Source organism: Prorops nasuta, unplaced genomic scaffold, assembly GCF_024137725.1.
Source record: "Prorops nasuta isolate Cenicafe-Biocafe unplaced genomic scaffold, Cenicafe_Pnas_1.2 PNAS00015, whole genome shotgun sequence".
In the NCBI taxonomy this organism is placed as follows: Eukaryota; Metazoa; Arthropoda; class Insecta; order Hymenoptera; family Bethylidae; genus Prorops; species Prorops nasuta.
In genome coordinates, this window is record NW_027116812.1 from 6,401,984 (window position 1) to 6,474,072 (window position 72,089).

Below are 72,089 nucleotides of genomic sequence, written 5' to 3' on the forward strand. Positions count from 1 at the left end.
CGAGCAAGGTAGACCCGATCCGTGACGTCACGATGAGGCTGCGAGCAACGGGCCAACAGCTGCTCGCGATTTCTCACGCGGCCGAAAGCCACCACTAGACAATTGAACTTGATTCCGTTCGTCTGGGGTGGCTTCTCTCGAGAGGGAGAGAGACCAACCGTTGGAAAAAGAAAGAGGAGAAAAGAAAGAAGTGGGGAGTTCTCTATAGGCATGCACCTTCCCTTAAGCGTTCAGAACGAGCCTCTTTTACCTCGAGAAAAATCGATAGACAGGTGGTGCCAGTTGTAATCAGAGCGCTTCTTGAAAATGAAAGCTACGGTGGCCTCTCTAGTCTAAATGTTTTTAAACAAGAGAAAGAGAGATTCGACTCGATTATACTTCTTCAATTCGCTCTAACCTTGTCGTTTTTACATATATATTGCATCTAATACAACACAATTTTTCCTGTATACATACAATTGGAATATGCAAAAAAAAAGTGTGATTTTCTTCTCGAATTTGATCAGCCCAGCGGACTTCCAGTAAATCCAAGCCGAAATACGACTTGCTAATTCAAAATCCAGGATCTCAAAATCGTGACTACGCTTAGTTTCTTAGCGGTGCATGCATAACGCACGCACGCACGCACGCACGCACGCACGCACGCAACTTGCCAGAACTCTGTAGGCGATCCTGTTAGATTCAGGATCTGGGTCCTGATCGAGGACGCGTCTCGCGGTAGCTGTTTTATCTACGCCCAACGATCTCCAGACGATTCGGTGATTCGGCCTCATATTCAGAATTGCACATCCTGATTCCGCGTATCGCCTGGCTAGATATCCTTCGGTAATATGCGTTCGACGCTCACCATGAATTATGCAGACTCGGAGGATCCGAGCTATACAGCTTCTCTTTATACGCCGATTTCTCTTCAACTCCTTTCTTCTCTCCCTTTTCCTTGCTTCTTTTTTTTCGTTATATTATCAAGTTGACCTAAAAATCCATGCCTCTCTCGCCACACCTACCAACTACACTATCCTTTCTGATTTGCTCGAAGAATCTATAATTTATTGATTCGATCGATGACTCTTGAATTTGCGTTAATTCTATAAATAATCAACAGCGAGACTTCTACTTTTCGTTATTTTCTCCATAGAAGTATCAAGCTCGTTGAAGGATCGCTTCACAAATCGTACATATATTTATATTTTGATCGATCGGTCTTTATCCCAAAACCCACGTATCTCAATTAAAAAAGGACGAAAATTCATTGAGTTTGCAAATTGACCGCTGTCGTTCTAATGGATGCGCTGCAAAAATGAAACTTTTGCTTATTACGTTTCTCTTAATTAAAATGACTTGCGATAAAATGATAAATAATACAACACTTGCTGTACCAATGTCTTATTGTACGAATAAATTTAAAGGAAAGAGAAAATCGGTCTAAGGTAATTGAAGCAAGAAGTACTGATCGATTGGTCTGATTACTGCGAAAAGCAAAAATCATTAACCAGACTCATCATTTTATCCACGCATATTAAGTTACAGTGTAACTGATTGCAGTAGCGAAAACTTTAATTGCTACCTTGTTCGTAATCGTAGTGCGGCTAACGCGTTAATAATTATACGCCATATGGATATCAGATATATTCGTTTGATTATTGCCAATTACAACGTACCTTACGTTCACAGTCGTCTCGTGTGATCGTGCTTCAGTCTCTTCCAAATACATTGGTGAAAGCAAAAACGAAGAAAGAAATTTATCTTGAATTTAATTCAAACGTTTCTGAATTAAACGCGAACTAATCATTCGTAGCAAATATTTTTCAACGTAAGAGAACAATTGCCTCATAGAAGACACAATGAAGATATGATTCAAACATTATTTGAATCTATCGTGTTCATTGTTGGCAATTAATTCGAAAAACCTATTCAAATGTTTATAAATGCAAAAGAATCCCCTATTGGGTAGAGATTTTACGAATCGTAACAGCAGGCAGTTAATGAAACGTCCAATTGTCACGTGGTTGATTAATTGTCGTACTATCACCAACGTAAGATCTCGCTTTAATTTAATTGCTATCGTCGAAGCATCAGACAGCTTTTTTTCTTGTTGGCGTTGCTCCTCTCGGTCCAAACTACTGCTCGATAAGTCGTTACGTCGCGTTCGATGCGATTGTCAATTTATAGGAGAAATTGCAGCAACAAATAATATACGTGCTTTGTCATCGGAAACACTTTTTCCACATACATACTCGCATACACGTTCACAAACCAGGCAAGAAAAATAAAGGCCATTTAGCGCAAGCGATACCTTTAAAATAACTTCATTTATTATGATACATCGACTTGTATGTACAACTAACCGACTTATGCTGTACTTTATTTCGTTGTTGCTTTTGTTACTTCTTCTTAAGGGCCAAAAAAGATTCAGTGGTGTAGGTTCTTGGGAGGGGAGATACAGTTTGGAGCCTACACAAGCGTAGGATATTTCGCTGAAGCTAAAATATATCGGCTTTTGTAGATCCGTGCATGGTTCTTGCGAGCGTGCCACACTGGCTTCTTTTCCTGTTGCAAAGAGTGAGAGAGTGAAGGAGAAGATGGCGTTGCTGTGGTCCAGCAACGTAAGATGAATGTCTCGTGCAACTTCAATGGACTGACCGCACCCTGGACGCAGACATGTTTCTTCGTCTCTGTCTCGCAAACTCCTCGTCGTGTATACCTATGATGAATGTGACACATTCGCTGAAACAATTATTCAATTAAGACTACCGTTGCAATCTTTGCTCTTCGATTTATAACGGATACCAATCAACAGTTTTTTAATCAAATAAGTTCTAAATCCGTTCTAACATCGACGTTACCATTTAGCAATTAAACGACACTTTTTAAATGTAAATATGCGTGTGTAAAAAATTTCTTGATACGTTTAGTGCTAAATCTCCTCTAGCAGAACACACACGAATCAGTTTTGCAGAGTGCAACAAAAAAATGCATGCACGTCAGTGATAGGAATCTTGACAAACTGCTCGGCCACACAGTTTTATGAGGAATTTTTCATATCTCTCGAGAAACTAACAGTATATATACACGAATCTTCTTGAAAAGTTTATTTTCAACAATGTTTTTTTCTGCCAGAAAATCAACTTGCAAATGCATTAATGTATTTTCATCTTTGAGTTATAAATTTTTAAGAATTTAGTATTCTATATAGTTTATAAAAATTCAAGCGTGACACAGTATTGATTATTCGTTAGAGATTATTTCATGTGGTGCGTAATTATTGTTGGAAAGGTAAAGCCGCTGGGAGGTAAAATCGACCTGACGCGTATAGTATATGGTACTGAAAGTCCAACTCTCGTTTTCTACGAGGGACGACTGCGTAGGAGAAAGAGACGAGGGTACCTCTTTCGGTATAATTATTAGTCACGCTGTGGTCAGAAAATATACCTGACCACGAACTCGCTCGGACTGAGATCGGCGTAGATTCCATGTTATTTTCACTGATTACATTCATTATCGGATTTAAAGTTAGTAGACCCTTAGTTATAGGCACATCGAGAACCTCCTGTTGTGGGACTCGAAGCTCACGAGTCGAACAGAAATTTTCAGTGCTGTACTACAAACGAGCATCGAAGAAACCTACATTAGTTTCATCGAAGAAAAACGATATTGCGACACAACTCAGGATAGTATTCTTTGTATAAATCAGTTGTGATCATTATTGAAAAAAGACATGAAAGTAATAAATTTATTTATATATATTTTTTAAGTTATATAAAGAAATTATCTTCTGTAACATTTTGTTTGTATGTATAATAAGTGTGAAAATCGTGAGATTATTCACCTTGATACAAAGAAAAGATTACATAGACTTATCTTATTCGAAAATAAATGTCTCTGAACGCTATATAGCGATCTGAAAATCACCGTTGCTACATATTATTTTGCAGTTCATATCTTGGGGCTACAGAAAAACGTATATATAAATCAAACGATTCGGTCGCTTCGGGTCATGGATTATCGTTACATATATATGTTCCTAATAAGTAGTTTGAAAAAAAAACAAAAGACTAACCGACGAAAATTCTATACAAGAAATAATTTGTAATGAGAAAAAATATAATTTATTTAACCAATTGCTAAATTATTTTCGTGATTTAATCGTAAAAAAGTCAGAGTAGAATTTTCCGTTGGGCAATGGATTGCTATTTGATATTCTTTATATTGACCATGACGATCGGTTCAATTGCGGCCAATTGGTAAATATTCTCGAGCAATCGATTGAATTCCATGTGGGTGGCTGACACAGAAAACTAATAGTGACGACAAGAGCAAAGTGAAATATCAATTTATTAATAAAATATCGCTTCGCATAAAAGATGATCGGTTTAAGAAAAGGCGATTCATTTTCTTCGGTCGTGAAATGTAATCGTTAAGGGAATTATTTGAATCACGTTTTGATAAAAAAAAGCATCCGATCTATCAATTTAATGAAGTGAAAACTTATTGAAAACATTGATATTGCGAAGTAATAATTTCAGCGCAAGTGGCGCGATCAATGGGTGACGTTCGAGACGCCCACACCGAATGTTACATAAACAATGATAATCCCTCTTATCTGAATTTATTTATAAATCGCGCGAGCAGCTCGTCAATTTTTTTCTGACTTTGTACAGCTTCTCCGATACTTTGTCAAAGTTTAACCATAGCATGAGATAAGAAATAGTAGATTAAGGAGGAAAAAATACTTTACGATCGTCTGTCTTATACGAAACCTTTCAGACTTTCACACCGGCTTGTATTTAAATTCTAAATAGGAATATAATTTAAGAATGCCCTTAAAAGGGCGCTCATAAAATATTAGGAGATTCTACCGTTGACCATTTCATTGTAATAATTCCCACAAAAGAGAAATTACAAGCAACTTAATAAATTAAAAAAAAATACACCTTACATCTAAATTAATAACGAAGCAATTTCAAATAAATTGTCCATAAAGTATTTCATGATTATATCCTACATCTTCATTAAAATGTTGATCTGTTTTATTTTCTGGATGCCCCTTGGCACGACGCGATGCCGCTGCATTGGCTGATTTTGCTCAACGATCAAACTTATAAACGAACACACGCGAATGAATTCGAAAAATTAACTGTATGTGAAAGAAAAAATATTCATAAAACTGCTGCATTAGTAAAAATTATTATAATTATCAACTTGGAATAATTTATACTAATTAAATCTTATAGAGAGAATCCTGGAAGATATTAATACATTGTATTAGACAACTTCATAATATATATTGCTACGTATACATTGTTATAATAATAGCAATTTATATTAGCTTAACCATTTTTCATCGCTCCTCGTGCACCAAAAATATTATTAAAAAATTTGATCAGTTTCAGTAAAATTGTTATTTGAATTAGAAAATATTAGTGAGAGTATAATACTTTTTGAATGAGTCAATTATTTTATTAATTCTAAGATACAATATTTATTTATGACAGGCGAGAAGTCCGATGGAAACAATTAAATCCAAGCGAATCTAATGAGGTGGTCATAAAGAAACCTGTACCCATATTAAAGAAATGAAAAATAAGCAGTGGAGTGTGCACTCGAAGAGTATTTACTATTTAAACTCACTTACTTAGTAGATGGACGATTCAATTGATTTCTACATATGTTTGCAAATGTGGAATATAATGAAGGTAGACGACATGGGGTTGCACTCGAGCTGCTGGAAAGTCTCCCCCAAAGTAGTGGAGTATAGCAGAGTGGCGAAATTACAAAGGAGAGGTACTGCAACGAGGACGAAGGAGGGGTGGGCAACAAGGTGGTGGCAGTGCAACAGGGTGCTTTTTCAAGGGAGGAGTCGGTGGGGATGCCAACGGGAGGAGGAGGAGGCGGAGAATGAGAGAAATCACGGCGCGGCGTGGGAATCAGGAGGGAGCTACGCACCCCTACTCGAGGGCCCCATCTGGGGGCGAGTTTTGCGACGTCGGAGGCACATGATGGAAAATCGCCTGACACTGCATAGTTACTTCTCGCGGGTGCAAGTACTGGCACACGCGTGGACTAGCCCACTCGCGAAGGGCATTTTAAGTGAAAAATCACAATCAGTCCTAGCCCCTGCCAACAGCACTAAAATCCTCATTAAAAATATAATAATAATTATACTTTGTATCAGTGAAGGTGCTAAAATAATTTCTTCGTTCTTTCGTTCCTCGTATAAAAGTTCGGTCGAAAGTTGTGTATGCCAGCAAAAATTTGAAGAAATTATAACCCTATGCTTTTGAGTGATATTGTGAAGAATTATGTGGATAGACCAAATGTTCTGAAGGAATGCAAAGTAATTTGCAGCGCTGCCAGTGGTGCCTCGAGTTCTTCGTACACATCGTGGGAGGTTCCAGCAAGAGGTTCTAAAGTGGTAAGTTATCGCTTGAAAAACACATTATCTCACGGTTGTACAATCATAATATTGTACACGCGCTATAAAATTTACGCTCTCATCAACCCCGCGCTTACCTCCTCGCTGTTTTAGCTGCAAAACATGGTAGTCACTGCAGCATAAGAATTCTTTTTCCAATTCTCTGCCTCCTCTCCGTTTACTCTTTATTTCTACGCAAGGAGAGATAAAATTGATCACACGCGAGAAAAGAATCGTTGTTATTTTTTTACAAGTTTTAAAAATCGAAGATCTGTTTTTCCTATTGTACAGTAGTAGAAACAGATATGGTTTATAAATATAAGGAGAGTAAGCACATAAGGGAAGAGGACGATTGGGAAGCGAAGGGAAGGGAAGAGAAGGGAAGGGATAGGATCTAGTGGGGGAAGGTGGGGTGTCGAGGGGAAGTAATCCCCACTTGAGTGTCGCAGCTCCTTCCCCCCCTTTCCACCCCTACTTAGTTGGTGTCGCGTGTCCCACCTCCCACTCCTCCTACTGCCGTCGCGGTAACCAACACTCGCGTATCTCTGCCAAGCGTGTGCACGCAAGCAACGATCGAAAGCATTTCACATTTGCTCAGTTACCGGACCGGGAGTTCGTTCGTGTGCATCTGCGAGCTGCAGTTGCTGGCGTCATTTTCATAGTACACTGGGAGGGGAAGGAAGAGATTACGCGCTCCTTTGTAGGTACTCTCCGGTAAATACGCACACGCTTTTCGCACACAAGCACACGCACGCGTGAGCCGGTACAGCCGGATAGCCGCTCGCGACTCGGGAGAGAGAGATAGAGAAGGAAAGTTTCGCAGGAAAAGAAACGCGAAGGAGCGAGAGACGCGGGACTCTCTGCGGATCGGGACCTTGGTCAGTGACTGTTTCGCTATTATATGTAGTATACGCGTGGTGTTTGCTGCTCTCCTGTTTCCACCTCTTCCTCTAGCTTCCACTCTATCTACCTTGTTCGCCCCCCTCTCCCTCCCCCCTCTCTCTCTCTCTCTCTCTCGTCTCGTTTCACATCCCGTCCCTCTCATTATACCCAGGCAGTATCGTCTTGTTTCCTAGCATCGACCTATCTCTCTTCGTCTCACCTGTTGCAACACCGCCGCCGCCGCCGCCTGCACGCGCGTCCTTTTCGAATTCACCCGCCATCCACACAGTCCAGTCTGCCCCGCTCCCGTTAATCTTAACATTTTCTCCAGAAACCTCGTTGAACGAGGTCACCTTCAACGTTCGAAAACTTCTCTTCCAACTTCGTAGCTACAGCTACATGGAATTGATGGAACACAAGCACACGATATTTTGGATTAAAGCCTGGTTTATTGTGACACAGTGACCGATATTATTGTGCTTGATAACTTTATTATAGACACACAGTGATGACTACTCTTACACAGCTGATTCTATTCACCTCCTCTCTCCTTCAAATATTCATGCTCAAAGTTTTAATTTTAGCAGAGTGAAGTTTCACGCAGTGGCAGGAACACCGCGATGCATTTATGGATAGTTGAACATTCAATTTTGCCAGCGAATCCAAGTAAATATTGGAGTATACGTTTTACGTTTTTGCACGGTAGATGCTTTAGACATCCGAGATAATTGAATGAAATGGAGAAAAGTTTAAACTCTCAGTGTATTTGAAAGAAATCGTTCTGCGTCACCGGCACGATTGAAAAAACGTCGACAAGCGGATTTACGCTGCCATCTGTATCAGAGGTGAGAGAAAATGTTTGGAGGATTATAAACAATTTCTTTATTCCTTGTGATTTAATTTCTAACGATATACGTGTACGAAAATCTATATGGCATGCATATATTATATGAATGGGTATGTATAGAAGAGTGTGTATGTGTTAATGCGAGACGTACGGGTTATCGCAAATTCGGGAGAAACTCCCGTTAGCATCACGCTCAAGGATTCTCGATCGTATTATTGTCCTGAGAGTTATTAGAATTATCGGGAAATCCTATCAAGATTTTTTGTTCCCCTGCACAACGTATTTCACTTATTCCTGCAATATCGAAACATTCACGTATGACCGAGCGAACGTTCGAAAGCCTGCCACCGCGTACAATCTCGACACATGCGAAATCAAGGTAAAAATGGTTAAATTTTGTCAGATAATGTAACGAGCGTGGAACGAGCTGTTATTCGTGTTTGGTCCAATTTCCTGTGCTACGTGTCTTATTTCACGTTGCTTGGCGTTTGTGCAAAATCTGTGACAGAGGATATTTTTATGCACGTATGAATGGTAATTGCTTTAAGCAGGGGGTGCAATGACGGGAATGAAAGACGTCATTAAGAGAAATGGTAGACAGGCTTATCGAGGATCGTCTATAACGACTTTCCTGTATCTTAAGGACGATCGCGGTATTTATAAAGCTTTTCTTCATCGACAATGAAATCACTCTTTGTTCCCCGGTACCTTATACTTCTGGTCGCCAGACTCCCGCGGTAATAACAAACTGGCGTAAATCTGTCAGTAAGATAAGCACGTTAACTTAACGCCAGCAAACTACGAAATACATTTTGTAAGAATGGCTTTCGAATGATATCATTTGGCGAGAATGTTAGAACGACTGTGTTTAGCGAATAGCAGTGAAACAAGTATTAAACCATTGGTAAAGCAATTGAATTCCGGCAGGTATACCGATGGTGCACTCAAAGTTTCGGTATTGCTCGATCAAATTTATCATCGCATCGCGAGCACTATTTGCCAATGATCGTGGAACAAGCTAATCGCCCTCGATGAACAAGGCGCGCGCGCTTTTTAACAACGTTCCAGCAAATTGTATACAAACGGATAAATTCATTAATGAGAAAGGAATCGATACAATTTATACCTATACCTCTGCGTATTTTCTTATCGTAAGTTTTATTAGCTACCACGTAGTAAATCACGCAAATCAACGAAATAGAAAAGAGGTACGCGAGATAAATTCTGATAACACTTGGGCTCTAATAGTCATTCTTATATTGTATTTGTACAAGGCGATAACGTAATACAATTCATACTGTTTCTCTTGGCTAATTGATTAAACTTGACAAATAAGAATTACGAATTTTTTCTCTACAATAACGACTATTAAATGTTTTCTTTAGTATAGAGTGTGGGGGGAGTAAAAAGCTCAAAGTTGGACGAATCTTTGAGCACAACAGGATGTACTGGCGCCAAGACAGTTAGAATGACAACGTAAGATAGATCGAGAATACAGGGAGTAGAAATTCCAGGTTGACATCCCAGCTTGGTAAAACTGTAACCCCGGTTGATACGCCGGTAGCGTAACAACCAGTGGCCGGTTTACCAGTGGCATTCGTTGTATATGTACTACATACACTCTCTCGTCTCGGTAAATGTACAATACCAAACACATATGCATCTGCACCGACTCAATACGCATCGCGCGTACCATTTCAAGATAGAGGAAAAACCATCCCAATAAGAATTCAAGAAAAACTGCACATTGCAACTAGAAAAATGCCATTTTACGAGCCACTCATTTCCTGAATTTCCACGACTTTAAGAGAGTTTGGCAATTTTTGCTGAAATCCTTATGAAAGCAATTCAGGGCAACCGTGATAAAATCTAGAATGGGCTATTAATTAGTAAAATGCTTTCCGAGTGCAGCGCCGCTTAATGACTTTGGTCGGTTTATCGATCTCACCAACAATAAGTCATATTGGGGATCGTAAGAAATGAGTTCGCAGACATTTCCAAGTCTAGTATATAATGAACGAGCGCAGTTTACGCGATTAAGTGAAAGTGTTGTTATCTCATAGACGAATTATCGACAATGCCCTGACGTTTGAAAGCGTTTCATCAAACCACTGTACATTTACAAAGCTGTTTTGTTGTTACGGTTGATAAACTTGTGGCAGTATGTCACTGTCATAAAGGAATTCTGGCTTGACAACGGCACGCTACCGTGTTCGCGAATAGTATAAACAAGCGTGTAGTTATTAGTTAATATTGATTTAATCGCTTATGAAGTCATTACCGTGTAAAACTATCGCGTTGCAGGCGGCCTAGGCCATATTGCGAAAATTATAGCGCTCTGATTTTTTTTCAGCCGTCCATATATAATAAATAATAGCTAAGAGTAGAGGTTGTCGGGATCGTGACACTTTTATCGAGTTATACGTTGCTTTTCAAATAAATAGCCTGCCCCGTGGAAGCGGCAGTTTTGCCGCGCGCATAGCTATAGGACGCGATGAGATTAATGGTCCTAATAGAGTGCGTGTTTTACCGAGCGTGCCGGGCTAACGTATATAGAAACTACCGGGGGATTGGCAGCAGTGAACTCGACCTTACGCATCCGCTTGCACATCCCTTTCGCGTGCCCCATCTACCGCGAGGAAAAACACGGTGGCTCGCACATATATCGACACGTGTGCTGCAAGGAGTTCATCGCTATAGAAACTATATTTATATATATATACACACTCGAGAGTGCACCACAAATCGAGCTAAATTACAATACTAGCATACTCTTATCTACTTGCAAATATTTTCCATTGATTTACGAGCAGATAATTGTCTCACTCGAGGGCACAACAGGAAGGGAAGTACGTTTGACTGTCGTTGACGGAGTTTAATGATAAAACGTGTACGCGAGTTTCCGAAGCTCAGACCTGACATAAGCGAGCTCGCCGAGACTCTGCACGACACGATCCATCAGCGTCAGAATTGACTCGGGGCTTAGATAGCGATGGCACGTGCGACATGCCGAATTGCAAATTCGATCTCGAGACACGCAGCTGCCTTGGGTCGTCGAAAAGAAACGTCGAGGAGTTGCGTAGTCTATAGGCGTCTAAGGCTAAATTCGTAGATTTAGATGGCCAGGCGGAGAGACAGACAGACAAACCGCGCGAGGCAGCAGGCAGAGGGCTCGACTAGCCGACAGATTACAACGGTGGTAGTTGGTAGCACGTGCCCCATTCAACGCCACCCTCATAACTTAACCTAACCTAATCCAACTTCCTTGGTAGAGCTATTCAGCTCGTGACGAGCCGAGTCCTTTGTGACCCAGCTTCGATCCGAGCACTGACGTCTCTCGACCGGTTCCTCTCTCCCTCCCCCCGCCCCTTTTCTTATGTATTCCTAGCTTCCTTCTTTCTCCCGCACTTTTTTTTATCACACCATACATCAGGAAGTTATAACGTTCGCCGCCTCTCGAGCCCTCGCTGCCTTTTGATCCCCGTACACACTCTATGCACGACCAATCCTGCTGAAATAATAAAATCCTATAGAAATTCTCGCTGTTCGATAAAGAGACGCAATGATCGATCGTTTATTTTTTTTTTATAAATTCTACTTGTTTTTTATTATCGAATCTAGGATAGTCTTAGGTCAGCTTGGTGCTGTATATCCACTTACAAAGGACGTAATTTGTCGGCGTTTCTGAAGAAAATTGTCGTTTTACCGCCCACTCACATAAATCAGGCTATTTCGTGGCGAGAGAATCGCTTACACGCCCTGTAAACGTTTCTTTCACGAAACTTTCTGAAAGGGAATATCGCGAGGGATTGATTTTGTGGCCATCAGTGCTCTTCTTTCTGGTTCAAGGATAAAGAGGAAGAAAAAGGAGAAGGAGAGAGCGCGCGAAGGGCAAGAGCGGGAAGATTTCAGTGTGGACCACCCGCCGGTGTTGTTTGGCCTATTTACCAGCAACTATACAATGAGCCGAAGCGTCGGGATTGCAAAGGGACACCAGTGGCGCTACTGACCATTGTCCAGCTTAAGGAGCTATAAAGGCTGCTAAATGTTTTTCAGAATGTAGAGTTGTGGTACCGTGACGTTGACAGAGGGGGGATCTTACGAAGGGAAAGAGAGAATATATAGACGCTCCTTAAGATCGGGTCATGCCTCTTTGGTTGGCCGGGGGGGGGGGGGGGGGGGGGGTTGCTCGGTAGGCGTGTGCCAAGGCCAATGACCACACCGTCAGCTGTAGATTCTTCCCTCGTCGCGCTGTGTTTACACGCTCTGCTGGAAAAAATCAAGCATAAGCTTTCTTGGTAGAACGACAATCTTCCAATCTTAAGATATTGCGGTAGGAAGTCGCGGTTAAAAAGAATCAAATGGCCAAGTACGGGGATGCTGATGACTCAGTGGATAACAAGAGCTTCTCATTAGTTCTGGGAACATTAAATCCGTCCGTCTGCTCATCTAATTACATATCAGGCCAGGCGACTCTTGGTCCAAAGTCGTACGTTTTATGCTAGTATATATGCGCGGTGGTATAGGTATATAACGTGCGTTAAACGCTCGGCTGCCCTCTAAGTCACACACACATACACCGTTGACGTAGCATCGATAGAGAGTAGGGTTATATCTAAAATTAAGCGATATACACTCTCGATCCTATATAGCAACACGTTCTCCAAGAGAATATCTGTCCTCGCAGAGAAACTTTGTATCGAGCAGCATTAGCCAATTGATTCTCGTGTAAATGCACGTTTTGTTATTGTTATTAAAGGATACACGAGTTGAAAAGCATCCTTGTTGGCTATTATTTTATTCACGGTTGTAATTTCAATGTGAAACAGTTTAAGGTCTCTTTGAGGCCGATTTCTTTTGAAAAGGGACTGGTAGCGCAATGCAAAATATTTTTAGAGGGGAGAGGAAAGGAGCGTAGGATCGGTGGCTTGAAAGGAAGCCTTTCACCGTGCGAAAGGATCCAAGTGCCGCGGGCGATCCTTAATAATAAAGCTTTATTATGTGCCGCGGAATTAAAGTATAGCGTGCAATTACGCGTCAATTCTGTCAACGTACTTCGTCACGCTGTAGGAAGCCTCCGCGCGACCGCTCACCGAAAAGGATGCATACAACAAACTCGTATCGCGCGAAGTACCACCACTCCGAGGGCTATTTTCCTTCTAAATGGCTTTGCGCTTCTTCCTACTCATTGCGGACAGACACTGCGAAGCATTGGCGTGGAACGTTGGCAAATCTAAGCTGCAAGATCGCTATATATATAGTTACAGAAACCGGGTGATGCGTTTATTTATATACAATGTACATATACTATTATATATATATATATATATATATATATACATAGAATTGATAGCATTCGGAAAACAAGCGTAGGAAGAATAACAGGATCGATTGGTCACGGTTGTTGAAGGTGGGGTGAGAGGGGGGGGGGGGGACAAATTGAGATGGTGTAGAGGGGCACACATTGCACCCCTGGAGCCCGCGCCATTGTTTGCGCTAGCGCAACGACGAGAGTTTAAAAGCCACGTACACGCACGCTGCACACACGGCGACGTCGGCTTTTAACGGAGAGTAAAAGGCAAGCTGCAACAGAGATGAGAGAGAGAGAGAGAGAGAGAGAGAGAGAGAGGGAGAGGACCTCGTCATAACGGTCGTTGGCAGTGCAGCGGACAAGGTTATGGCGAATACGGGCAACAGGACAGGCCCGGGCCATTATTCTTTAACTACCACGACCACGACGACGAAGATCTCTATACAAGATCTTCGTGCGAGTCCCAAAAGGCACCACGGCGCACGCCTATCTCGAGGGTGGCTGCGGTTTCTTCAGCTTCTCTCCACCTCCCACTCTTAATTCCTCCCTCGCTCTCCCACGCCAATCCCTCCAACTCACTTTCCCTCTTCTTGTACGTTTACTCACTTCCCTTTCGTCGCCTCGTAAATCTTTTTACCCGTTGAAAGCGTCGAAGAAGACAGATTTTACGGTCTCCACGCGAGAAACACAGAGGAAAGAGCCTTAAACTCTCCCTATAACCGCGCACCTATATACTCGCATCGGCTCTCGGTGATTCGCTGATGCCGCAGGCAATTCCTATACAAGAACCTCCGTGAGTTATAACACTGTGATATGTGCTTTTATACGCACGTATATGTATATACCGATGCAATCTTCAATGTTTCTTATCTTACAGTCTAATTTTTTCTGTTTGCACTTGGATTAGATCTTTTTATATCTCGCGTGTACAAAGTTGAAAGTTTCGAGTTATAACAGCGGCGTTCCTAATAGTGGTGGTACACGAATAAGGGATTTGTTTAATGGCAAATTGTGGTCGTTTCTTAGACAAAATGTCGGATCCATTTGAAGCTCGCCACGGGGTTCTCCGTGTGTGCAACAGAAGCGTCGTTCAACGTGGCAAGTAAAATGTGGCAGGAGTGCAAGGGGGGAAAATGACAGTGCAGAGATTTTAGCTCGGTAGTTGGTGCAGTACTCTGTCGTTTCAACACGGCGATTCGTCAACGTTTTGCAAATGGACTCGAAGAAACACCAGTATTCTCCGATTTGGCGAAAGAGTTACGAGCGTGCATTTTTCATTGGTACATTACTAGCGGCCTCTTGGCAGCGCTGCGTAATAATGGATCGAGGGAGATAATGGATCGGTAACCCGCATGAGGCCGAATAAGAACATCAACCGTAGTGTGGTAGTCCAGTTAATGGCTGACGGTTTCTGGCTCGACAATCGGTTCGAGCTCGAGTCGTGGCAGAGCGAGAAGGGGAGAAGGCGGCGTGCGATCGTGCGAGGCTCGAGCGTGGAACCAATCGTTAGCCACGTTTCCTTCTTCCGAGTCTCGTTCGGTCATGCGTTTTGCTGCCACTGCACCGATCCACGGCTCGAACCGAGGGTTGGTAAATCGGTAATTAACTGTCGCACATTCGCGCCACACCTCCTCCTCCTCCCCCCTGTCACTCAGTCCTCCCCCCCACTCTTCAGTCAAGCCCGCTCGCAAGAATATCCATGAGACGGGTTCATTAATTGGTCGCCGCGCGATCCTCCAAAGTCATGGCGGCTAAACGCCAAAGAACGATTGGCAGAAAACCAATCTTACCTTACATCCCTCTATATTTATATTCGCCGTCTCTTGGAATTGCGCGCATAAATCGCTCTTCGATAAGATTCTTATCTCTCTGTGAATGTATATCCGAGAGAGGAGCAGTTTGATCTCTCAATCTTTCCTTGCTTTCTCCACGTAGGTGACAATAATTGAAAGGGGAGGGGGATAAAACTGGTCGATTGTTCAATTGTATCGGTGGAGAGGATGGAGTTGCGATGAAATGATAAAGCGGCAGGATTATCCGTTGGATGAGTAATAGCGTTGACATCGAGGCAGGTAGAAGTTGATAGGCAAGGATGCTTCGATGGGAAATTCTTAATGAGAGAGAATCTTCTTTCAGGGACTACCGACAGGGTCGACTGGCCGACCGATCGACCGTCAGAGAGTAAATGAGCAGGTGCCTCTGGTATGCGCCCCGCCTACGCTTTCCACTTGCTTCATTCTCTCTCTCTCTCTCTCTCTCTCTCTCTCTCTCGTTTATCCCCTTTCCACGCTACCATCCAGAAACGTCCCTTCGAGCCGAGCCAAAGATACAATCTCGTGGAAAATTTAACCCTGATAAATAAACCATCTTTGAAATCGAGCTGTACAAATCATTTGTTTTGCTTAATTAGTTTTTTCACCATGTATTATCCAGGGTGAAGCGTTTAACGCGCTTCAAAGTATAGAGAAATAGAAGTAAGAAAATGTTTATCTCGTTAATGGATATTAATTTTTTGTTGTATAAATCCTTTTCGAAGCTCTGTTTTATTTATATACATATTGCGAAAGAAGTTTTTTTAGAAAAATTATAATATCCATATTACTTGGTCCCCATGCACACGAGCTTTGTCTTGATGCACTTGGACTATTTTAATTTCGGTACAGTTATAGAATGAATAGTTGCGGCGATAGACAGCGGCTACTGCGTAACAAAATGATCACTGGCGTCCGCTAGTGACGTCAGATGCTACTATAGTATAGCGGCGCCACTGCATCAGCGCACATCGAAAAACCGCTCGTGTATATTCGTGATCCGTAGTGTCCTAATTCGGTCCAAGTTTGTTCGCTCGGTAAATAGAAAAGAAGAAAAATAATTTTATAAAATGAGACAAAATGTTGGTTTCCTTAAATACCATGCATAAGCAATCCCGGTTTGCCTCTCGAAGGTCGTTGTACTTCGGCTTTCCAGAAGACCTTCTCAAGGTGAGTATAGAGTAAAGTAGATACGCGTGACACTGAAACGAGACGAGAGTTCTCGGAGCTAGACTCTTGTAGGGTGTACGTGGCCAGAAGAGAGGTTTTCGAGACAGAGCAAACGCACGCGAGCTTTTTAATACCGACGATACCCAAATAGTGCCATTCTTTCTAGCATCCTGAGTGAGTGCTCGAGCTGTGTTTACTTAAAATCTTGACGCATGACCATGCGCGATTTTTTTCTTCCCATGACTATATAGGCAGGACTGTAGTATATATAGTCCGCACTGAGATGGAGCAAAATTTGCAGAATGAAAAGTTTATGCAACGGTGGAATCACCTGTTTCGTTTTTGTGCTATTTTGTATCGCAATATTTCATTATTGCGCAAGTCTGGGTCCAGATCTACCGCGTCTTTGGGAGATGTCATCGGCCGCCCTTCATCGATCTCGCGGTATTAGCGACTTTAAGTCCTTCGTCCTGTTTGCCCATTTCTCTCTTCTCTTTTTCTATATATAGTGAGTCGAGGAAGAAAGAAGGCGCTCGCGTGAAAGAGAGAGAGAGCTGCCTTAGTCGCCGTATGTAAATACAAGGGACGAGAAACTTGCCCCCCCCCCCCCCTCCCCCTTTCTGAGACCGACCACGGTGCATCGTATCGTATTCTGCCGCCATTTGTCTTCGCGATCCAGGATTACGTTACCCACGATGATACACAGTGACATTTATTTTGGAATTCTTCGAGATACTCGCCGAAACCTTTTTCCAGCGTACGTCCACGCGTAAAGGCACTCGACCACTTTTTCACACGTCGTTATAAAAGATTGTCAGCGTGACGAGAGTCGAAGGAACGACCGATCACTGATAGCTGTCCGGCTGTACAAGGTTATTCGAATTTGGGCAAAGCACGATCGTTCCTGTATTAGTCGGAGGAATCTCTTATTGTAACGTTGTGGACAGTAGCGTTTCGTGGTTGGCGTAAAAATTGTGCAAACGCAGATGCCGTTGAAATAACCCTCCCCCGAGTTATATGTATAAAAAGGGAGCGCGTGGCAAAGATCAAACAGCTGGATCATCTCGTGCGTGCGTGCCTTTAGGTAAGGATCTCTTTCTTGCGGAAAAGGTAGACGACTATAGGACGTACGACCCAGGTGCAACCTCGAGAACCTTCGAAGGCGTGTGTTGCAAGACTTGTATGTATACGCATGTGTGGGATATGCTGTAATTCGAGGTCATATGAAACTTTTCATTTTCAACAATACCCCCTCCTCCTCCCATCCCCTTCTAAATCACACGTCGATACCTATTCGCGTACGTTCCACAAAACGTCTATGATTAACAACTCCTTGCAGTGTTTCAATTGTATAGGAGATTTTTGTCCAGCGTAGGTGAGAATTATCCTGCATTCGACAATTTCCCAAACAGCTCTTACCGAGAGCAAATGTCATAAAGGTTACAGTTATATAATTGAGGCTGTGTAACTCATGTAACGAACGGTGCAAAACTGAAGAGCGTACACGATTGACGTAATAATTAGCTGGAATATCAGTCAAGCTATTGTAAGCTCTGGCAAAGTGTCTTTCGTAAAGAAGGTAAATACGATTGTCTGGAAAAAACCAAAAACTGGCGAACGGTCACTTAGCAAGTACACTCAAAGCGCTGGACACGTGTCTGAAGCGTGGCCTGAGGCTAAACCACGTGTAAATAAATCACATAAGGGACGATTGTTTACAATAGTAATAGGAAAGAAATAATTGAAAAAATTCATAGCGAGACGGGTCTCCGGAGATGTCAGCTTAGCGATGCATACTGGCGAACCTATACCGTTTTGTCCTTTTCGTCCCCGTTAAGTTGGAGCTTACGCGCAATAATGAATAAAGCGAAGAATTTTCAGAAGCAGGGATTTTAAAAAATGCTTATAGCGATTTGAAAACTCGTGCTTTTCCTCAGGGAGATAAGGAGAAGTTTTTAGGGAGAAGCAAGTGGGCACAGTGTGCGCGTGGGCAGTCCATGAGGAAGCCAGTAAAAGAGCTTACTCCTGGTAAGACTGGTCTTTCGAAACAGTTGTTTTGTTCCCACCCTCGCAGGTCTTGCCGTCCCTGTTCGCGTTGGCTGGTGTACTTGGTAGTGGCCGGGCAGTCGGGCTAGCAAGCCGGTAAAAAGAGCGCGAAGTAGCTGGTCGCGCGCACGAAGTAGGGGGATAGGCGTGGTTGGTTAGACGTCGGTGTCGGTGTCTTGGATGTGTTGGTGCATTTACTTCGCGCCTACCGAGCTCGGTTAGGCCGATACACGCACGAAGTGGGACGAGTCCGGACGGAGAACCGGTCGCAGTGGGGGCAGAGGCACGGGTTTCTCGGTAGAGGGGAACCTAAGGTTTGCACACACACCGAAAATCAGTAGGGACGGCGCACGTGGAGCGGAGTGAGAAAGAGAGCGGTTGGAGAACGAGAGAGAGAGGAGCGTGAGTGCGGGGGTGGGGGTATACCGATGGATGGAAAGGGAGAAAGAGAGACCAAGAGTGACGGAGACGGAGCGCGAGAGCGAGAGCGAAAGAGAGAGAGAGAGAGAGAGAGAGAGAGAGAGGAAGGAGGGGAGGAAAGCACGGTCGAAGGTGAAACCCGCGAGCTGACGCCGACGTTTCGTTGCCTCGCAGTCGGCGCGAGACCGCGCTACTGAAAGGGTCGGTCTTACGTGTGTTCTCTTTCTCTTTCTCAAAATCTTCCACACCCTCGCACCAACTATTAATGATAATAGGTTACTTCTTCCGCCCCTTTTGCTCGCGCGATAATACCATTGGTTCTGCGAATTCAAACGTCACTAATTACGTCATCCTCGAGAGTGACCCCTTGCCGACCGCGAATGAACGAAAGTGTCATTTTCACGCAGAGTCGGAGGAGTTGAACCGATACGTCGTTGTTGATAGTTGTCAATGAGAGCTGGCAGAGGTCGTTGGGGGCTTTTCGATGCCACCGTGTGCTCAGTGGCTGAGACTGTCCAGGGAGCCCGCGAGATAGAGTGCACGCCGACGGATAGAAGATTCTGTGATCCTGATGTGCCTATTTTCTTTTTTATCGCACATTCGTGTAACAAGTGATTTTTCAACGATACATAAGACAAGGAAGGGAGGAAGAAAGAAACAACGCACGAGAGACCAGAGTCTTGGAATTAAAAAGTCGTCTTTCGAAAGCCCAAGGATTATCTCGAAAGATTAACGGCTGATGACTTGAAGTGGTGATCGTTTGCACGTTGAAGAAGGAATCATTATCATTGTTGTGCCATTGCTCGATCCAAGCGTAAAGTGAGAGACATACGAAGCTGGTTTTATGTGATAAAAGATGGATAGATAATGATTGCCGCAAGTCTGTGCTAACCTAGTTGCGCAAAATCGTGAACGTTTCATTGTTGTTATTGTTGTTGTTAGCTATATATTGTTCCTTGGAGAGGAAATCGTTAACGCCACGCGACCTGATCGGACGTAGTTGCTACTGTGATAAAGTTTATAAAAGGATAAGGATAATAAGTTTAGTGCCTCTCTCTCTCTCTTTCTCTCTCTCTCTCTCTCTCTCTCTTTATCTCCTTATCTCTATCTTTCATGTGTGTTTCGTGACTTTTGAGTAAAGCGCCACCACGAGAACTGTTTCTACTACTAAAGTGGCGTTTGGTTTAAAGTGTCCCGAGAGGTGGAAGAGCGATTGAAATTTCGCAACATCGGATGTATCTGTGGCGCGAAAGCTTCTAACAACCAGCGCGGTAAGCTATCGGAAAATCTATTTAAAAAATGTTATTCTCTCCAAATGTGAAATATCGGCGAGGTATGCGTATCTCAATGTCTACTTTGAAGTACGCAAAATAAACTCCGATGTCAATCAATGTGATTGCTATCGTTCGCTTATCGCGCTGTAGTCATGTACACGTATTGCATTACATGTCTGGCTTCACCTTCGAACGAGTCGTCCGATATCAAAGATTTTTCTTCCAAATCACTGACAACTGAATGAAACTTGCGATAAATCGTATCTTCGATGTAGCGAGCTGCTTTGCGAGGAAATTACTTACTTAGAAATTAGCTGGCGAAGATTCTCTTTTAATCTCTATATAGGAGGGAACATATCGGTTTAACACATTGACACCGAAGCTGATCGTGTGGCGTAAAAATGCTCGAGGAGACTTTTTGCCCTTTTAGCCGAGTTTGCAGCGTTTTTATTTTGCGCGTTCACAGCGGGGTGCCTCTCCGCTTCAAGAGAATATCGCTGGTAAAAAAAAGTGGGCAAACAGTAGTTCTCCGTTGCGGTTAAAGAGGTGTAAAGGTAGGGAAAATAGAGTGATGGGGTCCGTGGGGAGGTGGTAAAGATTGGTGGACGAAACGAGGGCTGGTTAAAGGAGCATTGGGAGAAAATTGAAAGGGGAGTGAAAGTCCGAACTAATGAGTTAGGTAAGGGAGCTTTTGCTTCTTTCCCTCGCCGGCACTCGAACGCTTTTACGCACACTTTTACATTCCATGTGGAAGAGGAGAGACAGCAATGTTACGAGCACGTCGAGGCATCATCGCGTGCGAGGGCGGCTTAATGTCACGCGCCACGTTCACCGGAGCGTCTCGGCGCTAAGCGTCGGAAATGGAGCGGACACGCACAATAAAGCAAGCATACGTGTGTGTACAATCTGTTTCACGCGTTTGTCCAGCCCCTCGTTACGCTCGACCTTTTCCAACGCGCTCAAGCATTATAATAACCCTTGTAAAGTCCAACTACTGCCTCAAACTTACACTGCGTACTGAACAGTGCCAAAACTTTCCTGTCTTATCAAGTGAGAGAGCACAGCTACGATTTATTTTGAAAAACTGTATGCTTAAAAATATTTAAGTCTATCAAACATTATTATTATTCATTCAAAATAAATTGTCGCTTATATATAAGTGGTAAATAAATTAACATACATATCTAGAAGTTGTGCATTATATACTGAATGCCAGTTTTTTTCTTAAAACTAATTTTTTTTATATTCCATAAATTGAATTAATTTTAAGTGTATTATTGTCAGCGTGAAAGGAATTATACAAGTATAAATGTTTTTTGAAAACAGTCTAATTATTTATATTCGATTACAAAACAACGTATTAAGTATTTTCCCACAAGGTTACGCGTTAACGACAATCTTCTTCAAAGCTCCATTTTCGATGACTGCGGGTCGTTGACACCTGAATTTCTTTACTAAAGTCGTAAATCTAAAGTTGAGTTGAAAAAGAAGGGTTTTATAAAGTTAAAAAAATCTCTGACACCAGTTGAAGTTTGTCGATGAGTGCAAGTAGTTTCTAGGGTTTTTGCCGAGGTCGTTTTTACTTACTGCTTCTCAGTGTAGCTTTCTAGTATCAGTCAGGAGGGTGGTTTGGTGTCTAAAAAGTAGGCATTAACTGACACACGCGTCAGCTTGGCCATGTAGAACGATCTGTTACGTTCAATCTCTTGTACGTGTGTCCTTTCACGGCTCGTGACTCCACCGCGTGCTAAGCGTGACGAGCGCGTGCTACCGTTAACCCCTCGCGCCACAATTACCAAGAGGCATACGTGCATCACATTTTCGCACGTATTGTCTCACGTTTATACCACGATTAACAAACGAAATGATATGCGAACGAGCACCTACACGCACCGAGCAATTTTCGCAAATTACGCACACCTTTGACCCTACGAAAGCCCATGGCGAGTATCGTATAAACTCGTCAATTTTTATAAATAGTAAAAGGAAATCAAGATTATATTGTACCGATGTATCGTTGAAGAGAAAACCCTTCAAATCTGTCTCCTCGTCCGAGGTCTCGTGTCCCATGAGTTTATTGACGCCCGGCTTCGTTGTCAGCAGTTAATAATCGTGAGAACCGTATCTCCATTGTCTTAATCAGCTTTACACTCTCAACTGGGGAAGTCAGCGTCCTTCGTACGCCAACGAGAAAGGGAGGGACGAGCGGTGCACGAGGTGTCAGATGTCACGGCTGTCCAGTTTCGTTTGCAAACAACAAGACGACGTCGAGCGACAAAAACGATACTCGTTAAACCTTCCTCTTCAGAGTGGTCTGGGTCCCACCTACGAGTGGAGGTTGAGACGCGAGCCAGTAAAAATAATGGCGATCTCTGTTTTTCCTAGAATCTCGTCGGAAAATTTTCTTACCTCGTTATTTGTATTACTGGCGAAACGTTTTCTAGGTATAAATATAAAGTACGTAATTCTTATCACATGTCTACCGGGAATGATGAAGGAGGGAGAGGACCGAAGGTAGGATGAGTTACAAAGCTGCGTGGAATTGCGGGAGAAACGAGGCTTTCGCAGCTTTGCCTCGAATTTAATTCATTTGCCATCGATATCCCGTGGAACGATTAATCGTGCTTTATGGACATATTCCGGACGGCCGACAGCTGCCGCAAGTGCGGCTGGCGCGCGCATAATGATACATCGCGCAGGACATGAAACTTATAAGCTTTAATTGGAGACCCGCGATCTCCGGCCACGCGTGGTCATCGTATATATAGTGTATCGATCGCCAATTTGCTATGCAGATAGCCGAGTCTTTCGGTTGCAACCTCGTCACACTCCGCCCCTTTCGATCTATCTTCTCTTCGCTCGATTAACATCGGAAGTGTGCGTGCAGACCCGGTTTCTCCTTCAAACGTACATCGCTACAACTGGTAGCCCAATATTACCTAAGATACATCGATATTAATCGCCCGTTCTCGGAAAGGAATAGCCCACTCGCATTGCACACATATAGTGTCAGAAACACGTTCCTGGACTCAGTTTGACACATTGCAATGTTATAGTATAAAAAAAATGGTCCATAAACTATATTTCTATCGAATGATGCGAATGAACGTTGGGAGAATTTTTCTTGAGAAAAAATTAGATGGCCAAGAACATCGATTACCTGTACCCAGTTAGGGACAATTCTTACTACTTATGTAGTATATCAGGAACGTTCCTAAAACGTTCCGAGTTCACTTTGACAAGTTAAAACAATGTTCAATGATGGAATATCGTCGTTATTTCAATGACGCGATGCGATTGGTCAGTGGATAATTTTTCTCGAGAAAAATCTAGCTATAGATGAAATAGATATAGGTATTCCGATACATATAGAGTGTTATGGGTATAATGCGATTAATGCGCCATCTGGAAATCTGCGATCTCCATTAAGCCGCGTGAACACGGATCTAATGCAAGCGGTTTCTCGAGCGTCGGATAAGCGGAATGGATCCTCTTAGCGTGTCGGTTGATCGAAGCAAAGTCGCCTATCCGTTCTGCGGCCGGCGGCGGCTGCTGCTGGCTGCCGCGCGAGCATGCTAATGCTAATCTCGGTAGGACTAAGAATGCTGTATAGAGCGTACAGCGCGCAGTAGTGATACACGACGCACACTCTGCTACGAGACTCGATATCGCGCGCAATTTTTCTTCATAGGCCAAGCAGCAGCGGCAAACAGCAGCCCAGGCTGCGCAGGATGATCGAACGTGAGCAATTTCTCATGGCGCAGCGTTGCAATTAGGAAATCCATTTGGCGTAATTGCGCGAAGCAGCGAGCCACGGAGTAGTTAGACAGCAGCTACCGCGCTTAATCAAACGGCTTCCACCATTCGTGCTCCTATATGTGTACATCGATATAATCGTGTCCCGTCGACATTCGGCTATCAACGACGCGTGTCCATCCCCCCTCCCGAACCAAACCATGCGCGAAACTATCCGCACGAGGCTCGAAAAAGATTTCAGCCCTATCGCACTTCGCTTCTCCCATACAATTCCTCGTCTCTTCTATATTCTATAGGCCTGTATAATGGGATGAAACCTAAACATCGCGTACGTCACCTGGCCATTCTAAGCGAGTATCTCTTCAAAGTCCCGCTTGTGTGTGTGTGTGGATGCATGTGTATAGGTGTACAAGTTTGCCGATCCTGTTCTCTCGTTGGAATTACATCTATATATATACTCTGAATGGAATTTTTCGGAAATTTCGATCACGCAGCTTTTTTCTTATTGGGTAGATTTATTAATAGTATAGCGTATCTGTATCTATATACGGTAGTGATTATGATTGAGCACTTTAAATTTGATTTCCCGCTGCCACTGGTTAACGCGATCACCCGTTCATCGATCACTCGAGCGCTTCCTATCGGTAGGATGATGACGGACTTTGATACGTATCTGCGATCTGGAGTTCTGATTATCTAGGAGAGTATTCGTAAGAAAGATGACGATGGCTGCTGCTCGTAATGATGGACGATTATCGTTTTAGCGGAAGTTGCTATCCTCGTATACGAGTTTACCTAATATTCTGGTGTATGTGTACAGTATGTTATACCCTGAACAGCTCCTGCAACACTTTTCACGACTATCGCTTTCGAGATATCGTAATTACAATTGCTCGCTGGACCGGTTTCGAAGTAATTTTTGCAGGATCTCGAGATACAAGATATTTTTTCAATTCGGAATTGCCATTTCGTCCGGACAGTGCGCGGATTTGAAGGCAGCAATGGCGGCGAGGAGATCTGGTCGATTCTGCAGCAACTCGTGTAATTTCCCCACGACTTCCCGCGTGATTTAATTTCTCCGTGCAATTCCGCGCATGTACGCCCACGGAAATCGAACGACGCCAACATAATGATCAGCCATTATGCTAATTCCATGCAAAGGCAAATCTTGCGTGATGATAGCCGCTGCGAATTGTCACCTAAGCGTAGAAACGCAATGCGTACGCGCGTTGCTTGCACGGTTGCCCGCGTATGCTGCGAGAGGCATGCCATGCAAATTGTAGCTTCGCGCTATCGACAGTTTCCAATGTTGATTCTGGCGCCTAGGCGCTCCGAAGGTAATTGCACCGTACCACGTACTTTCCATTGTTAGTCTAATAGCTTAATGAAACGGGAGGCTTGTAAAAATTGCATCTCCAAAGTATGAAATTGCTCTCTTAATAAGATGAAAATAGTGTTTTTCTATAGAGCAGCAGTTTTACGTTGCTCGTTCAATACGCGTGTACTCGAGACTGTACTGACTCGTGGTCAAAGAATTGAGATTGGACCAACCAGGTTTACACATGTATATGTACGAAGGAGAGCAGTGAGTCTCTCCAGCAAACGTCCTTGCTCCTGAAGTAGAAGGATTTTATTTCAAAAAGATATACATATACATATCGATGTGTACCAGAGAGAGAGAGAGAGAGAGAGAGAGAGAGAGAGCGAACAGTAGTTAAACGGTTAGTTAAATATCCAAGTTGAGTTGAAGACAAAGGTAGACGTCTAATGAGATGGAAGTAATGTTTCGTATAGAACAACAGTTTTCAAGTTGCTGGTTGCACGTGTATACGCTAATATATACAAGAGTTGGATGACACACGATTGTGTTGTGACGAAAGAATGGAGATTAGAGGAAGTAGGTTTGCGGATATATATATTGGTGTTTGCGAGTGAGAGAGAGAGGGCGAGCAGTTAGTCAAGCAGTCAGTCAGGTATAGAGGTTCCTCGGATAAACGAAGAGGTATGGCAGAGAGCAGGAGGCAGACTGGCAGTGCCGGGTGACAGAGCCGTGTGAATCTTCCTCTAATTAATTCTTCGAGAGGACGGTAATGGGCTCGTACCAAGTGCCGCGTAGGAGGCTCACTGGCGAGTTTCTTCATTGGACGCGCAGGTGTTGCCTCGTGTAATGAACGGCCGATGGCTTTCGACGATATTTTATCCGTTGTCCTCTGTCGATTCTCCAACAGAGCCATGGAAAGTACTACTACTCGCTTGCGTAAAATCCCCATCTGTTCGCGAGCAAGCGCGGTTTCATGGCCCTCGGCACTGTTCCACTATTATCGCATTCACGCGCACTCCGTCTCTCTCCTGAGAAATAAATACCTATAAATTTTCAATCATAATCCCTTCTTGAATTTATCGACGCGATAAATTATATCTTCCAGTTCGTGTATTAAGACGTTTGTCGCTGTACGAGCGCTGATTTCGATTCCAAAGTCTAGATAGGCCATAGACTTATTAAAGACTGCGACAGATGGGAATTATAGCGATCGTTAAATCGACGAGAGGAAAATAAATTATTAGGTCGAGTCGTTCTCAAATGACGTGCTCTCGTTTTTCAATAAAGCGTGTAAGAAAAAAGAGCAGAGAGATCGCGTCGTGTCGTGTCGTGTCGTGTCGTGTCGCGCGGCGTAGTAGGGGTAGGTAGCTTGGAAAAATGGTGGTGGGGAGCTTTCGGTTGAAACTGGGTTGACGAGCTGCCTGAAGCTGCGTCGAGTGCTCCGTCGAGCGTGCGATCTTGCGAAGAGTATGGAGAGGAGCGTGTCGTTCAAGGGTTGTTTGTCGACCTTGACCGTGAGTCCGTCCATGGGTAGCACAGGTTGCTGGGTCGTGCGGAAGGATGCATACGAGACACTATCTCGTCCCGCCATCCGGTCTTACCTTTGGAAATCAATAATATTCTGCTCTAAATCGCGTCGTATACCTATTATAAAGTTGCTGTTGGCGCCGGTCGCTAACCGATATCGTCGTCTCGTGTAATACTGCTGTATAACGGAGTAACGATACTGTATTCCTCATAACGAAGAAAAACTCATTTTTTTAATAATTAATCGTTTTAATAAAATATTTCAGTAACGCTGCGGAGTTGTTCATAAAACCTTTAAGTAAAAAGATACGTGTCGATGGTAATTTAATAAATTCAATATAGCCATATCATTTCTTCCGTGTTGTACAGAAAGAGTAAAGTTCTTTCCGAGGTACCTGTGTTTCTTTTTGGTGTACTCTGCTGGTATGCAAAAACTAAAAACAAAGTATTTCTATACGGTTCCAATAGAATGCGATCATCCTGATTTCTATATCATTGCGAAATATCGCAGGGTTCGAGATTCCAGTAAAGCATATAGTTTTTCGTGGAAGAATTTGATTGACTTGCGAAATATTTAGTGAAATAATATTTTTAGCGAAACGCGGTAGATACGCGCTCGCTGAATATTTAGATATGAAAACCTGTATTTTGCGCGCTGTAGAAAGGGAAGGAGCGAGAGGGTAGAACGGTGAATCTCAGTGATCATGGCTACGGTGTCGTTCTCCGCTGTATTATATATACGTAGAAGGAGAGAGAGAAAGAGAGAGATAGAGAGACGAGGAAGGATTGGTCCTACCGTGAATCTCGTAGCAGAAACCGTCAGGCTTCTAGTATGCAGATTTTACGAGCGGATGACCACGCTGTGTGGTGTAATGGACCTTTATCGACAGTCTTCGAACTCATCGGCGAATATTTCACGCAGAGCCTTTTGCAAAGACGTTTTGGACGCTGAGTATGTTTGTTTTTCTTGTCCGTCTTCTCTCTCTCTCTCTCTCTCTCTCTGCTCTTTGACACACGTCGAAAAACTCTCTCGAGCGTTCCTATACACGTACGCTCTTTCGGTTTATTACGAAGCGTAACCTCAGCCTGACCTCTTGACGGGAGAGTCGCGTTTTGTTTACACGCACACGTCCATTGACGTAATATCGTGCTGCTGTTGCTTCTCTTTAGAAATTCGACCGCTGTTTTTCTTTCATCGCGACAGTACATTATCATACAAGAATTTCCCATTGCGATAGCCTCCAAGCTTACAACTGTAATATACTTGCAACTGGCACGAGATTGCTGTTCGTATCTGTCAGCGTTTTATATGCGGACATTGCTGCGATACCCCCACCATTTGCCGCTGGATTTAACACGGTAATTAACGCCCACGTGTACTCTTAGCTGCCAAGCATTATTGACTTCGGCTTCGGGACTGTGACATTTGCGCGCCACGGCAGCGGCAAAAGGAGACGGCGAAGTCGGGAGATATTTTCGAGCGGACAAACTTTTCAGAAATCTTACACGGTGAATGCTGCGATCGTTGAAGTAACAAGCACCTTGCGGAACAGAAGTTGGCTGCGGAAGCTTGCAGGTCTCGTATGGGAAAATTTCGCTTTGCACTTTCGGTTATTAATAAGTTAGAAGCGAGCGATCCACTATCGTAGCTTCGTTTTAAGCGTGTGATGCCAATTGGCCAACCCTAGGCTTTCTGCTACTTCTTCCGGAATTCCTAGGTTGCCTATATAGGTTAAGAGAGGCGCGTGGCGCCTATCGATCGACCCCGGTTTTCGAGTTCAAGGACGAGTATCTCGTTTCAGAGACTGCGCCACACACACGATCGTTTCTAGTGTGCGTACGTTGAGCGTCGATCTCGTGTACAGTAAACACAATAGGAAAACAATTATAATCGACCGATCCTTTCCCAAGACTATGTTTCTCGAGATTTATCGTCCTATTGGTTATGCACGGTGAAACTGAAAGAAACCCCTGTAGTTTTGAAGCGTGCAATTTTCAACGAGCGATAGTACGGTGCCGAGGGAAAGAAAGCGAAAATTATGGTAGTATAAAAGAGCTAGTTCGTAATCGTAATCGTAATCGGAGCATTGATTGCGTCTGTTGGTGTATCTCCCGCGGCTGTTCTCGCTTCCGTAACGAGCGCTGAACGAGCGGCGACGCTAGGAGAACGATAATTCTCTATGGTCGAACAGGTAGCTGGGTTGGGTCAGGTCGTTAAGTAGGTGTACATACCTGGCGCAATCGTAGAGTCGCCAAAGCGCTCGGCTACCGGACTTAACGAGTCTACCCTTCGTATCTGTTTGCTCTTTTTCCTCCTCTCCTCCCCCCCCCCCCCTCCTCCCCATTTTGCAGCTTTTTCCTCATCTTTTTCTCATCGTTCACTCTTTTTTTTTTCGCTACCCTAGCTGCGCAGCCTCTGCCTCGCAACAGGTATTCCAGTGTGTAGGCAGATAATCTCGGGAGGAAATGCCTCTTATATCAATACTCTCCATTGCTTGAAAGCTGAAAATGAGCTATGTCAACTTCGCTTCCACTTCTATCTCTTCTCTCAGCCTACTCGCACTCCGCTCGTACGAATCAAAGTTTTCTTTTGCCTTTTTCGATGGTCGCTGATCGAATCCCGTCACCAAGCAATCAAGTGATTTCGCGTTTTACACAGCTGCAAACTTGAACACTCTCCAACTACTGGCCGAGAGGTTTCCTTTAGCATTGGATTATAGCGAGACTGATTACAGAAGCCTGAAAAATCAGCGCATTTCCACTCGTAGAGATTATTACTCGTTTTCACCGCTTCAATGTCACGTTCGTATTGATTTCTGCTTATTATGTATAGTATAATCTTTGCGTGTTTATAATTAATATAGCGGAGGCACCAACGCTGCGGCATAGTGCAACATTAACAAATTGGAGCAGGTAAAGCCTCGCGTTAAAAACTTGTTATTTTTATAGCTTTAATGATCGCAAGAAAAAGTTGTATCGCAGCATGCTCTCAGAAAGTATAACGCTTTTACGAAGATTTTATCTCCAGCTGAATATCGTAAATCGCGCGTCGAGTGCCAGATTCATTTATGGATTATTCACAGAACACCTGTTACGAGCTCTTCTTAAGGCGATCCTCTTTCTTCCTCCTCATTTGTAGGCACTCGGTCCTCCCACCAGTGTCTTATTTGTACGCGCAGGTACCCTAACTGCTCGTGTTCGCTCGCTCGCCGCTCTTTCGAGACTCGCGGCGCGACGCTACGATAATAAATTCACCGCGCTGCTCTTCCCTTTGCTTTATTTCTTTCGCACAGCTTCCCATTCTTACCTTTTCCCCGTGACTCTTGCAATCCCCTCCGCTACTGCCTACATTATTCTACCCCCACCTCGCCGTTAAGCATATATACCAATACATGTACACGCACTTATTTTAACCGACTTTCAACTTTTACATTTTTATACTCTTTTCTCGCGATATCCGTATATCTTATTTTAATATATATCCCACTTGTTTATTTGATGAATTAGGTTGTGCTTGAATTTATCATTTGTTGTATGTATATGTTTTTTCTACAATGTATTTTATTTATAGCGAAGAACGAGAGAATCGAAACTATACAAGTTTATAATCTCGTATTTATTGCTCGATTTGGGAGTAACTTTATGGTTGGTATATGACATGGAATGTAATAGGCCATTTTATAAATGTCGTAAGCTACGCCAGGCCCTGTGAGCGAAATCTACCTACGTGAGAAAAGAATTATTGAGAAGCTAAAGAAGGCAGGTCTGCAGCTGGATGAAATTAGCATTTGTACTTCATTCATATCATTTCAGTCTTAATGGCAAAAGAGGTATAATTATGAACCGATACTGCTCTTTTGTAATTATCTTTTTTCCCTACGCCTTCCAAGGTGAGAATGCAGTAGCATGTAATCTCTCTCTTCTTCCAAAGCCTCATGATGAAATTCGGCAAAATGTGTGTGATCCCTCACTTTTCTATATCGCAAAAAGTGCTTTATTTTTCACGTGGTTCGTGCTTCTTTAGCTAAAACCGTGTCATTGTCTGTTTTGTTTATTCTTGTTTGGATTCCCTCGTCGAAATTACCAGTCTGACTCATAATCAATGCATGCCAAGTGTTTTAATAACTCTCATGCGTTTGGCGCTGCAACTTGTCAGATTTATATTAGTTCCTTACCATATACATAGAAAAATGTGCAATGTGTCTACCAGGTGTGTTTTCTTCAGCGAAAGGGCACGAAGGACGAAAGATACTCAACGTGTATCAAAGAAATGCAAATGCAGACACTTGAGTATTTTATGATTAATATTGATTGAATCACCTGCTGCGAAATATGTCCTTCTTTATAAGTTTTCCTATTCTTTAATACAGGACTTTTTTTTATGAAAAATCTCAACTCGTTCAGAACATTATTACTGCTTATTTTCTGCGTTATCGAAAAAATTTCTAAAGTGCAATGTCTCAATCAAGGTATATCGTGTACAATTCAAATCGTCCTTGGCTCTATCGTTAATCACATGAACGATCGGAACGAGCAAGCGTCTAGATTTCCGGACTTCTTGTCTCGACCACGTCCGTCCTTCCTCGATAAAAGCTTCTCCTTGGTTAAGAATGAATGTAATCAGCAAGGGAAGCGGCTAACCAAGTTAGGAAGTCGGGCCCCTTGCATCGGGATTTCTAAATAATTAAGAGTGCTGCACTATATATATATATATATATATACTCTACGACCGATTGCATTTTTTAATAATAACAATAATATATTTTCATGAAAGCTGGCTGATTGAGAACCACTGGACGTTCACCTGTTCTCATAAGCGAAAACGGTAGTCCGGTATAATTACGTGCACAAGGAGACTCCAGTAATTAGCAGTGGTGATCCTTCGCTCTTATGTCAGGTGTGGCTTAACTTTTCTTCGGTTCGCCCTTACGTTCGCCACTGGAACGTTTCTTTCGAAATTCCTAAATTCCTCGCTCGGGCATTTACCACGAAAATCCATCTAGCCAGGTTGTAGGGCTGCTTGCTCTCGCTGCCATGATAAGCCCAGCACCCTTAATTCGATTCTCGCATTAACATAACCCTATCTGCGAGATGCTTCGACGTGTATCTGCCTAATTGATAAATTAGACCTCCGCAAATAACTCTTTCTTAGCCAAAATATTCCATCGGTAAAGCAATTTACTCACCGGTAAGAATAAGATTCGCGTAACGCGCGCGCGTGGAAGTCTGCCAGATCCAATAAATTGCCCAACACTGCCAAAATAATTTTCCTGAAAAATATTTCACGCTTTTCTCGCAACTCTATTGTATTCGTAGAAATTCTCGAGTTAAATGATTGGTATTACATAATCGATCCAGCGGAAGTCCAATCGTCCAGAGTTTTTACCAAGCGAGGTTTACTACAATTTCTCGTTGGACCCGCACGAGGGTATTATATTATAACAGTGTGGTGTTCCTCGGTGAATATTCGACTTTAGAGACGCTTCGGTCGCCGTCAGTGACCATGTGCAGTTGCGAGGTACCTGTTCTAGGTTTAATGCAACTGTTTCGACGGGTTTACGATCAGCCGGGAGGTCGACGTCTTCGCGCGAAAATAGAACGTCGTATACGAAACATTGTCGCATCTCTCCGCGTAGGAGCACGCTCGAGCTACGGAAAGAATCTTTCGAGGGGGAGGGGAGTAGGAGAAGGAAGAGGAAAAGAGAGAAAGCGAAGGAGGTGGCAGTGAGTGATTTAGAAAGCGCTGTCCGCCAACGCGCAAAAGCGCGTTTGCGATTTCGAGATAAAGCTCTCTCGTCCTACGCCGCGGTCCCTCTGATGTCCTGCCGAAAGGAACACTGCCCTCCCCCCCCCCCCCCTCCGAAAACCCGCGAACAGATTTCGAACCCCACCAGAGATCCCGACTCCAACGAAGCCCCTTTACGACCGGCAGCTCCGTAAAGCCTCGTTCACGTTGACCCACCTGCGGCGAAACTCGCCTCCTTATTACAAACCGAAAGCTACTGAAACCTCTACTCGCTCTCATCGATCCTTTATTACCGGCTCCCTCTCATAGATACCATCTCCACTGCTATCGTAAATCTCAACTTACGCTTTATATCTATCCAATAGATATAATGCTCGATATCTATTTCATAGTGTGGACCGTTTTATAATATATATATATATATATATGTATATAACAACGGTATCCATTGTGCTTCAGATTTTCTACTCGTTACATAGTTTTTAAGTGCATCGATCGCATTACTCATCAGTTGTAGCAACGTCTATAGTGGGGTATAGCAGCGTATTATTTTGGTGTGAAAGCAGCTTAAGAAGCAAGTTGGCGCGGAGGCGTTCGAGTGGCCTTTAAAATACGAGAAGTTGAACGCTAATGTCTTTTGTTTGTCTCTCCGGACAGCGTGGAATCCCCTTTTGGGAGTGGAGAACCCTCCTCACCTTCCATGACTCTCGCGAGCCAACAATATCTCGCTCCCATTTGGCAAAATCACTTTCCTTCCGTTATACCCTCGTAAATGAATTTATCATGGACCTCGCTGAACGGGATTTTTGAGATACGCCGAGGCGAATGTAACGGCAGTTTTCGCAATTCCGTAAGTAGCGAGATAGCGGAGAACGGATATCTTGACCGAAATGAAGCTTCGTCGCTTAATCTGCCAAGTTTTTGGTAGATTTAATTAAAGAATTTTTTGTCGTGCTTTCTCACGAGTGGATCGCGCTGCTAAGCGCTGACTATTTTTACTTATCGAGTTTGGGGCAGATGAGGGAGAGAGAGAGAGAGAGAGAGAGACAGGATTCTCTCGAAGCTGTACTCAGCATCGTGTGGGGCAGCCATTACGTGGTCCAGTGGAAGAGCCGTAATATCTCGCGATACGCCGCAGAAACCCATAACGCAATAATGTGCCGACTTTATGCGACAATTATCGCAGGGGTTCATGGTGCAGAAAGACGGTGAAACCGCCAGCGAGACCCCATTAACTAGCTACGGTGGGTGCCCCAGCGTGTGGCACCTGTCCACCGTGCCGATCCTGCCCTCTTGTGTGTCTAAGGCCTAAGGTCTCTTCAACCGCTTATACCTGACCTGTCTTGTATCAGTGTGAAGTTGGCACTCGGATCCAAAATTAAAAAATGGGGAAAAAAACCAAACAGTTCTAGTAGCACCCGGAAAAGTTCTACAGTTCCTTGCTATTTTTCAAAAAAAGTTCTGCAGATTGAACTCGAAAAACTATAAAAAGATGGTTTGGGGTGCCAACTTCACTTTCTCTAATATTCAAATGCTTATATCCTTTAAACTAAAAGTACTATCGATAAAAACTAATAGACATAGTTATAGAATTCTTTAGGGTGCCATAGGAACTCCCATAAGATTGCTTGGAACTGTTAAAATTCTTTTTTTAATATTTTCGATTTTTAACTAGAGTTCCAATGGCACCCTAAAGAGTTCTATAACTAAGTCTATTAGTTTTTATCGATAGTACTTTTACTTCAAAGGATATAAGCGTTTGAATATTAGAGAGAGAGAGAGAGTGAAGTTGGCACCCCAAACCATCTTTTTATAGTTTTTCGAGTTCAATCTGCAGAACTTTTTTGAAAAATAGCAAGGAACTGTAGAACTTTTCCAGGTGCTACTAGAACTGTTTGGTTTTTTTCCATTTTTAAAATTTGGGATGCTAACTTCACACTGGTCTGTCTTGTCTCGTCCTGTCTCGTTTTGTCGCGATTCGACTCGACTCGCCTTGTATACCCCGTCAACTATAATCCTATCGCCTGTATATACATAGTGTCCTACGGTATATACATGCGCGTGTTATCACTCACACAAGCTTCTCTATTATTTAAGAAATATCAGCTACCGATAAAGACTGTTGTACAATGAAAATAAAACGAGGATTAAAAATCTTGTTGTTCTTGAAATATACGATTGTCGCGAGATTTGATAAGCGTGAAAGCGTAATTTCCAGCTGGATGAGTGAGTTGCTTACGTTGTGTGGTCTCTGCGGTCAAAGAAATGAGATTGACACAGTTGACTTTGCTGCTTACGCGCTCTCGCGATAGTTTTCAGGACGGTATAAAATATTTCGCTCGAGCTTGACGGGGCGAAGCTAATGAGATACTCGCAGAGTTGAATTTGCTACATCGCTAAGTTTCCTGCGGAATCCTCGGCGGTTGATCGGTGCTCGGATGAAAGTGCTTCTTTCTCCCCAACGATAAATCGCCTGTATTAACGAGCTGTGAACCGTAGGCGCACGCACTCGAGAAGAAAGTCGTCGCCGCTTCCAGCAGAAATCGTTAATTACGCATGTTGGCTCGCGGTAAAAGTTTGATGAGCTACGGGACAAAAAGCGGCGATTCTGGGTCGAAAGCTTCTTTTATCCGTCTCCCATACGTATACACACACTTATTCGCAAACTACACGGGAAAAAACCTTTCTTCGCAAATCCCAATTTTCCATTTTCTCCCCATCAAAGTTAATTGGTCTGAAAAAGTACTGCATTAATTAAAGCTTTCTTACACGGTAGGTCGTTTGTTCCTTTCTCATAGCTTTCTAGGATACAGCGAATAAAATAAGAAGGCATAGTCGAAACTTTGGTAATCATTCGGTTTATGACCCGGTAATTAGTAGTATATGGAGTTTTAAAAGTTATTTGGTTCCAATGGACGTTTCGTCAGGACGAGGGAGATTAAGGGGGCGTGGGCATCGCGGGTACGAAAGGGGTGGGTGGCATGCCGGACTTGGACGATATGTAATTAAAACACGTTAATTCGAGTTAATTAAATCGAGCGCTTACGAAATCACGATCGAGGCACGCCGCGCGTATTCTTAATTACATTCACCCACGAACGTCTCCTCCTCCTCCATCGGAATCGACTCGTTCCCTCAGCTCGGTAGAACGCGGTCACGATCAAAAAGTCGATCGCGATAATTAACGACCGACGGGCATCGGTTATCGTGTACCAATCGACCGGCTCTGATCTTACGAAAGACCTCCGAATCGCTTTCGGCTGTCCCCGCGCTTCGTTATCATCGTCAGCCAGCTTCCTTGCGTCAACTCGATCTTACAATCAAAATTCCAAACCATCCCCCCCCCCCCTCCACCTCTTCGAAGGAGTCAAAGCATTTGACGCTTTATTATCAAAGAGTATGCTTCCTGGTATCCAAGAAGCACAATATGGTGATATTTCGGTACAAAGAAAACTCGCAGGATTGGTGCACGGTTGCGCAGCTGTCGTGCATTCGCTTTTTTGCGTTATTAGTGACGTCGAAGGCGCGTGCTGTTCACTCTCTCTCTCTCTCTCTCTCTATATATATATATATATATATATATATATATATAAATATACGCGTAATTTGAACATTAAATAAATAATTATGCGTCGCGGTCAGTGCACCTTGCAGCTGCGGAGGCGTCAGCTCGCAGGAACGGTTACGATCATGAATACTTTTCTTTCCGCATTGTAACCAACGCCGTAGCTCGCTCTTTGCGGTTCCTCCAAGAATTCAGTTTGCCGCGTTTAGCCATCCCTGACACGGAATCGCGGTCGTCCAATTTTTTCCACTCCCAGCGGGAAACCAGGCGAAACAGTTTTATTGCCGTGCAATCAAGACCCCTGTTTTTCCCAGAAAAATTATCATCCGGAGTGCTCGAAACGCTGCAGTCAAGATGCATCGTGTAAGTGCAAGCTGCTGAATTAGAAGACATTCGATCGAGCTTATTAATCATTTCGGCATACTCGCGCGGCATGGTTCGTTTCAATCGCCACGACTAATTAGCGATCAAAGAATTAATAACTGTAAAGTGACTTAAGAGGTACCGAAACTTTGCTCGTCATGTATAAGTTGGCTAATTATAGCTCGTGTTATTTACATACCAGGGTAGCGGGAACGGAGAGCAAAGGTGAAAGAGAAAAAATAGAGAAGAATGGGTGGAACGATGCAGAGATGGTTGGGTTGGCGTTGGGTAAATGGATGGGGGGAAGAGTGGGGGGTGGGGAGCAGTGGTATAAATCAGTTTCCGTTATGCGTCGCTCTACCGTGCAACGCTTTTGCATGTCACGAGTGAGTGGATCGAGAAAACAGGGGGAGGGGGATCTATGGAAGCACTTCTAGATCTTCCGCATGATCCCAGATAAGTTTTCGAATGCCAGTTACGATTAAGCCAAGACGTTTAATCTACACTATAATTTTATAGATTTTTTTACAGCGTGGGCGTGTACTTATAGATTATTTCACTGACTAGTAATCGCTCTCTCCCATCTACCAATGAAAACTAACGACTCCTGTCTACCAAAGAGTTAATTAGAAAATTTTAGCGAACCGCAAAAAGCACACTCGCACGTGCAGCCACTCGCTCAAATCGATCTGTCTATGACTCGGCTTCTTTCTCGATCAAAGGGTAAATTAATTCTTTACAGCTATCAATAATTGCATTGCGAGATACGCGTATAAAGATATATACCATGCACAACTCGAGCTATATTGATAAAACGCTCGTGTCTTCTTACATCCGACTATTACTTTACGTTTGTCGCACGAGAACATGCCGACCGTTTAATCGACACGTATTTCTGGACAAGTGGCAATATTCGAAGATGCTTCTCAAATAATTATAAATTCTTATCTCCTTTTCTTCTGTATACACAAGAACGATGTTTAATTTTTCATTCAACGCTTTAAGTGTAATGTCTTACTGGGAGTGGAAAAAATAATTGAAATGGTAGGACGACGCGAAGAGGATATTGCAGAAAAACCTAGGACTTCTAGTCTTTGGGGAAAAATGTTCAGGTACGTAGTATAACGAGCTGTGATAAAGATGGATAAAGAAAGAAGAGGGGAAGCAGCGAGACGGAGTTGGCACGATGCTCGTGGTGCTCCACCGGTGAGACAGCAACCGAAGAACGAAGATACAGCAGCAGCAGACACATACTACAGTCCTCCCAAGGATTACTTAGCGCGGTAATGACGATCGGTCGGCAGATGGCGGCCGCGATAAAAACTCGCTTCACCACGGTTGTAGTTGCCATATAATACCTTCTTCATTCGTCCATCCATCCTTACGCGTCTACCCGGCCCTCGCTCTTCAGCTTCCTTCGCCCTGTCTCGCCACGTCCTTTCGTTACACTCGCAATGAAACCAGCGCTCAACACGAATAACCTGCCACATTCTGCCAAGATTTTACCCAGATCCGCTACCATGCCTAACGATAACATTTCAATAAATTCGCCCTGTTACTCAGCATCTCTTCAACCACGAGCTTCTTCCACACAAAATTTCACCGCGCTTTACACGCTCCGTGTGTTAGAACAAACAGAGAGAAACCCAATTGCTAAATTGGCCAATCGCTGGAAGGCCGTATAGCTATATAGCAAAAGGTACGTCAAACATTGCTCCGGATTGATTTATAGGTATTTCAGAGCGTTATCGATCGGTAAAATCGAGGTTAATCTCTTCGTGGCGCGAACGCTGCTCGAAACGTTGCAAGGTGAAGGAGGAGGAGAAGGAGGGGGGGGGGGGAAGGGGTAAGGATGGGTCGAGAAGAGGTTCTCGTGCAGGTTGGATGCTCGGAAGATGAGAGGAGGCAGAAAGGAAATACGCGGAGTGAGGTATGACAAAGACGGACGCGTATCGATATATCGAAAGGGGCTCAGGCAGCTCGCGATGACTCGAGTCGATCTGGCATGCAGATATCGAGATATCGCTGCGAGGAACTTTCAAAATCCGTGCGAGTGCGAGCCATATAATTTCAAAAGGCTCGGCGTCTACCGGTGATTTATGTAGACGCTCTGTACGCGAAGTTGCCGCCGCCGCCGACGAGCAAGCGGGGGAGGAACACCGATCTCCTCACGCGGAAGATCCCGGCCTGGATAATCCTCCAAAGCGTGGTGCCTGGTGCGTTTTGCGTTTGCACCGGTGCGCGGTGTGTCGCTCTGTGATTCTTATTTCTTCTTCTGTCGGGCAACGGGCATTTTCTTGCTCCGCTGTGTCGCACTTCTCTCTCCAACCTGCTCATATGAATCTTTCTGCGATCTCTATACTCTTCGCGCGCACTCTTGCAATTTGTATAACGCTCGATCGTGTCGCAAGATTCATGGTTTTGCGATACAATGAAGATATCGCGTTTCATTGGGATTGAATGGGGTTCGACGAAATTTATCTCCTACCAGCCTCGTCATATGTCCAATTATTCAATGATTCTTTGACTGTTTGAAATTTTATATAGTATACTATTTTTCTTCTGATTTTATCCTGTTTCTTTCTTTATTTATTCGTATGCTATAGTTTTTTGGTTTTATTATAGACAACGAATGGATTATGAAAAAGGAAGATTATGGTTAATGGAAATCAACCGGTTTTCATATATTTTTCAATCTGATGTTTGTTGGTGGATTTAAACGTTTGTTGGATTGAGAGAAAGGGGGAGAAAAACGGTAGATGGCAGCCACGCCTAACAAAGTCAAACTGCTTTCTTGCGAGCTGATGATATCGAGTCCTTTGCGGTCGTTACGGTAGGGGAGAAAAATACCGTGAGAGGAGAATGAGCGCTTGTGAGTAGAGGGGGAAGAAATAGCGAATCTGCACTGTATCCTAAAATGGTTGCAAATAGTTTTTTTTTCCTTCGCATAAAAATTATTAAGAGAGAGGTCTTTAGTTTATTCTTTAATATCTCGCTAATTTGTATATACAGTACGAGGGGAGGTCACTTTATAACTCTTAAAAACCAAACTTTTACTTGAGAAAACAAGAGATTCACAATTTTAAGAGAACATCCCAATGTTATTTGTGTCAATTAATCGATTTCTCATGCACACCTTACTTATTGGTATTTCAATCGATCATGTTAAACGTGAAGCAATAAATTGTATACCGTATTACTTTAGGATCGAGAAAAATGTTGGGAAAAAAGCTTCTTGTGTGCTTATAACGATTATTTTCGTGCCTTTTTACCATGCTTTAATATGGCTGTTTTAATACACTTAAATCATGTTGGCAAGAAACGAGTGGCGGCGATTCGTTCTGGTGCTTGATTTATCATCGAAAACGATGATTCGACGCTTCGTCGCACGCGTGACGAAAAGAATACGCAGCAAAAAAGTGTTCGCGAGGAGTGCGTATTAAGCGTAGCTACGCATCGCGTGCATGATGTTTAAAAAACACGGGGAATACCGACACGCACACAGAGAGCCAAAGAGGCATTTAGGTGGCGCGGAGGTATTAAGAAAGATAAAAAGGTAAGTTTATTAGATAAAAGGCGTAGTCAAACGAGTAAAGGAGAAGCTGCTTATTACGAATATTGAAATAGAACGAATAAGAAGGCAAAAGCGTAGGAGGTTCATTGAGAGAAGAAGGAAAATAGTATGACATACAGACTAAATAGTTACATCCAAATTTTAAGCGCAGTGTGGAATAGTACAAATTGTAATTAACATTCGTACATTGCCGTGGAATCTTAATGGGGAACGAAAAATTACAGGCAAATGTAGTTTTTAATTAGCGTGGTGGTATGCAACGCTGCTTTTGGACTGGATAATTGTGTCGGAAGAATTTTGTGAAATGCATCGTGTCTATTTCAATCAGTGCGTAGAGGCATATTGGCTGTATATATAGGTTTCTTGCGAAAAGCTGGTTCGAAAGCCTTCGGTTCCATTCGAGGCGTCGGCACACGTTAATTAATCGACTGGCCCCGTTCGTGCTTCTTTAATTGGAGATTTTCATTTTCCCCTGGGCGTGCACTTGACTCTGCCTCGAGTGTTCTTGCACACGCACACGCAGCATGCGCGCACGCACTTGTACGCGCCTGATTGCAAAATTCATTTGATTGATACGGTTACGTCGACCTTGGGCCGACTAAAAACAGTTTACCGAAGGAAACATAAATCTAAACTTCCTTAGCAATACGGCTTCAAATTTCCTCATATTTTTTCTTGTTATTGTTATACAACACGTTTCCCTTGCTAAGGAAATTTAGTTGCTTTGATTTTTACTTTCCCAGGCTATCGATAAATCTCTCCTATAGGCCTTTCGAGTATAATTGTAGTCGATCGGTATATTGATACAGACTGTATTTACAATACACCACTCTTGCCCCCTTTCGTTCTATTAATAAATTCTATCGGCAATGGTTTTTCGTAATCCTCCCTCTGGCTACATCAGGATCAAACACCCTGCTTCTATATTGTTACAGAGGAGAATTCTATTTTGCTATTCTTTAACGAATCATCGACGCCAATCATCTGTTGCAATCATACATTCAGATTCTTACGAACCTTTCGACGATTATCTTGATCCTTTCAAGCATATTAGTGATTATTTGCCTTACCAACCAGGTTTTTTTCAATTTTTGTTATTTAACGTTTAGTTGACGTATTCAGGTCGAGTTTTATTGCATTATTATATTACAGTAATGATAAGAGAATGCTGAAAAGCTGTTGAAAAGGTGTAAATATTTGTTGTGTGTATATACCTTATAAATAAGTGAATTAGAGAAATGGACAAATTTGTCAAAAAAAATATATTTTTTGGTAATGTCTTTTGAAGTAATCATTGAAAATGTTGTATAATAATATACTTTTTTAGTCTCAGTTTACGGATCCGTTAACGGATAAATTCAACATAGCGGATCTAAAATGCCGGACAAAGTTTTAAAATTAAACCGGATTCGCAATTTTGAAATATGAAAATTTAACTCCAGATTTGTATAATCAGCGATCCAGAACTCCGAAGTAACAAATTTGTGCTGGTTCCGCTTAACGGAAAAATACTTCAAAGGATTAAGTAAATTCGATAACCAGTCTGTAATCTCTGTTAGTACATCGACTGTAAAACTTGTTTTTGATAGCAATACTCAGTTTCGCATTAATAAACAACTAATTTAAAACAGAAGTATACACGAACTCGGTTTTCACGAGAATTTCCGCTAAATGAAAACTTAGTTGGACAAATTTGACATTCGACTATGCTGTTTTCTCGATCTTTTTTCAAATACCTGATTATATCATTTGCTTAAAAATTAAAACTAGGTAAAAGAAAAAATTCGTGAGTATCGAAACCTTGCTAGATTTATATATCTACGACAGAATAATGTTAATATTTGATAAGGGTGATGAACGTGTATGCAGAGAAGACGTTGCCTGCAGCCTAGTCCGTCGGTTTGTGCTCGTGCGTGGCACGCGACGTTCATTAGTGAAACACAGGCGGTTTAAGGTTGCGGAAGAGAACTGTTTTCTTTTACCTTACAAGAGAGTACACGTACGTAGCCAAATACAGACACATATGGCAAGAAAGCCGCAAGGTCTAACGCGATACGTGAAGCTTCCAGGCGGTATTCACGCTGCCTCAACATCGTCGGGGGTGGTTAATTTACGTGCCGACTAATTTACGCCGACCACTCATCATCGCATGCCGCCTTATTATCTCTCTCCTTGTCTCATATGCCTCTTGCCACTCTCTCTCTCTCTGTCTCTCTGTCTCTCTCTCGCCCCTTCGCAATATTCTCTTAGGCTTCTCTTCGCGCGTCTTCATTCGCTCGCCTCCGCCATCTGCCTCTGCCCCTCCACCCGTTCATCTTCGTCCAGCTGCTTTGAAAGTCTTACCGTGGATGTCGTGCGGGTGGCAATATACTTGCACAACCAAGACAAAGTGCGCCAGTAACTTCTCTTCATCATTTCTCAACGGGAGCTCTCTCGTGCTGCCTGCATGTCGCACGTGAAAATCCACTTTTCCATCCCTCGCCATAATTACCTCGCCTTGCCCCGCCTCGCCTCGCTTCGCCTTGCACCTGTCTTCCAGTACCACCAATTTCTTCCTCCAATAATACCCTTGTATACTCCTTATTTCAATTATTTCTTTCAACTCACTCTCTAATTTATATATGAAAAATTGCGAATGACTCGTATAAGAAACAATAAAGCGACTCGATGCGAAATTCATCAAAGAATTCGAGTTGGATTAGAATATCGAGAATATAGTCTTTCAGAAAACAACCAGTTTCTTTTTATAACACTCTTATATCCCTTAAATCAATGATTTCTTTCAACCTGTTACTAAATTTATATAAAAAATGGTAAAATACTCATTTAATAAAGATAAAACGACTGGATGGAAAATTTATCGAAGGATTCGAGTTTATAGATTGAGTTGTCCAGAGTTGTCTCTTCGTTATATCAGACTGATCGTAGAAAAGTTTATTTATATGGACTAGGTTGTAGGTCGCTCATTAAACGAACGAGTGAAGAGAGAAGGAGAGAGGGAGAAGGAGATACTCGTGAAGGGTGCTGCCGAGTTCCTCGAGGCTGCTCGAGGCCAAGGCGTACTACGACTGTTTTACACGATGGCGTGCAAACTGCCCTGTCGAGAGAATTTGCATACGGGTGATGGTGGCTTCGCATATGAGGCGAATGTTTACGATATCCGCATAATGAGGGCGTGGGTGTTTCTATTAAGGCACGTATAGGCCCTCTACTCGCCGAGCGAAACCTCTATCAAAGCTTCATCTTTCTCCGTGAACTTTCTCGGCTTTATATGCACGCGTCTCCAGTCTCCGCTTGACAGGTATGCCGCGCGCGTGCACGCTAGCAGCTCGCGACTTTATTAGCTTCTATCATCTTCGTGAATCAATCTCGCTGGATGCATATGTATATACTGTATTATAAAAGAAGTATCCTTGAATCCCCATGCAGGATTAAAAAAGTAGTCCTTATTCTGGCTCTCTCAGACCCCGATAAATTAGGTTGAATTCGGCAAAAACTGCTCGGCCTTATATCATTGCCGAGGACAGTTTTCTGGGTGTCTCTGTCGGTTGGGCGAACACGTCGTTGCGTGTTGCGTGCGCGCTACGACAAAACGGATCGGGCGACAAAACCAGACAGGCTTGAAAAGTATCGCCCACGCCTCGTGCGCCATCCTTGCCTGCCAGCCTCGAATTAACCCGCAATTACACGATAACGTCTTGCGAATACGGTATACGCTGCTGTTGACTCTCACACGCTTCTTCGAGCGTTCAATCTTCATCCTTTTTATTCCTCACTCCCGAGGCGCGTGGGAGTCCACCGTCCAGTCTCTCTCGGACCTCTCCGTCCTCGAAAGCTGGAAATTCCACGGAAGGACGTCTCGGTGCAAATTATTCTTGTACCTCGTGTATGAAAGTTTTGCAATTATTAAGAGCGAGCGAGAGATATATCATAAATAGATATGGATAGAGAAAGATACGGAAAGCGAGAGCGAACCATGTTTCAGATATATTTGAATCTAATGTATAGCTGTCTATTTTCCCAACTGGTAACAAATTAGACGCGTGATTTCTAAATTGACAGTATTGATCGTTTTATATTCTAAAATAAATTAAAATAAACGTAGTAAATATCAGTGTAATGATTATATAGGGTGTCTCTTTATTACTTTATGCTATATCTCATTAGGTATGTGTTCTCTGGTACAAAAAAGCTAAAAGGTTGATATAATTTTTTTATTATCTGGCGCCGTTTTTCATACGAACCTTGCAAATGTATAGTTACCACCCGGTACCTCTCCTCCCCTTGAATATCCTCTATCTCAATCCCAAGGCCAATTAGCGTTATCGAAGCCTTCGGATTAGAACCTGTGGAATTATTATCATCTATATTCTTCAGGTTCGATTGCTTCACTGCATCAGGCTAATACGAATCAAAAATCCGATTGAAGATCGTAAATTCTCATTGTTGCGTAAGTTTCTTTTCTGTTTTACTATATAGATCTCTAAATTGTTGTATGCCACTTTAAACAATTATCATAAAAGTTACATTGTTAAATAAGTACTTGCATAACGCAATATATCGGTCAGTATTTTTTTTTTCAAATATTTTTCTATGAACTGCTTTGTTCGTTTTTTAATAGCAAACATACCTAAGATATACTACTATCCAATAACCCTAAAAACTATCTATAACAAAACACAAATAATGAACGAAATAAAAGTTTATCGTAAAACGACTAAATTCGTCAATTTAATATACTCATTCTCCTATATAATTATTCATACACTTATTCCGATAGCTACGCCTTTAAGCCCAAACTATACCGTAATTACCGTAAACTATTATCTCTTATGCACATAATATGTAGATAATTACGAATTCCCCATCGTTTACACTCTTTAGGTCCCGCGCACACTGGCGTTTTTATGACGTGCGGCGACGCAGCGGGGCCGTGGCGGCGATATGGACTTCGGGTGCACAGCACAGCACTCTGGGTGCGGCGATTGGCGTCGGTCTCTGATCGTTAGCGTTCTAGCGACGCTAGAAGGGACCGAGTCGCTTCGTCGTCGCCGCGCGTCAAAAAAACCTCTTATACCACGTTAGGCTGTACACAATTATGGCGCGACCTCTCCGCGGTCTGTTTTGGTAGGAGAATTGTCGTTTGGATATAGGCTATTATACAGAATAGGAAAAAGAGTAGGGGAGGCGAGTAGTGGGAGACGACTTTGGCTCAGTTGGCTTGCGCAAAGTATAAGGTTATTCTTATTTTGGACCGATAGTTATATTCCGTTTATACTTTCATCGTAGGTGTTCTAATTTTCATGAGAACCAGTGTTTATGATGTGAAGTCACGTGAGACTTATTGTTCGATTACCTTAAGCGGATTAGTTAGCAAGGTGAAAACTTAATGATCCATTTGTGAATGATAGGTGAGCAATAGTCATGTTTTAGAGAGTATACGAGTCGGGAATCTACTAATGTTGAATTTATCCTTGCGAAATGAATCGCCCACGCACACTTGATATCGACCATACGGGCGTAGTTTGTGGAAAGTGCGCGCCATAAGAAGTGAAATACGTTACGGGAAAATACGCGAAGGGCGACGATGCCGGGGTAAAATCACACGAGGTCCCTCGAGTTTAATTACCAATGCAAAAAGGGGTTGGGGGGGGGGGGGGGGACGAGACCACTGACTAACGACTAGCGACTGTACCTGGAACGAGATCCACCCAAGATAACGATAATTTCAGGAGCACATTTCTTTGGAGAGCTCCCGGTCCCGACATTCGATCCAACCCGTTAAGCCGAGGCTGGGACTTAAATAATAAACACCCTACGATGAACAGGTTGCCCGTTTGCCTGCCACTGCCTGCCTCCCATACCTTCTATCCGGGAGTGCCCAAGCAGACACATTGAAATGAAATGTGTCTACGCGTTACGTTAAACGAGAAGTGACGTTCCAGTTATTCGTATTTCTTCCGTTCACTCTCTTTTTCATTATTATATACTCTCATATACCAACTATTTCTGTCCTTCGAAACAATTCTTTTCGGTACATTCGGTGGTTGCATGAATTTTTTAGGTAATTCTTCCTTTGCTTTTCTGCAAGATTTAGCAGTTTATTGTTATTAATGCTTCACTGTTTTAAATAATCAAAGAAAATTGGATTTGTTTATTAATTTTTAGGTTGGAAATTCTCTAGATTATTCAGATAGTAATGATAGTTTTGTAGGGACTCGTGAAAAATTGACGATTCAATTTGAATTTACCATTCCCAGGCTCCTGTTGCCACTGCTCCAACACTTACGCCCCAACGCTGCGGCATAACCCGTTATAAATCATTGACGCTTTAATAATAAGACCCGGAGGCAATGAATGGTAGAGCCAGCTCAGAAAATTGCTATTACGTTCATGTTTTTATCGTCACTTTCCGTACTAACTTAAAATGCTGGCAAGATTATTTTTGACCTGCTCCGCGTACCACGGTTATTAGACATTAATCTATAAAATAAATTGTCGAATAGTATAATTGTAATTAATTTCTTTCTTATAAATGAATGACAAGCCGAATAAGGCTGTTTTTTACCACCTTATCTCCTACCACTCTGATTTACAAATCACACCAATTGACGAGATCATTTGGATAATTCGTCATTATATAAATTAATCGTCAAAGTTGTCCATCAATTTTAGCAGTGAACACTTATTTGAGCAAAGTGGTAACGTTCTCTCTATGCTTAGACATTTTTTATTACTATACGCCATAACATATATTTATTTAAAATTGAAAAAAGTTCGGTCACCAGTCCAATGTGACGGTATTTCAATCAACAATAGTTGTACTGTCATGGAACCCCTACCAAGTAACTTCTCCTGTGTTGCGTGCAAATTGCGGTGCGTTTAATTACCGTCCAATATCCAACGGGCGACTATTAATCACGAGCGATGATAACCCATAATTTTCCGGGCCGATAAAATCTGTCGCTAACATACTCGCATTGTGGAGAAACTCCGCAATATATGCGAGCGACTGCCCGTCGGTCTATCCGGTATAAAGAAAAACAGAAAAAAATCCTTAAATGTTTTCAAAGCCCTGTGAATAACATCGATGCGGGATCCCGTCTTCGATAATCGTAAGGCATTACTTTGGTTATTTTAAAGGCTGGTAAGAAATAATTTTTGTCGAATGATACGCTCTAGCGATCCATCCAGTTTGTCGCCAGTGTAAATATACCAACAGTGTCGGCTTCCCTTCGGTAGCCCGTCTGGTTTTTTGGTAGCAGTCTGCCAGAGACCCACCGCCACCGAGCCATGCCTGACTGCCCCGAGGCCATCTCATTCCTACCGAGGCAGGAACGCTTGAGAAACTTGCACGAAGCGATAGCTTCGAGTTTGCAAAGATCAGCAAAATAATAAAAAAAATCATTTCTTCACAGTTTATAAACTCGGTTCAAATATATTCTCATAGTTATCGAGAAACGTTAACGAGGAGTTTCAATTACCCACCACAGCGTCTCTCTTTCTCGAATTATTCATGATTTTCCGTATAAATTCTTCAATCGAGAAAGTGTCGATAGCATTCAGGTGTATACTGTGATCTGTATGCTTGGAAACAATAGAAAAATATTTGAGTGTTGAAATCGACATAGCGGAAGGTTTCGAAAGCAGCTTAAAGCTGTCGCTGCATGGGACTTACGAGTACCAGCACAACTACGTTACCTTTAGCTACCCGGTATATATTGTAGATCGTGCAGGAGAGAAAGATCAAGCGTTCCACCCACGCCCACGTCTCAACCTGTTCTGTTTCTCCCGTCTCGAGCCACGGTGGTTACAGGTGCCTCCCTCGGGGCATTCCTGCTGGAATTCTTCGCCGATGATCCTCCCGTTTTGCTCTCCTGCGAACTTCCATCCCAAGTCAGCTTATAGCTTCTAGTCTCTATGTATACGTGTACAGGGCATCTAGTATGCGTATATAGTAATACATGTACGCTTGACATTTTTCACCTCCTCTCCCCCCCCGCCCCCCCCCCCCCCAACTGTCTATTACTCTTGTTTTCCTCCATTTGCATCCATCTTCTCTTTTGCCAAAGTCATTTTAATGAAACGAAGCCTTATCGGAAGGTCTACGATGCAGATAAATTATCTCGCCTTATCAAATTCTCATTCTTGTTTTTTATACGATCGTAATGTTTACTCATAAATGCTCGCTGGCTGCTCTTATCAACTTCTCATCGCGCATCTGCCCGCTGAAAACCGATTTTTACAAGCGGTGTCTTTGAAAACCGGCGACTGCATAAATTTCAGCAAGCTCAACACTGTCATTAATCACAAGGCTATTAAATTTCCGTGACTTCCCTTTAAAGATGCCTGGCCAAAAGGGCGGGGAAAAGGGACAAAGAAAAATTGGTAAAAGAAAGGGAATATTCTCTCTGTGTGAGCGAGAGACACTTGTAGGATTGTGTCCTGGTGTCACTGCGAGGGTTTGTGTAAGGGACGCGACGTGGAGAGCGTAGCCAGCAAGTACGCCCACGCTTCGGAGTCGCTGGGACCTGTTCCTGACTTTTACGCTTCGACGTCTTTTCACTTCGTTTACGAGTCTCCTCTGCATTTTACGACCGATCATCGAGGCTCTTTCTATCCGCGAGATTCTATCAAGCGTGTGTGTGTATATATATATAGTAAAGTATAATACGAGCCGCCGAGAGGCGGGCGAGTCAAAAGGAAGTCAACAGCGGCCTCATAGAAAGGAAATCTTATAAAATCCGGTATCCAACTAATTTCCGAAAAGCACCCTTTGCAAAGTCTACGTTCATATTCCCATTAAGATACAAATTTTCCTCACGAGTCGTAAAAAACAACTTTTATCGACCATAGAATCTTCTTTATTTCACTTTCTTGTTGTGACCTGCACAAAAGCTTTACGTCTCGACTCGCTCCATAGGATGCATGGAAAAAAAAAGAAATATTGGAGGGGTTTATGGTAGCCGGTGTTAGAATCGATCGGTATACAAGGGTCTCTAGTTGGAAAATTGGTATAATGGAAACAATCGGAAGGATTGGAAACCGAGCGGAGAAGGAAGAGTAGAAATTGATGCAGTGAAAGGTAGATTAATGGATGAGTTCTGAAGTATATGCTTATAGCGTAGGGGATTTCGTACTTGTAAGAGATCAGCGTGGTGCGTTGACGTGTGACAAACGATAGTCCATGGTTTTGCCGCGAAAGGATATCGTAATTCGTCGGCATTCGTCGCGGAAGAATTCTTAAACGGAATCAATCGCGAGGCGCACGCATCGGCACGGCGCCGCCGGCTGTACGTGATGCGCGAACAACCGGTGTAGCGTTGTTCGCTGGAAAGTCGACGGTGCTGCATCTCTGTAACATAGACTCGTTTTCCCGGAAGATAAATTTCTATTCCAGGGAAGCCAGCTTCACCTTCCTTCTCCCCCGATAAACCGGAAAATTGTCACTCGCATGTTTCTCTCTTCTCCATTTGTTTAAATATATCCTATATGCGAACATCCAATCCGCGCCCACTATTATATATAGAGAATAAATTCACAATTCTCTCCAGCAAATATTCTTCCTCATTTTTTTGCGAAAAATACACTCGTCTTGCACGCTCCCATGCAAATGACGCCGATTCTTTTTTTCAAATTTCGAGAGGAACTTGCAACAAGAACCTCCGCGTAGCTGAATACGATTTGTGTAAGGTCGCGTGCTCTGAAAAACGAGAATTAAATGCGAGCCACTGGCGTACATGTTGATTCATGCGCTCGCGCTCTCCGCTGTGTGTGCAATTTAAATTTCAAATACTCAGCGGATAACTCTCAGGTTACACGCGGCTTTATGACAAAGTGCCGTTGTCGCGTGGAACAAGACGGTCACTTCGGACTTTGGCTGGACCTGAAAGATATAAAAGAAATACGCCGACCCATTGGTATTTCGCATTTTCGAGAATTCGATACGTTCATCCTCCAAAACCGTACCGTTATACACCAACCTATCTATACATACATCTCTCTATGCCATTATGCTCAGCCGAAGAAAAGCAACGTACACAAATTCTAAATTATGTAAATTAGTCTAGTACAATATTCCGTCAATTTTGGCAAGTTTTTGCGAAATTCTTCATCGTCGCCGTTATGTAAAATTTCTCCAGCTGTCTTATAGCTCTATATATGTTCACCGAGAATACTTGTATCAGTTATGATGCATTCGTTTGACGTCTCAGCACACTATCGATCGACGGTTGAACGATTATGCGCGAGTATAAATGAATCTGCCAGTTAAAGCACTGCAGAATATAGATGCAAAAAGACGTGTATTTTCGTAACTAAAAAAGATACGCTAATTTTGCATAGGTCCTTTTTGAAACGTCTTAATGTTCGGAGTACTAGTGAGAATCGAGAAGATAAGCTATATCTCTATCGTAGGTCGCATGCTATTTTTATATGGAATGTCTATAGACATTCTTTGAAAGAAACGGGAGAAACGTTAAAGAGAAAAATTCTGATGGTAGCGCGATAGAAAATAGATTCGGTCGATGTAAGCTAAAAATAAGATTAAGAAAGAAATGTACAAGGTAAAAGCAGAATTATATTAAGATTTGGATAAATTGATTTGTTTCAGGACGAAGTGGGAGGCAGTACGGTGGTAGCCGAGGGGGTAGTAGGCGGCATAAGGGGCCCAGGCGGCGGGTGCCGCGCATCCTCGATGACGATGGCCGAGAGCGCCGTGGAGGACGCTGCAGCCGCGCCCCCGGGTCCGGCTAAGCCGCCACCGCCCTCCTACACGAACAACAATAGCCTCGCGGCCACGGCCAACCGGAACCACAGAAATCCTAGGAAACGGAAACGGCTCTCCCAGGTTGTAGATATTTTGCAAGCTCACCGCAGCACGCCATCCGAGGGAGAGATCTTGCCGTTCGAGAGTAATGGACCCGCTTCCGAGGAGGACGAGGATGTTTCCAGATCGCCGAGATTATCGTCGAGGTCAGCCGCGGATAGTCCAGCAGCCATTAGTTCCCTACCATTGAGGATCAAGGACGAAAAGTCCACGCCACCTCCAACGGAGGAGCAGACTAACCAGAAGAGCCGGCGGCAGAACTCGAATCACTCCTACCAATCGTATCATCACCATCACCATCATCATCATCACCATCGACATCGCAACCATCACAGGAACAACGCCGGTAATCAAGCATCCTTGGAGCGACATCATTCATCCCACCACCAAAACCACAGATCTCAGTCGACGGAGTACAATGGCTGCAGTTGCGTCCAATGCACGCAACAGCCATCCTCACCGACGATGGTCCTACCGTCGGCGGCAACCTCCCCGTTGACTCCGCAGACACCCTTGGCACCGTTGACCCCACTCTCGCTCCCACCCTTGACGCCTGGTTCACTGTCGTCGTACAGCTTCGAGTATTACATGCACACCAAGTACCTGCCGGACATTTTCCGTGGCCGTAGCCATTCCGACTCGGATGTGGTGCCCGGATGGGATCAGAGGGTACCATCGTCCTCGGTCTCCTCCGCCGTTCATCCTTCCCGCAGCGGATCCCTCGACAGCGATACCAACAGTCCTCAGGAATCACCGTTGGATCTCTCCATGAAGAACCTCATGTCCGCTGCGGCAGCCGTAGCAGCGGCCACGGCAGCCCGAAGGCCACCGGCTCTTCAGCTTCTGCCACCGGGAATAGTGACGAGGGGATCCGTGAGCGTTCCGGTTGTCAGGGGCGACGTCGCTTCTCGAACGACCAAGGAGAGTGTCGCAGTCAGGTACAACTTGGAAGTCTCTCCGGTAGTGGAGGAGATGCCGCCCGGTGCTGACGTCGCTTACGTTTGTCCTGACTGCGGACAAATGTTCAGTCTTCACGATAGACTGGCCAAGCACATGGCATCGAGGCATCGGAGGCAGAATGCTCAGGAGGCCTCGGCCAAAGCCTATCTCTGCGACGTCTGCAAGAGGAGCTTCGCCAGATCCGACATGCTCACGAGGCACATGAGACTTCACACGGGCATCAAGCCGTATACCTGTAAAACCTGTAATCAAGTATTCAGTAGGTCGGATCACCTCAGTACTCACCTGAGAACGCACACCGGCGAGAAGCCATACAAATGTCCGCAGTGTCCTTACGCCGCCTGTCGGAGGGACATGATCACCAGGCACCAGAGAACCCACGCGAGGTTCCCCGAGCTTCAAACACCCAAGAGCGAGCCCGAAATCCCAATGGACGACAGCAGTCCCACCTTTGCCCAAGGAATGTCACCCTCCGTAACCATTAAGGCCGAATGACGAAGACTAGGCGCATGATCCTCGTACGTCCCCCTCTGGAATTTTCCATATCGCTTTGGGGACCATTGCGAGCCACCTAAGCTGAAGAAAACCAGTGTTTCGCGCAACGATCATCAGCCTACTCCCGGGAGATTCGCGCGACGTCGACTTCGCTACTCGTACATCTGATTTCTTTTACGATTTAGCTTCTCCCTATTATAACAGCCTTTTCTAAATTCTTTCCTCGACTTACTTTTGGTCAAGCGACTTAAATCATGATACACTACTTTTAATTCCTTGCGACGTACTTAATTTCTGCCGCACGTGCTTTATACCATTTTATTTTTTATTCCATTTTTCTATATAACTAAAGTGATTATATATTCTCCAACGTCGACGTTGCGATGTTTATCCGTATGCAGGAAGCAGTGTCGAACAGTATTATATTATCTATATACATGTATCTTTTTTTCTCGTCTCCTATTCTTCTCTCCTATTTCGATCAACGTTCACGCGTCTTTTTTTATTTTGTTTTTTTCACTTTTCTTTTTACTCGGCTTTAAATAGGAGTCGATCCCGCATAGTTTCAACGATTTGCTTTCGAGCAACTTTTAAAGATTGCTCTCCATAGACAAATTATTTTATACTATGGTACTTTGTTCTTAAAGGTAAAGATTTTACCTTTTAATAATCTAGAGATTCATTGTAAAGTCAAATTCACATTGATACTAAACTGTCCCTCTCTCGAACCCTTGAAAACTTTGAGCTTTCTCAGGCATTCCTGCTCGATAGCAAAGCTGAAGATAAAAGGTGCTTGAGATCCGACGCTCGGGTCAAATTGCATTAAACTTAATTTTTTCGTTACACGCGATCATTGTAAATAATCGATATTGTCAGACTAGAACGTGTCTAAATCGTTATCGATGTAGTTTTATTTCTTTTTCACTCGAGTCTCGACAATGTTAAGTGTTACTCGCGGTAAAATATGCTAAAAATGTGCCAAATTTTCGCAGCCGGCCAAATCGAATTGTAAGTCACATTCATTTATTCGTCAACCAGTTGATCGAGCTTGATGTCTAACCTGAATAATTATCGAAAAAGACACATTGGCAATAAAAAAAGAGCTAAGGCAACATTCCGAGGATTATGCTGATTCTGTGGTTTATCAGATTGTTGCAAACTATAGAAAGAAATAGTATTTATCAGATATTGTAACTAGTAATAAAATTCACACTCGAAAGTGTAACTATTAGTAAAATTAGACTGAAATTTTTGCATTGTTGCAAGAAAATTATCACCAAATAAAACTGTTGTTATTCGTAAGAATTAAGCGAGTCGCCAGATCAATTGTCGTTCCGGTTAGTATGAATCTGCTGAAGGTACTTACTCGTTATAATTTAGAGAACGGTCTTTCTCTACATTTTTTTAAAGGATTGTGGCGTGAACGTGATTCGAGCATTATATATACATGCATAATTTATTAATACACGACGAGACCCTGCTTAAGTGGATAACTAGTGGCTCTCGTTAAAGAAATCCTGCATTTTTAAGAAGAAGGTTGAATGTAACAAGGAAATAGATTGTGAATAAATGCAAAGCTTTTCTCAAGACGATTGTAACCGTACCTGCTACAAAAAGGAGAAAACGTTAATAGTATGAAAGCCATCTAGCGTTAACGTTAATTAGTATGTAATATTAGTTATTATTGCGATTATGTTATATGGTCTTAGTAACCGTAGAATTGTCCGAGCTTGAGGAAGACGAGTATTGGAATAATGCGATATTGTTACAGCGAGACACGAGGAGGAGTAATATTTTTATATACATCGCTGTGGAGAAACTTCATTTAAGTTTGGGAAACATTTTTTGGAGTCGACATATTAAACGGAATAAGAATTAGATATAGCGCAGGCGCATAAATCCCATTTCGAGAAAGTTTCCTGTCGGCAGCTTACCTTCAATCGTTTTAAACGAGATTCGGTCGAAGAAGATCAACGTGCGTGGTCTCTTTGGTAGCTCTTCTTGTAGAACATATAAAAAAAGGAGCAAAGGTCAGTCAAATATAATTAGACTAAAAACTGTAAAAACAATTGGTCCTTTGCCTTATAGTCTGATAAATCCTTATCGATACATCAACGAGTGTCACTCGCTATGACTTTAAATATACTATGATAGTTTAATCATGCGTTACTACTTTAATTATTTAATATTGTACATTTCTGTATATGAAGAGAGAGTTCAATTATAGATATATTTATTAGCGTAGCGCGAACTATTTTGCTAAAGACTTATTCGTGGGATTTCAGGTACTCGTATATTCGCGGCTTTTGTTTCTTTACTTAAGGTATCGCAACACGCATTGGCGACTCGCTCGTATGTACTAGATGCAACCTTCGATATTGCCCAGCAATTAAAAGAAAAAACCGCCAGCTCTTATTCTTGCCATAACTCATGTATGCGCTCCCGACTGATGTGAATGTATTCCTCGCGCGATATTCTAAGCATCGCTCCACCACACACACACACACACACACACACACACACACACAGGCTCGAGTCGCGTGCTCGCTTACGAAGGTACGCGCGTGATTACATACTCATTATGTATAACCGTTCATACTCAAACACCAACAGCCCTACACCTGATGGATACTAGCCCTTGCACCTGCTGATATAGACGTATAACTTATGCATTTATAATTCGAGTAACTTCTGTATCAATTGTACGCATCGATATAATTCTTTCAGAATCTAGAAAAATATTCAAAAAAATAGTTCACTATATACTCTATCGTTTTCTCTCTATCACTGTACTAATAATTAATACGATAGAAGATAGTTTAGCTTTTTCTTGTGCGTAATAGCAGCAAGTTCAGGGGCTTCTATAGAACGCACACAAATATGTATACCTGTATTTTTGTACATCGAGGTTTTTCTATTTACCTGCCGTTTTAACGTTATTAAGGAGAAAGTACTATTGCTCTCTTGCTTGCCATTTTTATTTGCCTCTCGATCGAACGATTGCTTGATAGACATTCTGATAGAAAAGACAAAGAAAATATATGTCAGAGATCGATGATAAATCGATAATGGTCAGAGCGAATTTTTATTAATTGTCAAATTTATTGGCCGGAGGCGTTTTCTTGGCCCGATATACATACGTTGGATGTATAAATTATTCTGTTTTGCTTATAGCTCGACATTATTGCTCTCATGGCGCTTGATTATCTTCTGGTGCTGCAACCGAAGTCGTAATCAGCACTGACCAATTCGATAAATTCTTGATCTTCCCACGTACGATTCAATCTTAAACTAATAGAATCTCCTGCGTATAATGACTTCATAGTGAGATAGAAAACTGGGAAATAAAAGAAAGAAGAAATTTTTTTCAAGACGTTTAACGTCTCCTCGGGCAATTAAGCGATCGCCGTGCCAGAAAACTTGCTCCTGTAATTATTATTAATATTTAGCTATTCATATGATTATAATATTTTCTATTAGTACTATTATTATTATTATTATTATTATAGTATGATTAATGATATTATTATTAACTATCATTATTAATTATTATTATTATTTCTAGTTACGTTGTTAAGTGATTAATCAAGTTTAATGCTTCTATTATTTATTTTGTTATCCCCCATTCATGAGTCAAGTCTCCTACTATTATCCAATATCCATTCCTATTTGCCCTTTTCCCATTCCTCTATTAATTTCTTGATCGATCAGTTTTAGTTGATATTATACGCGCGAGGTATAGAAGAGAGAAAAGAGAGGCTGGGAAGAGAATAAATTAACTTTGTCGAAGCGTTTGTGCATTTATTTATTCGCTTCAAAGCGAAACTCACAAATCCACCTGAAACTGCACTTCGGCTTATTCCAATAAATTTTTATCTATCTGAGGTAATTTTCTCTTTCTTGCCTCTTAGGTTTCCTCGATTTAATATTTTCAAGCTACGTGACATACGAGCGAAGGTATAATTTATCTTTTGTAACGATAAAGGATCACGAAGGTTTGTGTAAATTATTGATGGAGACGGCGACAATTATTCTTGTGTATGTTAATTTATAAATTAAATATGTTGTGTTTACAAATTCGTGCCAGAATGGAAAAAATATAATTTTTCAACGAACCAAATTAGTGCATTCTAACCTTTTTTTCTTTTTTTCGTATTTAATTATACATCCCTATTATGATTTATCCTTTTGAGTTTTCATTAAATTCCTTCAGTTTACGTTGATCATATCATGAGAAAATTTGTGGAAAATTATAGTCGTGCCTTGGAATGCCAAATTCTTCAATCTTCCAATCCTTCCAATATTTTCTACCGTCTCTTGAATCTGACATATCACTTTAAGGCTGGCATGGGGAAGAATATTATAGAAGGAAATGATTGAGAACTATTTTCGAATGTACATTGAAATTTTCTGATAAGAAATTATAAATCATTTATATAAGATGTATTGAGTAAACTGTAAGTATTATAGGTATAGTATATGCACGTAAAATCACCAGTGTTGGATATGACAATCAGAACGATTATCTAGATAAAATCATTATTCATTAAACAAATTATCAGTAACAAAGTTTTTCAAATTAAGATGAGCTTGAAATATTTGAAATTTATCAGGTTACAATAAAACAAAGTATTTTATCCAATTTTTCTATCATTAAATAAATCTAAGGAAAACCAGATTCTTTATCTAGATAATAAATAACACTGATTCTCACTCTCGTTCGGATACCAACTAAGGTATCTAAAAGTGTTTGTGATGTTACTTTTGTATCCACTTACTACCTTATTACCACATATTGCTATCAACTATCAATAACCTTCATATCTGTTATGTACATCGAACAAAAAAAAAAGGAAACAAATGAAGCTGTATGTCGCTGCACACCTATGCAAATATATTCTCACGTTAACTGTTTATTATTGAAAGTATGACTTTTAAATACTAGCCCGTACCATTACCCGCTTTATTTATTATTAAAAAGATATATAAAACTGAATTCCTATATTTTTATCTGTTACTTTCATCAGCTTCGTTGAGAGGAACAGTATAATAGAGAAATTTCGGTATAAGTCCTCGAAGCGTTTATATTCTTTTAATTTTCCGAGGAATTTGGAAAACAAGAGTATCTGCAAACCCGTGGAATCCCACTTAGAATTCCTGAATCTTGGGGGGAGTTCGAAGGGTCGGATTCCAGATGATACTCTGGTAGCCCGTGTTACGATGTAACGACGATATTGGATATCGTGGAAACACGAAGAATGTGTAACAAGGTTTTGATCGCACGCGTTTAAGTTTACCGCAGCTTCGGTTTAGTAAATTGCCAGGCCCTTCGCTACATCTCCATAAAAACAGTTTGCAAATACCATACAGCCGAGCGTTGAAGTAGTAAGATTTCTCGAAGCTATTCCCCCCTATAACACCATGAAATTTGCAGAATTATTACAGTAACTCTGCTAAATTATTACAAAGCGACAAATATCTCTTCCGGCATTATTCCCGATATACATCACTGCTGCTTTTCTGCTGTCACGATAAATTCAACCTGTTAAATCGAAGGACAAAGCGGATTATAAAATGCAAACATATTAATTGTTTACAGACGAGGGGTGTTTTCTGGAAACTGCAGTGCGATTCTCAGAAGCTCGCCCACGCGGTAATGAAACAGGTGCACGTTACGCTTTCTCACGCCGAAAAATTGCAACGGTGGTATCCTCCATGTTCGAGGCGATCGGCAATTTCGCGCGCGACACGCAACGAGCAGCGTGTTCGATCGTTTTGAAAACCACCGCGCAGGAGGTCTGCGGTTGTGGTCGCTGATCGACACGAATATGGTAGGACCAAGGATACTATACTATTACGGAGAAATCGTCCGTTTCCGTCGCTCTCGACACAGTCGATCCGAAATCGAAAGCGAGAGAAAGGCGCGAGTATATACATATATACATATATACCTACGTCGAAATTCGTTAGAAACCTTTTTCGTACGATCAAGAGCACGATTGTGGGATTACCCAATAGCGCGAGCCTTGCTATACGATATATATGTCGAAATTCAATTAGAGTGTCCAGAATTTTCCTCCTTTTTTTACTTTCATTTTACAATAAAGGCAGCCGTATAGTATATTCAAAATTCATCTCGTTCCCCCTCGCATCAATTTTGCCAGCTGTATAGTATCAATAAACTCTTTGCCAAGCCCCTGGGCAATAAAGATTATCGTCACGAGTGTACTAAACTAGAGGCAAACCGACTATTTACGCGCGTGCTATGATTCAATAGTATACCAGTATTTTCTACTTACATTAGGCCGATGGCGCAGTCACGTCATATTTTATAGTTTGCGGTCGTTCGTGCTACATTCGGTCCGTGCAAATTGAACGCATTTCGCGTGGGAGTCGGAAGTCCGTAAAGCAGCTTGCAGCAATAATTTCAACTACTGCTGTGATGCTGCTGAAGCTCTTCGTGCGAGGAGAATCAATGCGTGCTTATGGCTACAATATAGAGATATCCAGGATAGATTATGTAAATTAATTACAAACTATGATGGATTCAATTAAAATCTAGCCACGATATGCTGGCCTGTCTATCGCAAATTACGAGGAGCCTCTTAATCGACGAAGCTTATCTGGATGCATTCGCTCGTGAAATCAGGAAGAATCGGAATGGTGATCTCTGCGGTAATATACCTTCCATGATTCTTTTACCCTTGGGCTTTTGACCTTGCGCTGAGAAATCCGAAGCGTGGATCGCTAGTTTAATTATGGTATATTGATTACTCTTCTGTAAAATTGATCTGTCATCCCTCAGCCCAGAAACTGCACTATAATCGAGTGAAAATAGTTATTGTCAAGTTAAATCGTATATTTTTCCTCGGATCTATTCACCTTGTGCAAATGATAGATCGATTTAAATCTGATAATCTATTCGTTTCATTTTATTCAGTTTTCTCTGTACATGTAATTATACGCGAAAAATTAAAATTTCTATCGATAGAATTGGAGCGATGGATAAATTTTCTATTAGATTGGTGAAGGACACTCATGGGTTTTCTTTCATAATACCGATGTCGAATAATGAAATACGAGGATTTAACATATAAAGAGTATAGTAACATCTTGTTACAATCTATAAACAAGTTGTTTATATGATGCCAGGACTATAACACTGTTCTGGAGTGATTTACGTCACGCCGGATTTAAGGTAGCCTCGTTAAAATAAGTGCGTCCTACCTAAAACGCTCGTAGTAACAATCGATATTTGGCCTAAGCGATAGCAAAATGGCCAACGAGTCTGTGATATTTGTTTAATCGGGTTTCCAATACTCGCTATTCATATCCCTGCAACAATAATAACCACTGACACAATTTTCCAAAGTTTATGTAGAAACCCTTCGGAAAATCAGCCTCTCGCGTTAAATTATTTGCATTATCGAGTGAAATGTCGAGTATAGCTGCTGGCGAGTTAGTTCCGTATTTTCCATTTGATCGCCTTTCCTCGCGATCTATATACAAGCTATATACAAGGGTCTTCTCAATTGATTTCTAGCCAATAAATAATAGCAATTCATAGACGATATTGCGACATGGATGGTTCTCCTCGTAAATCTAATAAATATCCCGAAGGCAGTCATCGGTGTTAAAATGGCTTTTCTTGCGGGCAATTAAATCCTTTTTCCTGAATAAGCTCTTCAGCATCCGTATAACAGGAATAGTATTTATGTCTGGAGTATATGCTTTCCTTTCCTCGATCTTTGGAGCGCTCGCGCGTTTTCTCGCTTTTTCTCTCGTGGACGCCGACGCACGCGCGACGTGACGTTTCCACCAGGTATAAATTATTACGGCCTGTACCGGATCGCGGTGGGATCTGGCAAAAAATTGCTCCATTAGAAATTATAAGTGCCGCCGCGGCTTGGAGCGACTCCGCAAACTCCTCCTTTTTTAAGCCCCCACCAGCACACACTATCCCCATTCTTATTCTCATTCCCATCCCATCCACCTTCAGCCTTCGGAATCCCTTCCCCCACTACGGGTACCATATAACCTGCCGTTGCTCTCCGATCGGGGATCGCTGAACCGACTGATCGTACTTGTCACTAGTCCCCGTTCCACCCACGCCGCTCTACTCGACTTTCTACTCCGTTGGACCGGTCCAACTTTTTGCAACGATTCTCTCCCACCCTTCTATCTACCCCCTCCCCCTCCCCCCCCCTCTTTCTCTTCTCCTCTTTCATCCTCCCCTCATCTATCTCAACTCATGTCTCGATCGACTATACCACCGCCAACTTCTCGAAGCTTCTTTCCAATCTTCCCGCAACTTCTCCACCTATACAAACCTTTCTTCTTTACTCCGCCATCTCTAGCTATCTAAAACTCCGAGCGATGAAGAGATAACCCAGATAGCCTGATAATGAATCGTCGTTCTTCGAAACGCTTCGTCACCCTGGCAAACAATATTGCATCGCTCGCCCCGTCTCTGCGTATTATCCGCCCGAAAAGTAATTAGTTCGTTAAGTGAAAGCCGACTCTTGTATATATATATATATATATATATATATATAATACTTGTCCGTTTTGTTCTCCGTTGCTATAATCGGGGTTGTTGTAGGAAAACTCGATTTAGCGTTTCAGCAAACGTATTCGAGGGGGAAAAGGGTGTTATATATTGAGAATTTGAGGAAATTGAAGGTAGCTAAGCATCCCTTGCGTTACACGATTGCGACAGAAGCCGTCAAGAGATGCTTTCAAGTATGGCGCCGAGCTCGATGTCGATCGGCATGCAGCGGAGAATTCCTTACATGTCTCGACCGGGTCGCGTTGGGATCTCATTCAGGTTTCCTCGAACGCTATAAATTGTCATCCATGATAAACTGGGGACAAAGTAACAGGAGGTATATATACATAGTTGCGCGCGGATACCAGTGTAGGAGATTTCCACGTCTTGCTAAAGAGGGGATTGCTGCGAGTGAATAGTGATTGAGGGAGAGAAGGAAGAGGGAGGGAGGGGGTAGTTGGTAGGGAGTGATACGGTGGATCGCTATGCAATAGATCACTCGACGTGATCGACCGCCGCCACTGCGAGCCATGCTAATTCCTCCTGTCTGTCGAACGTCCATTGCTTTGCAGAGGCGACCGTTCTCCACTATACCTCCACCACTGCCTTATACTAATTGCCCTGCCTTAACCACAGTCAGATTTCCGGAGGCGCGCTTCTCCCTTTCCCGTGACAGAAACGCAATTGACACTGACTGCAGTCGGAACTCTCGACTCGATTTATCAAACGGCTCATTCCTCCAGCTCGCTCAAAGCCCATATTTTCAACGTCCGCAACTTCCGAGTTTGTTAAACCCCGACATTTTTAAAATTCCGTTCCACTCATCGACCATTCAAATCCACGGTTTTACCGCGGCTATACTCAGAGATCTTAATCGAGCGTTTGATTGAAATATCGTTAATTAAAAACAATAAGTGATTTATCTTGGTACAGGAACTCGTGATGGTTCAATCCGGAGGATATATAATTGGTGCTTCGTTATGTATTCGGCAAAGTTTTCAAAGCTACTTTTGGTGCGCGTTGCGGTTGCAGCAGCCTCGTTATAGAGTTGCATCGCATTTCGAAATCCGCGAGTGGTTGAAAGTCGCTCGTAAAGCTTCGCGTTTGGATTTTTGCTCCGGAGGAGAATCATAGGATGACCCGGAAGAGAGATAGAGATAGTATAGGAGAGTCTGACGAGGTAAATGGAGAGTTAGTGCGCCGGACAGAGGCAACTTTGTTATATCCGGCGCACTTGGCAACGCTGTCGACGTTATTGGGTCTCCTGGATGCTTTTCTCTCTTACCTTCCCACACCCCCGCCCCTCTCATTCGCGGAATGCGTTTTTGCTTCGAGATTTACTGCGTCATCCGCTGGAATTCAACCTACCTTTCGGAATGTCAATTCGCATCCCTCCCCATATAATGCTGTATATAACGCAGCGCGGGAAATCCGAGAGGGAAAAAAGTCACGCGGCAAAAACGGCGTGGGCGAGCATCAAGATACCTCCGAACCGGCCGGTAACCGTGCGTTTGCTTGACGTTATTGCATCTCAATCCTCAAGATTGACTGTTCGAGATACGCCGGACGTTGATCGATAATTCTTAGCCGCGTTTAGAATGAGAGATGCAGGCTGCTTAGAATGCTTTGATATGAGAGCCACGAGTCACTCGGTCTATCCCTTATTATTATTGCCGCATCACAATTTCTTTCTTACCCAATTTTATTTCAACTGTAAACATCGATACTCCGAATCAACGTACTCGGCGCATATACATCGATATAACCACACGAGATTCGAATGCGTGTGAAGATTTGTGGAAAGGGAGAAAATCTCGCGATAGAATTTTACGAAGCACGTGGGTGTCCAGATAATATCTAAGACCATCGGTAGCTTATGTATCTACACGAAAATTACAGATCTCAATTTCCCTACCGCGAGATCAACGGATATAATTCTGACGCATCGGTGGCCTGCACATTTTCGGAGTAGCCGAGTGATCCATGGGTGGTACGTACTAATAGGAGGGATTCGAAGGTTTTCTTTGGCCGTATAGAATCAAGGAATCCATTAACGCTCCGGTCGTGGAAGGAGAGCGGAGCGGCGAGAAATTGATTGCTGTCGAGCGCCGCTCTTGGGGAAAAAGCCGGCATGGCATGACTCTGCAAAAACCGTGTTCCACGAAGGCACGGTGAGGCGTGGGCGGCAGAGATATAATCTGGGATCGACGGTAGTCACGCGGATATCCTGTACGTGTACGAGATCTATCGCTCGACTAATTCACCTTGTACTATCGGCCGAGACAACGCTACAAGGAAAGATAAAATAAATGAAAAGCGTAAAATTGCCTAAACGAACTTTGCTCGTGGCGTATAAGTAATGCAATAATATATATATATATATATATATAGGATCTATGCAGAAGAGGAGTAACATCGATGAGCGATGGAGGAGGACAAAGTGGAACCAAGTGCTTTATCCATCATACATTATATATTATAATTATGAAAGATCCCCGTGTGAGAGAGACAAGCGTGTATAAGCTTGATAAGAAGTTATAAGATTCACAAAGGTGCTACTCTTATGTTAGTTTCCTGTGGCTTTTGCGTAATCGACTAGGTTTTATCGACTAACTACTCGCTCCCCATCGCGAAACTACCACGGCAATTGGATTCTTGATAAGCGATAATCCGATCTTCATGCAATTCCGGAGCGGCGCGGACCTGTTGCCTGGATATAAATCTTCGCGGTTATAAGGAAGCGAGAAAAACGGAGCTCGCAACACGCTGAGGAAAGCCTAGATTCACTAGTCGCGAATGCAAGCAGCAGCAACCGTAGCACGGAGTCGGGCAGTAAACTATTTCGTATTGCGTAAGTAAAACACGAAACTGTTGCTGCTGATATATCACTCGGTGCGAGGATCAGCATTTAAATTTTCCTTACGCTGACTTGTTGGGTGCAAGGCCACTTTGCTTTCGATTAATTCCAATTTACGAGCTTCCCCTTTGAATATTGCACTTGACGAAAAGTAATCCTTATTTATTTGGAGAATTTAAATGCACCGCACTCGGTAAGCTGTCTCGACGACGGTACGAGTTGCTCTGGACAATTTTGCGTGAATTATTATGCTCGCAGCAACGGTATACTTAATCTACCAATTCATCTAGCTATATTGCTTCCGATCGTGGCTGATCGAGCGGATCGAGATTCGCTTTGTGGAAGACTCGGCCCTGCGAAGTGTCAGCCTGTTGCCGAGGCAGGTGCTACACAGTCAAACGTATATTGTGAAATTTTTATACGATCGGGTAGAATAATTATGCTCAAATGATGCTAATTACAAATGAGTATACCCGAGCGGTGACACGCGAAGGGCTTTACGCATGGCGACTCGTGGCTGATAAGATCTGCAAAAAACTTGCACCTTTTCTTCGTAATTATATTTTAACAAAATGAACGAAACGCTCTGGTGAAGAATAATCGTTTTGGATTAGGGAATATTATAAAAGGTAGCAGGTTACAGCCTAAGTGCAATATTTATACGTCTATTAAATATCAAGTATTCTAATTATGTGACTAATTAAGTTTAATAGGAGGCATAATCTCTCGTCCTTGAGGATGGGAAAATAAGGACGAGATAGAGTAAATTTAAGGTTATTGGAGAGGGAGTGTGTGTGCAGTAGGTATAGATATATATTGGAAGGAAATCGAGATCTATAAACGAGCCGGTGACTCGTTTCTCTGGTGGCTCGTGCGATTCACGGTCCAGCGCAGAAAAGGAACATCTTAGGAAGGGCGAATACGGCAATTAATTGCTACGGAGCACCTTTGGCGTGGGTGTTGAAGCGGTTATTGATTGTTATTGCCGCGTGCTTAGCCATGCATCGACTTGGTCGCAGGACCACACAGCTCGGTGGAATCGGGAGACCTTAATTGATCGCCGTTAGCCTCGGATCTTCTACCAACTCCATCTCCAGAACCAAGAGAAACTCTTGCTGAAATTACTAAAATCTACTTGGCGAGGGGAACAAAAGGTAAATGGTACAAAATAAACGAAAAAGTCTGTTGTAATAAATGTAGCATAAATAATATATATCCATATATATATATTTAGAAACCCCTCGATAGGATATTCTAATTAATAAAATCAAAACGTTGCCTATGTATGAAACCCTCACTCGGGTTATCGTTTTCAATCCCAATAAATTGAATATGCTTTCACGAATCGATGATTTTGCTATTGAAAATGCAAATTGAGAATCGTAAAAGTGCCAGAAGTTGGATAATTTATAAGCCTAAAAAGACAAACTCTGTTTGAAATCGGAGTTGCACGATAGTACTATATTTATGGTTAGTTTTAAGTATGGAAGAAGGATTGTCACATAGTGGAGTAAGGGAGGAGATGATGGTACATAAATGAGCGGGAGATTTAAAGGAAGGAAAGGTAAAGGTGGGAAGGGGGAGGGGTGTAAGGGAATGCGCTTACGGGAATACTGAGGGAAGAGAGAAAGAGAGAGAGGAAACGCGGTGGAGGAAGGAATGGTTGCGGAGGGCTCGAGGAGCAAGGGGAGGGAGGACGTAAATTTCCGTTATGGGGCCTCCTCGTAAAGCCGGCTCCAGCGTGCTGCGTGGCGTGGCGTGGCATGGCGCGGCGGTGCGATAAAAAGGCCAGTCCACAGGTTGCTGCTCCCGGCTGTTGAAAGAGAGAAACAGTGTGTGCGTGTACGTGAGTGTGCGTGAGAGGGAAGATGACTTTTTATTTTCAGGGTGGAATCAGTGGGAAAACTCGCGTGTCACGGCGGCTCGTAGGCTTTTCAAAGGTGCCCTTAAAAATTCGTGGGACACCTCGATCGCGCGCAACTTGCTTCGGAGAATAAAAAAGAGGAGAGGAGGGGAGAGGGGTGAAGGGAGAAAGCTCGTTAAAACAGCACCGCTCATCGGCCGGTGCCGCCGTAATTGCTGCGGTTCGCCCACGCGAAATCGAGCTGTTCGTAAATATAGCTTAAATCTCTCCCCTTCTATCCTCATGGTGACAGTTCCCCAAGGTCTTTTCATTTTTCTTAGGCCTTACGATCGCTAGTCGACCGAGATTAGCTAGTCAATTAACCGTGTATGGTCAAAATACTCCTCGCGTTCCTTTTCTCTCCTATAAATTACCTACAGCGGATAATTAACTATTTTTAACCCTTATCCGTAAAAAATATATGTATTGTTTTTGCATATATTCCTGCTTTTCAACTTTCCGTATCGCTATTTATAAGCTGCCTACGTCATTTCATCCGATATACATTTGAATATTTCAGGCTGATTAGCTCTAATAATAAATAACCCTATTTTGCTCCAACCGCTTTTATATTCTTCAAATGGAGTAGAGGTTTAACATATTTTTCGAAGAATAATTTACACGAAGCAGACTATACCATACAGTTGATTAAATTATAAATGAAATGCTTATTGATTAAACGAAAACGTTTTGTTTTGTCGAGAACAATGAAATTGAAAAACCAGGTCGTTATAGGATCGAGTACGCTTTTAAAAAACTTTTATACGATTATGAAAGGTTAATCGTTGACGCGTAGATCAGTTTAAATACATGAATTGATCAAAACCAGATATTTATTAAGATAGGCGAATACTGGCCGATGTTATAAATGTTAATGAGAAAATTAAGGTCGACGTCACTGGCAGAATTAGCTTTCAGAGACGAGATTTAAAAGTGCAGATATTTTCATTGGACGGGGTAAAAATAAATGTGACGCTCAGTAATTAGTGATTTCATTGGCTAGATGAAATATAGTTATATCCTTGGCGATTGACAAGCATGAAAGATTGCATTTGAGGAGATTCTTCGAACGTCAATGGGAAGCGATAATTCCTTTGTATGCATAAGACATTGGCATATAGGAGAGTGGTATCTGCCTAAGCAGCTTTGATGTCCCATAAAGTACTCTGACAATCAGTCTTTGTCCTTCGTATCTGCTCCTCCGGTGCAATAAAACACAATCCTGCTCTTCCGTTTTCCCGATTCGCTAACGCGCGGTGTCTCGGTTACCTCGCTGGACAGTCGGATATAAATAATGTAGGGCCATCGGTCGTTAGCTCTAAAAGAGCTGGCTGCTTCCCCGCATTTCATCGGGTTCTCGTGCTTTTCATTCGTTGAATTAAGGCGCGTACCACCGTGGAGAGACAGATTGTTGAGGACAATAACGACGATGTGAACTGCGGCGGGGCAACGGTGCGGTGGTCTATCGTTGATCGCTTCCCGTATCGGGGGGAGGGGGGAGCCACGCGATTTCGATTAAATAAGGCGAAACGACATGGCTGATCCAGCAATCGATTCGTTAAGTCGGGACTCCCAAGGACTGATCCATTCTCTATTATTGTATATTACTATATAGTATACTTCGGAAGACCATCCGCTCGCTCTTATTAGACATTTGTTACAAACGTGCTGGTCTAGTTAAGTTACGCTTTACCATTAGCGAACTATCACCCTTGGATCTTGTACTTAACGTTTGCATCAAACCAAATAATGGCTATTTTTCTCATCGCACAAGAGTCTTCGAATCACTTTGAAGCTACACGATTATCGCTTAATGCTTTTTGCACTCTTGCACTTGTTGATATTCCGGGACATGTTTATAGCGATTCTTCTCTCTGTTTCTCGATAATCGCGGATTGATCCCATCTTGGGTCGAGGAGGTATTTAGGTCCAGGCTCGTAAATTCCATAAATTCTGACGTCACGGACGAGACTAGGCGGAGCATCGTGGCTGCTGAAGAACATCGAGGAGTCACGATGCGGATGAGAGGATGTTGATTTGATCGGTGAAGCGAGCTATTAGGGGAAGGTGAACGTTGGCTGTATAGACGCATTTGCAGAATTGACAACGACTGATGCTATATAAACATTACGTGAAACTTTTGCCATTTTTTATCTGTACAGTGCAAATATTCAGTAAAACTATATAGTTATACCAATTGATATCTTTTGGCTGAGCTCTATTTTTATTACTACTTACTTTTTGTCAGAACCAGAATCGATTGGATTGATGGAAGGTTCTTTCCTTGATACAGGAATGTATATAAGGGGTTAAAAATGGTAGATTTTACAACGATGCACAGTGAACCAAGTCTAGGAGAGTCGTTCGCCTAAAATGGAGGGATCGATACATAACGATTCTATAAAACATCCATCAGTGTGCTTAAACGCTTTGCGTTCGACTCCCAAGGCGCGCGTCCTAGCGTGGCGTTTCTTGCACGACTGGGCCGTACTGCCAGGAGCAAGAGAAACGAGAAAAAACCGACGTGGATTTACTGCGCGTGCAACGAATCAGGGGGAACGACAACCTGTCATTGATTGCTGCTACCAACAGCCTTCCTACCTGGTGTTGCTGTCTCTAAACATTTCTGCAAATAAAATATCATAAGCCAATCTATACACTCATTCTTCTTTCATTTTCGACATTGCAACTTCCATGTACCTTTGTAAATACGTAAATTCTTCGCATTGGTATATCTAGATTTTCTGTAAATGTACAATTTTATCATATATATATATATATATATATATATATATATAAATGTATTTCGTTTTGTAATATTGTGTATAAAGAATTTACAGGCATAATCAAGAGAATAATTAAGAGAATTTTTTACATAGTAGCTATAACGTTATAAATGTTGGCAATAAGGTATAACTTACTGAAGTTGAAAAGATCATCACGAGTTTTCATGCAATTCCAAGTCGACCTGAAAAAAAGTTTTAATCGCGATAACTCCCATATGTAACAAAATACAATCTTCGCATTATTAGTTCGTAGCAAACTATATAGCTATCTGGAATTTTTCTCGTTAATCTTGTAAAGTTTACAATACCCTCGGGTCAACTGCGCCCGGTCAGTTTTTATACTCACTGCTTCTGATCAATCAAGCAACGATTATCGTCACCAAATGTGGAGTTATGCTCTGGCACAATTAGCCATTTATCTGTAATTCTGCACAGTTTACCTACCACAGGAACCAGAAGACCTAGGTGAACAACGGATTTTCTTGCACGCGGTAACGAACGGGACTGGCCAGACGAGCTCGTAAATGTTACGGGCAGTATTCTGCAAAATCCCTTGGGATCACTCGACCATATTCCTTTTCTCTCTATCCCCCTGTACTACTGTAACTAAACGTATTGCTCCGAATCTCATTATAATGTCAGTGTTTTAAATCATTCTTTATACTAATATAATAAAAACTTTATTTATTTGTTCTTCATTTTCACTCTGGTTTTTGGCTCGTGTTTTGATCGAAACGCGCCGGTAGTCGCGATGATCTCTGACATTCTCTTGAATGGATGTTCGCAAGCTTTGAGGAGAACTTACAATGGTCCGCTGGTGTCTTCGGGGGAATACATTAAAGGACCAACGGAGGACGAAGAAGCATTCGTTCTCTTAAACAGGCGTATATTTCTCGTGGTGAGAAGGGATATGTTCCGATCGCCCTAGCAGAGGTGAAATTTATTCGTGGACGATTTACAATGTTTTATGGTGTCGCTCTCGCTACTTCAACAAATAATTGCCAATTAAACGTCCCTTTTCTTGCCGGTACACCGCGATCCATGCTCGGTATTTTTTCCCCCCAGACAAAGAATCATCGTCTTAGCTATATCGCTACGCTCTTCGGGGACGAATATCATTTTGGCATTTCACTCAACCGTTATGACCGTTTACGAAACTTTGCCAAGTTCACCCCCTCACCTCTTAATTATATTCTCTACAACGTAATGTATATATTGTACTATACACGAGACCACAAGATTATGGTAATACACAAAAGCGATAAATTATCGCTCCACTTATCGGTCACGATTAACTATAAAGTTGAATAGGCGTATATTTTCTGAACTAATAATGGGATAGGTAAGTAGGATATAAAGTACGATATAATCAATATTAAGATGTTGATGTAGCAGCGATGTTAAAATTTATCGTGATTGAGTATGAATGAAAGGAATGATGTACTATTAGCTTCCATTCTGAACGCTGCACACGAGTAAAAGACAGAGGGAATTCGTTGCGCCGGTAGAGCGAGGTTTCGCAATGTAGCTCGCTCTCGCCTAGGGTATATAATTGACATTTTTTGAACGTCAAAAATAGTTGGATGGTCGCAATTGGATGGATACCCACGGCGACGTCTCACGCGCCCGAGAGGAAAGAATGGAGAAAACGCCCCCGTGCATTGTCTACCGGGTCGACCGAACGGAATACAATACTTACGCCCGGCTAATATGAATAAATGTATTTACGATTTGACGTAGGTGTGCCCGCATACCCGCGACGCGAGCCACCCACAAAAAAATCGAAACGAGCTCGTACCACGATGAAATCCGTCGCGGTGGAGACACGTCCTTTCCTTCTCTCGTTCGAGGAAAGCATCTCGCGCAGGTGGAGAACGAGTTTCTCCCTTGTCGCAAAAAACCTTATATCGATATCCCTGTCTCTCTCTCTCTCTCTCTCCCCCCTCTTTCTCTCGTCCTTTTTCCTTCTCTACAACGCTGTTCCTACTCAGGAGCACTGGCAGCTCTCCTACCACTTGTATACATAACACGCCTGCCTGTCCTCCCGCTTTATTTTCAACATTAACGTCCTCCAAACCTTTAACGCGAATTTACACCAAGCCATTATTCTCTAATAAATCGACGCAAGATTTTTCCCATCAATTTTATTGTCACAATCACGCAACCCCCTCCACAATAATCATCATTCTAACATAACTGATACAAGATTCCCCTTTTTTCCTGGACTTTTCGAATACATTATATTTATACTTCTTCCTTATCGATATACGCGCGCGCGCGCGCGCGTGTGTGTGCGTGTACGAAAGAAACGATAATTGTGATTATTGGACGGGCGATTGGTGAGAAGACAGGCGTAAATCGCGTGACATTAAGGCATGCCAGGTTCAATTAGCCGCTCGCTAACGATACTTCGTGCGTTATTATCGCACCGGTACGATTTAAAAGGGTGCTTTCCACGCGTTGACATTAATCCTCGGCCGGGCGTTTCTCGAATTTCAATACTTGACACACACGGCTGCGTTAAAGCGATCGTCCGATCAGCGAGACTCGCGAAAGGCAGAGATTAATTATTTATGCACGCCTCACGTCCCGATAAGCCGACGCGCCTGTCCGAATTCGCACATGTAGTATTACCCCGGTGTATTAAAATTATTGTGCGCGTAAAAGAGCAAGATATCGAGTGACAGAATTATAATGGGATTGCTGTCCTAATGCTGGATTCTCGAAAATCTTAAGGTTTCGCAAGGTCGCGTGGCTCGAAGGCATATATACCTATAACGTTGAGTGTCACCGATGCGTTGGTAGGATTTCTTAACGGCACTCGACGTCATCTCTCGCTGCTCGTCCCTGGCATGTCGCCCCGGAGAGGTGCCTCCGTAAGTTTATGGCCTCGAAAAGGAAGTAAAGGAGATATATACTCGCTACACTGTACAGCGGTACAGGGATGCTCGTGTACAAGTGCATATATACGTACTGCATACGGGAAGGGGTACTTACGCCGTTGCGAGAGGACCGACAAATAAATATAATAGCCAGCGTAGGCGGCCATTGTTCGCACACATAAAGTTGAAACGCGAGAGAAACCGACCGTAAATCGAAGATTTCGAAGTTAATGGTTAACCGAGCTCCACTCTTCTTCGTGGGAAGCCACTTGCGCAAATCCTCCGATGCAAGTCCTGCTCCGTTTATTGTTAATAAACTTTACCTCAAGCCTCACATATCTCATCAAAATCCTCCTAAACCCTCTACAAATTTTTCGCCTACAAATAACGCAACAAAAGTCTATGCCGAATCTTCCACATTTCTCCCTGCGATTGCTATTTGGATTCAATTATCGTTGAAAAAAATATCCGCACACCCCAATATTAGCGAGCAACCGTAAGCAGTTTATGACCAGCTCGGAGTAGGTCTCAATTATCCACCGTACCACCGCCCACGATGCAAGTGCTGTATTCCTTGCAATTGAACAAAATTTACCTGTTTTTTTGTTTCTGTAGATTTCTCTTTCAATGCTTGTATATAAGGTTTACCTTACGAAAGTTCTCACTGATGATGCGAAAAAATTCAGTACTGTATACCTTTTACCATTTTACGTACATTTTTCCCTTATCCTTTTTAACGAGACCTGCGAGTTAAAACCCCTACAGTCATGCAAATATGTACTTCTAATATAAATTTTGTATATCT

General features: G+C 42.7%; 1 protein-coding gene across 3 annotated transcripts; it reads left to right on the plus strand.

The window, feature by feature from the left end:
* The first annotated feature begins 19,098 nt into the window (after positions 1–19,098).
* On the plus strand, positions 19,099–57,179 carry LOC136779048 (early growth response protein 1-B-like). Of its 3 annotated transcripts, none has more exons than XM_066736344.1 (2): positions 19,099–20,170; positions 50,638–57,179. In XM_066736344.1, exon 2 carries the CDS (start codon positions 50,722–50,724, stop codon positions 52,306–52,308), a length of 1,587 nt encoding a protein of 528 aa, XP_066592441.1. In that variant the 5' UTR covers positions 19,099–20,170; positions 50,638–50,721; the 3' UTR covers positions 52,309–57,179. The 3 variants fall into 3 exon arrangements, with proteins under 3 accessions (XP_066592441.1, XP_066592442.1, XP_066592440.1); XM_066736345.1 differs by lacking the exon at positions 19,099–20,170 and adding an exon at positions 45,320–45,436; XM_066736343.1 differs by lacking the exon at positions 19,099–20,170 and adding an exon at positions 45,329–45,403.
* Positions 57,180–72,089: the final 14,910 nt, after the last annotated feature.

Bases quoted from the DNA above. Each gene is read 5' to 3' on its own strand.
- LOC136779048 (XM_066736343.1), top strand. From the start codon at position 45,329: ATGAGAACCAGTGTTTATGATGTGAAGTCACGTGAGACTTATTGTTCG. The intron at 45,404-50,637 runs GTGAAAACTTAA...GATTTGTTTCAG, and splicing joins TAAGCGGATTAGTTAGCAAG to GACGAAGTGGGAGGCAGTAC.